This window comes from Coregonus clupeaformis, unplaced genomic scaffold, assembly GCF_020615455.1.
Source record: "Coregonus clupeaformis isolate EN_2021a unplaced genomic scaffold, ASM2061545v1 scaf2268, whole genome shotgun sequence".
In the NCBI taxonomy this organism is placed as follows: Eukaryota; Metazoa; Chordata; class Actinopteri; order Salmoniformes; family Salmonidae; genus Coregonus; species Coregonus clupeaformis.
In genome coordinates, this window is record NW_025535722.1 from 1 (window position 1) to 72,089 (window position 72,089).

General features: G+C 44.9%; 2 pseudogenes; both read right to left on the reverse strand.

Moving 5' to 3' along the window:
- Nucleotides 1-3,243: 3,243 nt before the first annotated feature.
- LOC123488402 lies at nucleotides 3,244-15,130 on the reverse strand (annotated as a pseudogene).
- Nucleotides 15,131-15,953: 823 nt separating this feature from the next.
- On the reverse strand, nucleotides 15,954-59,312 carry LOC123488403 (annotated as a pseudogene).
- Between the last annotated feature and the right edge of the window lie 12,777 nt (nucleotides 59,313-72,089).

The window sequence follows — 72,089 nt, forward strand, 5'->3', positions numbered from 1 at the left end:
AGGGAAATTCGGGCACTATCAAGTGCTTGTCAAATTGTGAATGATGAAGTGTGTACAGCCTGCCCAAAAAACAAAGCAGAGCTCATGCCTTTCATGCAACTTTTTTTCAAATCATCATTAGAGTCACATCACTGAAGCCTTAGAATGTATTAAAAATCTAAACATATAGCCCAACATTTGTATCACAACTAAAGTTACATAAATAACTCTAAATGAAGCATTTAGGAGTATCTATTTCTTTGTTAGCCTCTCAATTCAGAATAGTCGCATGTGCGTACTCCCTCAAATCGTTTGGAGAAAATATCCTTTCTATTTTATTCAGCTATGTTAAATTGTATTCTTCATACTATAAAATTATATATAATAATGCCACAAGCAAATATTGTCTGCTAATTGAACTAGTGTAGCCCGCAGCCATATGGCATAGCCAGATCAGGGCCTAACTTAAGGACAACTCAGAGTATGCTATTCTGTTCTTCTGAAGTAGACTACCTTTTCTTCATATCATGTTTCTTTAGACCTGTCTAAAAGAAATAACAGATTTATTGTGATGGTGTCACCTACAGTAGGGAAAAAAAGTATTTAGTCAGCCACCAATTGTGCAAGTTCTCCCACTTAAAAAGATGAGAGAGGCCTGTAATTTTCATCATAGGTACACGTCAACTATGACAGACAAAATGAGAAAAAAAAATCCAGGAAATCACATTGTAGGATTTTTAATGAATTTATTTGCAAATGATGGTGGAAAATAAGTATTTGGTCAATAACAAAAGTTTCTCAATACTTTGTTATATACCCTTTGTTGGCAATGACACAGGTCAAATGTTTTCTGTAAGCCTTCACAAGGTTTTCACACACTGTTGCTGGTATTTTGGCCCATTCCTCCATGCAGATCTCCTCGAGAGCAGTGATGTTTTGGGGCTGTCGCTGGGCAACACGGACTTTCAACTCCCTCCAAAGATTTTCTATGGGGTTGAGATCCGGAGACTGGCTAGGCCACTCCAGGACCTTGAAATGCTTCTTACGAAGCCACCTCTTCGTTGCCCCGGGTGGTGTGTTTGGGATCATTGTCATGCTGAAAGACCCAGCCACGTTTCATCTTCAATGCCCTTGCTGATGGAAGGAGGTTTTCACTCAAAATCTCATGATACATGGCCCCATTCATTCTTTCCTTTACACGGATCGGGTCGTCCTGGTCCCTTTGCAGAAAAACAGCCCCAAAGCATGATGTTTCCACCCCATGCTTCACAGTAGGTATGATGTTCTTTGGATGCAACTCAGCATTCTTTGTCCTCCAAACACGACGAGTTGAGTTTTTACCAAAAAGTTATATTTAGGTTTCATCTGACCATATGACATTCCCAATCCTCTGGATCATCCAAATGCACTCTAGCAAACTTCAGACAGGCCTGGACATGTACTGGCTTAAGCAGGGGGACACGTCTGCACTGCAGGATTTGAGTCCCTGGCGGCGTAGTGTGTTACTGATGGTAGGCTTTGTTACTTTGGTCCCAGCTCTCTGCAGGTCATTCACTACGTCCCCGTGTGGTTCTGGGATTTTTGCTCACCGTTCTTTGATCATTTTGACCCACGGGTGAGATCTTGTGTGGAGCCCCAGATCGAGGGAGATTATCAGTGGACTTGTATGTCTTCATTTCCTAATAATTGCTCCCTACAGTTGATTTCTTCAAACCAAGCTGCTTACCTATTGCAGATTCAGTCTTCCCAGCCTGGTGCAGGTCTACAATTTTGTTTCTGGTGTCCTTGACAGCTCTTTGGTCTTGGCCATAGTGGAGTTTGGAGTGTGACTGTTTGAGGTTGTGGACAGGTGTTTTTATACTGATAACAAGTTCAAACAGGTGCCATTAATACAGGTAACGAGTGGAGGACAGAGGAGCCTCTTAAAGAAGAAGTTACAGGTCTGTGAGAGCCAGAAATCTTGCTTGTTTGTAGGTGACCAAATACTTATTTTCCACCATAATTTGCAAATCAATTCATTAAAAATCCTACAAGTGATTTTTCTGGATTTTCTCAATTAGTCTGTCATAGTTGACGTGTACCATGATGAAAATTACAGGCCTCTCTCATCTTTTTTAAGTGGGAGAACGGCACAATTGGTGGCTGACTAAATACTTTTTTCCCCCACTGTATATTACATGGATTTATTAGACTTTTTTAAATGTAGATGTTCCAAAGGTCTGCATCAGTGGCTTGTAGGCTATGCTTGGAAGGTCAATTACGTGAGACCGGCAGTTATTTGCTTGACATTCATCGGCTGACAAAATGTCATGACCGCCACAGCCCTAAGCCTGGCCCCTACTACCAAATCCCATTCAAAGGCACTTAAATATTTTGTCTTGCCCATTCACCCTTTGAATGACACATGTACACAATCCATGTCTCAATTCAAGGCTTAAAATATCCTTCTTTAACATGTCTCCTCCCCTTCATCTACAATGATTAAAGTGGATTTAACAAGTGACATCAATAAGGGATCATAGCTTTCACCTGGATTCACCTGGTCAGTCTACGTCATTGAAAGAGCAGGTGTCCTTAATGTTTTGTACACTCAGTGTATATCTCCTGTGGCTCTTATTCACACTTTCACCTAACTCCATCCCTGCCTCCCATTCTCTCTCTCCCTCTCTCTATACTCCCTCCCTCATTCCTTCTCTCCTTGTGTTATAGTGTCTCTCATTGCTGTTGTTGGCACTCTCACCGTACTCCACCATACACCCAACCCCCTTTACCTCCACTCTCCCTACAAACCTCCCTCTCTCACACCTTCATTCCTCTCACCAAGTAGTATAAATTGAGTGACTTGTCTATGTTGTCACCCTATTGGTCAGCAGGTAGCCTAGCCGTTAGAGTGTTGGGTGAGTAACCTAAATGTCGCTGGTTTGAATACCCGAGCCGACAAGGTGAACATCTGTCGATGTGCCCTTGAGCAAGGCACTTAACCCTAATTTGCTCTAAGGGCGCCGTACTACTATGGCTGATCCTGTAAAACAACACATTTCACTGCACCTATCCGGTGTTTGCCTCCCATTCCCTCTCTCAACACTCTCCCTCTCCTTCCCATCCCCTCCTTTCCTCCTTCCCTCCTTCCCTCTCTAGAGAATAATAAATAATAATAAAGTAGTACTCTGCTCTTCCACTCTGTCTATGCTGTCATCCTATTGCGTTGTTGCCTCCCATTCCCTCCCTCCCCTCCCTTCCTCTCACCCTCCGCCCTGTCCTTACCGAGTAGTGTCTCTTCCGGGTCTTGTCCACGCACTTGCCCTGGAGGCAGATGCGGCCCTTGCCACACGGCGTGCCCTCCACGGCGGGCAGCTTCTTGGTCAGGCACACCATCTGGCCCTGGCGTATCACTGCGCACCACAGGCGGGCGCACACGTCCATGCCCGGGCAGACTGTGTACTCAGGCCCAAACGCCAGGCGGCACTGGCGCACAGCGTCGTAGCTCTGGCCGGGCAGCTCCTCTGAGCCGAGCATGGGCTGGCGAGGAGTGTCCAGGAGACACTCGGCTGTAGAGGGGGAGAGGGGAGGAGGAAAAAGGAGAAGAGGGGGAGAGGATGGAATGAGGAGAAAGGTTTAGGGGTAAGTGGAAAGTGGAAAGGATATAAAAATGAGAGGATGGACAGATCAGTGCATTGCTTTTTTGTATACATGGTGTCCAATGCCAAAGGCTGTTTGTCTGTCTGGTTTATCAAACCTCCGATCATTCTAATCCGCCACTCGATAGGTGTGAAGGGACATTGGATTCAATTTGGCAAAGACAACAGCACATGAACTCTGTACAGTAGGTGAGCCCAACCCTCAATGTTTAACCAAGTAAGTCATTGAGGTATTCTCCTCACTTTTACAATTAAGACTTGGTTACCTCCTAACCATTAGTTCAGGGCTAGTCAACTCTAGGCCTGGAGTGCACAAAATACTTCTGGATTTCATTCTCTCCTCCCTCCCGCTCTCCTCTTCTCATCCCCCTCTATCCTATCCTGCCATTCTTCCCGCTCTCCTCCTCTCATCCCCCCTCTCCATGTCTTACCGTTGCCATCGTCAAAGAAGTCAGTGATGGTAGCTGAAGGTGCAGCGGCTCCAGGGGTTTGGAGGCGTCGATGGAGGTCAGGATGGACTGACATGAGACGCTTGTCCGCGCTGGCGCCGAAACGCTCTTCGCAGAACTTGGAGTCGTCTGGGACAGGCCCAGCAAGTGACCTTTGGTTCACAGACAGAGAGATGGACAGGCAGGCAGACAGAAAGACAAATCATTTTGGGGGGGTGTTTGTTTACACAATGAGCATTGTATTCGTGAGAGTGTGTATCTGTATTTGTATTTATTAAGGATCCCCATTAGCTGCTGCCAAGGCAGCAGCTACTCTTCCTGGAGTCCAAACAAGATTAAGGCAACTACATCACAAAAATAAATAAAACAGTACAACATACAACACTTTATTACACCACTACTCTATCATTACAAATCTACAATACAAAATGTATAATACCACAATACAACAATATTACAACATTACAATGTACATGTGTTAGCGTGTGTGCGTATGCGTGTGTGCCTGTGTTTGTGTCTCTTCACAGTCCGCTTCGTTCCATAAACTGTAGTTGTATCTGTTTTCTTAAATCAGATTTTACTGCTCGCTTGAGTTACTTGATGTGGAATATAGTTCCATGTAGTCATGGCTCTATGTAGTACTGTGCGTTTTCCAGAGTCTGCTCTGGACTTGGGGACATGAAGAGACCCCTGGTGACAGTGATAGCAATAAAGTTTGGATGTGTTTGCATGTGCTTGCGTACACTAAAAATGGCAGGTGTGTATGTGTGTATGCAGGTGTGTGAACGGTGCCCACCTATCTCGTGGTGCCACTGTGAAGGCGGCATGGAGTCCGTCGTCTCTATGACGGCACAGCTCCTCTCTGGTGAGCAGATGGTGCCAACGTCGGCCATGCCCAGTGTGTCACACGAGTAGGTGCCCACACAGGTCCTATACAGGGGGCACAAGCAAATGGGTTGGTGGAAAGGGTGAAATGAGTTAGTGAAATAAGTTAGTGTAAAGGGTGAAATAAGTTAGTGTATAGGTAGAACACACACATATACTGTAGGACTCACACACACCAAAACACAGACAATGCAAGGACAAGCTGGATAGCTTACAGATGACAAATGAGAGAAGATCAGATGTCAATAGACCTTATTTGACCCAAAATTGTTGATGCTTTGAGTTCACTCTATTTCTTCACCTCTCTCTCTCTCTCTCTCTCTCTCTCTCTCTCTCTCTCTCTCTCTCTCTCTCTCTCTCTCTCTCTCTCTCTCTCTCTCTCTCTCTCTCCTCTCTCTCTTTTATAAGGTACTGTGTATTGACCAGTGTTCCAGCTCCCACACAGATCTATACAGATGATGCCCAGAGGGATTGAAGCTACTCTGCTGTGTAGAGGAATCAATCAGTCACTCAAACACTGTGTCCCTATGCCATCGACTCTCTCGTTCTCAGAAACACACACACACATGCACGCACGTGGACACACACATGCAGACACACAAGTATGCATGCACACACAGACACACACAGGCATGCAAGCGTGCACACACACAAACGCACACACTCTCACAGTATACATACAGTGTGTACATTGTTTAATGTAAAAGGACACGTGTCATGTATGAATGAGATAAGGGGCGTGCGCGAGGGCAAACACACACACACACTCCTCTCCTCCCCACCCACCACCCCAGGCCCCCCTCCCACACACACCCTGGGGACAGGATGAATCCCTTGTTAAGTGATGTTGACAGGTCCGCTGTGCCGTGTGTGAGAGACTCTCTGGGGTGTGTATTTACTGCTTTCGGATGGAACACTTTAGGAACAAACCCGTCTCGTTCTCTGTTCTGGGCTCTCCAACACATGACCAACAGGGGGGAACGCCTCATACACTTACTCTAGACACAAACTCTGACCGCGTCCGAAATGGCACCCTATTCCCTACATAGTGCACTACTTTTGACCAGGGTCCATTGGGCCATTAGTGCCTATTCCCTATATGGTGAACTACTTAGGGCTCTGGTCAAAAGTAATGCACTATGTAGGGAATAGGGTGCCATTTCGGACACAGTTGCTTTAGACAGAAACTCTTAAAAGAGAAAGTCCCCTACTTACTGAAGGAGACATAAAAACAAAGTCAAATACAGTCCAGTCCGATTGCATTCCACTAAATGCATTGTGTTAGTTATCGTTAAGATTTTGCCCCCTGATGTGTGTGTAGATGGAGAGTTGTGTTTTGAACTCCTCGTTGTCACTATCAGATGAAATAGCCAATCGAGAGGGACATTGTAGAAAGAGTTCATCTCACTAGCCAATCGTGAGGGACATTGTAGAAAGAGTTAATCTCCCTAGCCAATTGGGAGGGATTTTGTAGAACAGGGTTTCCAGACTAGTCTCGGACCCCAAAGGGTGCATGTTTTGGGTTTTGACCTCCACTACACAGCTGATTCAAATAATCAACTAAGCATCAAGCTTTGATAATTTTTATCAGCTGTGTAGAGTTAGGGCAAAAACCAAAATGTGCACCCCTTGGGGTCCCGAGGTCCCGAGGACGCTGTTGTAGAAAGAGTTAATCTCACTAGCCATTCGGGAGGGACATTGTAGAAAGAGTTAATTTCACTAGCCAATCAGGAGGGACATTGTCTCTCTTTCTCTCTCACTTTCACTATCTTTTGTTCACTTTAACTTGTTGTCCCAAACTCTCTCTGCCTCCCATTCCCCCTTTCACTCTGTCCCTGTCTCTCTCATGTTCCCTCTGTCTCTCTCACTTTCACTCTGTCCCTGTCTCTCTCATGTTCCCTCTGTCTCTCTTTTTTCTCCTCTCCCTCCCGCTCTCCAGTGTGTTCTCAGCTTGGTATTTTCCCTTTTCTCCTAAGGGGCTTTCACAGACATATGAGAGCGTGAGCGAGAGAAAGAAAGAGGGAGGGCGAGAAAGAGAGAGCAAGATAAATAAAGTTATGGAATCAGACACCTGGGGAAAGGGATGGGAGGATGGAGGAAATGAAAAGAGAGGAGGAAAGAATGGAGGGATTGGGCAGTTCTGGAAATAATGAGCAAAATAACCTCAGCACTGGTGGTAAGGTATTTAGGTCAGTAGATGATCATATAAGAAGACTGCGTGTGTCTGTGTGAGAAAGTGAGTAAGGGTGTGTTTGTGTGTGTGTGACATGCACCTGCGCGCATGTGTGTGAGTCTCGGGTCAACCAGGGGAACACACCCTAGCTGCGTTCGAAAAACACACTGCCACTCTGAGTAAAGGAGAGTGTCAATCACAGACACACACACTGTCAGTTTGTAGCGTTAGTGTGCATGCACGCACAAACACTGCTAATACTGTATCATGGAGAGAGTCCAGAGAGACTAACCACAACAACTTGTCACTCAGAAATCAGGGTCAACAATGTAAGAGTCAATTATCCGTGAAATGAATGGCCTGCCAATCATCGGTGAGAGTGACATTAGCCTATTAAATGGCAATGGTACTAGGCTAGTCAGGCCCCGATGGTCCCGACAAAACTCCTGGCCCAGTGACCTATGACACACATTTAAGCGGTTACCTTTACAATAACATGATAGTATCCTTCATATACAACCATATCAGCCTATCAGAGAGACTGTGATTGTCATTCCAGAGGTAGGATACCGTCCCAGACCTTAACTGCTAGCTGGTCATTTAAGTTCATGGCATTGTTTTGTCTACTGAACAAATCAGATAGCAACAGACAGACCCCCTTCCAAAACATCCATATATCCATACTCTATCATTCCAACTCCAGTGCACATGCACACACTCTATCATATTTGCTGTGGAGAATTTAGTATGTACGCATGTGTATTATTCGATTTGAACAGAGCATGTCCTATGTGCTCTCCTGTCTCTTCTCCTCTTCGCTCATGTTTGTTGTGAGTGTGTATGTGTGAGAGTGTGTGTTTACAGTATGTGTGTGTGCGTGTCTGCTTACAGTGTTTCTGCATTCAGTGTGTGTGTGTGTGTGCTTTTACATTGTGTGTGTGTACTGTGTGTACATTGTGTGTCTGCTTAAAGTGTGTGTGTGTGTGTGTATGCATGTGTGCGAACATGCGCGCATGTGTTTAAGGTGTCTGAGTTTCCCGATCCTCTCCTCCCATAGGTAGGCCTATAGCTCCTCTGTTTGTTATAACAGACTGGGGTATTTCACAGGTCCTATATTTCATGCTTATATAAACTCTGCCATTCAACTTTCGACCCATCGCTCGGTCCACGTGATTGGTCAGGAACATCTTGTTACGTGCCATTGCCACCTAGTAACAGCGTGAGATAGGCTACTCTGCATCACAGATCATGAATGAACTTTTCAGACCCGGCACCTGCATAAGGTGATTGTCATGTGTGTTTTGTGTATAAAGTGATAATGACCTAGGTGTTATTGGTTTGAGCAAGCCACTGGGCTGCGCACCACTGGGGTGACATGTCTGTCTGTTGAAACTATCAAGGACATTTGCAGGGTACTGTGCTTTAACATAGAGACAACAATAATTGAACTTCTCATTATTCACATAAAGAATAAGAGGGCGGATCTGATCCTAGATCAGTAGTGCTACTTTGGGACGTTTCGCGAATATGTGCCCTTAATCTTCAACAAATACGTAACCTTCAACAAAAAGGAGATGTAGCCTAGCATTTCTATGCTTTCTTGGCTCTCTGCATACACACTCTCTCGTTCTCAGAGTTCTCCCTCTGTCCATCTCTCTCTACCTATCTCTTTCTCAGAGTCCACACACACTCTCGCTCCCTCTCTCTTTCTCGGTGTCCTCTCTACCTCTCTCCTCTCTATATCACTCTAGCCCCCTCTATCTTTCTTTCTCTCCCTCTCTCTCTGGCAATAAGGAAACCTTAAACATGTATGTCCTAGTGCCTGAGGGAACAATCAAAGTAAGAGTCTACAACAAACATGATCATCTCTAGGATGTAATATTTATGTTGAATATTTCCATGCTGCATATTCATGTAATTAGTTATGTTTTCTTGGCTATTTCAAGTTGATTCTTTCTGGGCTCTTTCTATCTCTCTATGTCAGGGTTCCGTGAACTGGCATGCCCGCAGGCCAATTTTATTTGGCCCTGTCACGGACGTTGAAGGACGGGTCAGACCAAGGCGCAGCGTGAAATGCATACATGTTTATTTTATAAAATAAACACACGAACAAAAACAACAAAACAACGTAACGTGAAGTCCTCAGGCTAAACACAAAAGCCTCATACACGGAACAAGAGCCCACAAACACAGTAGGCAACTGAGCTACCTAAGTATGATCCCCAATCAGAGACAACGAGCGACAGCTGTCTCTGATTGGGAATCACACCCGGCCAAACATAGAAAACCAATACCTAGATTCTACACATAGAAAACATAACATAGATACTAAACATGCACGCCCTGACCAAACTAACTAGAGTTCTATAGGTCAAGGCGTGACAGGCCCCCCAAGTTTTCTGAATAAAAAACTAACGTTTTTTTTGTATTACTTTTGTTATTGTTGGACATGAACTGTAAAAACACCAGCAAATCAACTCCAAGTGATTTTAATTTAGGAAATATTATTATCACGCATAATAGAGAGATATAAAGTTGAAGTCGGAAGTTTACATACACCTTAGCCAAATACCTTTAAACTCAGTTTTTCACAATTCCTGACATTTAATCCTAGTAAAAATTCCCTGTTTTAGGTCAGTTAGGATCACCACTTTATTTTAAGAATGTGAAATGTCAGAATAATAGTAGAGAGAATGATTTATTTCCAGCTTTAATTTATTTAATCACATTCCCAGTGGGTCAGAAGTTTACATACACTCAATTAGTACTTGGTAGCATTGCCTTTAAATTGTTTAACTTGGGTCAAACGTTTTGGGTAGCCTTCCACAAGCTTCCCACAATAAGTTGGGTGAATTTTGGCCCATTCCTCCTGGACAGAGCTGGTGTAACTGAGTCAGGTTTGTAGGCCTCCTTGCTCGCTCTACACACTTTTTCAGTTCTGCCCACAAACTTTCTATAGGATTGAAGTCAGGGCTTTGTGATGGCCACTCCAATACCTTGACTTTGTTGTCCTTAAGCCATTTTGCCACAACTGGAAGTATGCTTGGGGTCATTGTCCATTTGGAAGACCCATTTGCGACCAAGCTTTTAACTTCCTGACTGATGTCTTGACATGTTGCTTCAATATATCCACATAATTTTCCTTCCTCATGATGCCATCTATTTTGTGAAGTTCACCAGTCCCTCCTGCAGCAAAGCACCTCCACAGCATGATGCTGCCACCCCGTGCTTCACGGTTGGGATGGTATTCATCGGCTTGCAAGCAACCCCCCTTTTTCCTCCAAACATAACGATGGTCATTATGGCACAACGGTTCTATTTTTTGTTTCATCAGACCAGAGGACATTTCTCCAAAAAGTATGATCTTTGTCCCCATGTGCAGTTGCAAACCGTACTCTGGCTTTTTTATGGCGGTTTTGGAACAGTGGCTTCTTTCTTGCTGAGCGGCCTTTCAGGTTATGTCTATATAGGACTCGTTTTACTGTGGATATAGATACTTTGTACCTGTTTCCTCCAGCATCTTCACAAGGTCCTTTGCTGTTGTTCTGGGATTGATTTGCACTTTTGACCAAAGTACGTTCATCTCTAGGAGACAGAACGCGTCTCCTTCCTGAGCAGTATGACGGCTGCGTGGTCCCATGGTGTTTATACTTGCATACTATTGTTTGTACAGATGAAGGTGGTACCTTCAGGCGTTTGGAAATTGCTCCCAAGGATGAACCAGACTTGTGGAGGTCTTGGCTGATTTCTTTTGATTTTCCCATAATGTCAAGCAAAGAGGCACTGAGTTTGAAGGTAGGCCTTGAAATACATCCACAGGTACACCTCCAGTTGACTCAAATTATGTCAATTAGCCTATCAGAAGCTTCTAAAGCCATGACATCATTTTCTTCAGTTTTCCAAGCTGTTTAAAAGCACAGTCAATTTAGTGTATTTAAACGTCTGACCCACTGGAATTGTGATATAGTGAATTATAAGTGAAATAATCTGTCTGTAAACAATTGTTGGAAGAATTACTTGTGTCATGCACAAAGTAGATGTCCTAACCGACTTGCCAAAACTATAGTATGTTAACAAGACATTTGTGGAGTGGTTGAAAAACAAGTTTTAATGACTCCAACCTAAGTGTATGTAAACTTCCGACTTCAACTGTATGTGATCGTATACAAATGTAAGCAAGGTTTGAAATGATTATGTTTAAGTCAAATGTTGTATCTGTTTGGGCTTCTTGCGGTCAATTTGCAGTTGACAAATTATTTACAATTATGTCCCAGCCCCTGACCATCCGCTCAAGAAAAAAATTGGCCTGCTGCTAAATCTAGTCGATGATCCCTGCTCTATGTTCTGTCAGTAGAGAGCTCTTCTCCTCACAGTGAGGCTTTGTGTACTGTCCTGGACTCTGGCAAGAGCAGTCATGCGTCCGGTCACACTGTGACGTAACACCTAATAATCACACACAGGCACGCACATACACACACACGCGCATGCACGCACCCACGCACACACAAATGCACACACATATAAATGCATACACACACAGAGTCCCCTCAATGTGTCTCTTGTTCTGTCCTGGTGCGGCATGCAAAGAGCCCGGTGACAATGGCACACGGGTCAGCTCACTCAGGACACGGGGGGTGTTGGGACTGGAGTAATTGGACCCATGCATGAATAACCCCATGTTCCAATAAACTCCCCCCTCTACATCGCTAAAGAATGGATGGGTCTCGTCTCTGACTGTGAGAATGCAGTCTGATTATGGATTTGACTTCCATTGAATGAGCGTGACTCACCCAAACTACGACACTGACTTCTTTGATAACAAGCTACAGCAATGAAAGACAACTGAATGGAAGGGTTGTGTTTTAAAGATACAGTGATCTAACACTACAGCCAATCACGGAATCAGAGTTCAAATCCTATTGGCTGAGGGGGTTCACTGACCTTTGACCTTTTGATAAGTCATGACCCACTCCAAACACCTTGCAGGTGTTATTATGTTGTTATGCTATGGAGTTGTTACTGTTGTTATGACCTGACACTTGCCCCTGGGTAGTGCCAGCGCCAGGTATCTCCGTGCCCGTTGTGCCAACCACTGTGCCAACCATGCCACCCCTAACCCCGCAGGTGACACAGAGGGGATGCACTGCCAAGTGGGTGGGAGGTCCATGACCATGCAGGTGGTGGTGGTAATAGTTGGCACACCGTGCTCTGCCAACCTGCCAAGCCCAGGTATGCTCACGTGGCGCTGGCAACAGGATCCACCCGGGCACCGGTGCCAACATAAGTTACCTCGGTATTCCCTGGTTTTGGCACCCGTCTCTAGCACAAGACCTTGCATTATTTCATTACACGCACCACAATCCTGAGGCAAGAAAGACACCTGACACCTCAACCACAGCCGACGGACTAAGAAACCACACCAGAGGGGTGAAAAATGCACAGAGCTTAGTTGTTTTTAGATATATGTGTGTGTGTGCTCAAGATTGACTTCGGAAATTGGAGGTATGTCCATGTCCTGAGGACTTCCGAAATGCCTTCACAACTGGCCACTAGGGGGCAACAGTGAGCGCTATTACCATCATAATCCCATGATTTGGATCCATTGGTCATATGTTCAATCTCTGTGGTAGACACTAATTTTAACCCTTAATTTAACAATTTGGAATGAAGGCCTAATGTTTTAACCCTATCCAAAACCATTAACTTCGAAATGTAATGTTTGCAGAAATGGAAAGATGCTGAGCAGGAGGAGTCAACTCAGGGTGCCAAAAACAATTCGAAATTTGACATTTGGAGCAACTTCGAAATTTGATGTTTGGAGAAGCTTGGATATAGGTCAGAATCTGAAGTTAAATTGGTAAAACCATGAGATCTTGTATAAACGAGTGTGGTCTTGGTCAATGTAGGCTATTGGTTTTCAGAGGGGTAGATGTGGTTGCTTTTTTGACAGCCCCAGCTCTGCTCAGAGAAAAAATGTAGGGGGGAAAAAATTGAAGGAAAAAATGAAGGAAGAAATACATAGGGCTGAAGTCGCTGCGGTTTCTGGTTGAGAGAAACATTCTGAACTCTAACCAGCAGCTGATTTAAACTACATCCCTTCAACCCTGGAAGAATGTGCGTGCGCAGCTGGTGCGAGAGATCACAAGGGCTCGAGACATTGGTTGTCAGGGGACTGGGAGAGTCTGAGACAGAGGAGGCTGCCCAGAAAAACACAAGCGGAGGAAACGCTCTTTTATAAGACACGCGCGAGAGCCCACAGAGAGGAGGGAGGGTGTGCAAGACACAGAGAGAGAAATAGAGAGAGAGAGGCACACGCCCTCAATTTGGTAACACTAAACCGAAGCAGATTTCCGCTTGATAACAACAATGTAATAAACATATTTTGGTTCCAAATGACTCTCCTGAATAACAGGTACGAGTACAGAAACGCATGCAGTACCATAATAACAACAAACACTGGCGTCATGCTTGGCGTAACACCTGAGTGTAAAATGCGCTCTAGTCCGGTGAGTGGGAAGGGAATGGCCCTGGCGCGCAGTGGTATGTGTGTGTTGGCCAGGTGATGGGGGGGAGTGCGAGTCGGACTCTATGGGTTTCTTTATTTATTTACCTGCCTGGTGAAGAGGATGGCGGCGTCGTGGTGGTGCTGGTTGTCGTCGTCCAGTGGGTTCTGCTGGTTCTGCCACTTGCAGAAGCTCTTGAGTGTGGCGGCTGCGTTCTTGGACACCTCCAGCCCCTTCTCCCTTCTCCGTGACGATGGCCACCTTCACAACGGACAGACGGATGGGGTTCTCGATGCTGGCATGGCTGTACAACTTGGAAGCGATGGAGGCCAGCGTGAGCAGGTAGTGGTGCAGGTCCTCGCCATACTTCTTGGACATGGACTCGTCTGCAACCAGCAGGAGCTCCACGTGCCTGGCGCGCGAAACCGACCTCTTGCGCCGACTTCCCAGTGAGGGTGGAGAGGCACGTTTGGAGAACTGTGTCCACCATCTTCTGCGCTCCTTGCCCCCGTCCAGGGTGACATCGTGCCGGTCGCGTTTCCTTTCCCTCGGCCCTTACGATGGTGTTTCCTCGATGCATCCATGCGCCCCGCGCCCTCCCTTGGTCCCACAGCTCTCGCTCACAGGCATGGCTTCGAAGCTGAAGCTCTCCCGCGTGAAGTAGTGGAGGGCGCTCTCCGCAGCCTTGTCCTGCAGCGAACGCTCGTCGTTATCGTGTCCCTTGGTTCGGATGAGGGGGTGATTGTGTAGCGCGCGTGTTTCCAACGCGAAAAAAGCCCTCTAGACCCCCACCACAGAGGCTGAAAACCGCCAGGGACTCGGGGTTGGAGTCCACGGTTCCCCGGTAAACACACTCCCGGTTCAAAGGCGCGGCGCCTTCTCCCGCCCCCATCAGGTTCATCACATATTTCGGACTGAAGTGATGTGACAAAATGGACTCATCCCTCTCCATATCTAACTGAAACCTTCTCCCATCCATGTAGAGCAGGTAACCAACCTTCCCACCCCCATGGTAAATCCGATCGACGTTCTGCATAACACCCTCTTTTGCAGGTGGAGCGAAAGCCCTGAAAGTGGTGAGACCCGCGGCGAGCACGGCATCGCAGCCCGTATGCAACTCCACGATGCACAGCAAAAGAAACACCAACATGCCTCCAGCAAAAGCACAAAAGACACCGGTCATCTTTACCCCAAAACAAGCAGTGCACGGTGAAACATTTATATTCCAACTAAAACAGTCATGGAAACGAAGAACAAACAATTTTCAGAACAGGTCCCGTTTGAATGCGCATGGTCTCGATATCCAGAATTTCCATGAAAAGTGTAAAAACGCAGAAAAATTAAGGCATCGGAGGGAATGGAAGAAAATACACAGCGGAGATGGAAGAAAGGACCAGCGGAGAAACCGGCTTGAGGACTGAGCTGAACTTGGAGAACAAAACACAAAGTTTCCTCTTAATAGAGGAGAGAAAAAAAGTCCTGCCCCTTTGCACTCACTCTCCACACCACCCCCATCGTCTCTCTCTCTGCTGCGTTCTCGTGTCTGCCGAAATCAAAGCAAAGTCAAGTGCAGGGAGGCTTCGGAGTCTGCCGCCCCACTCAACTCCACTTTTTGGCCCTGTCCCCGGCGCCGAGACGCAAACAGGAGTGTAAAGGAGTACTAGAACAAAGCATTTTTCTGTAATGTCACCCATCTTCAGCCTTCCCACTAGTTGGGACAGCAAGAGCGTAGCAGTGTATGTCGTGTGCCTTTTTTAAACGCGCGAGCATGTGTGTCGTCTAAATATGATCGCGCGCAAGGGTTCAATTCGAAGGGGTCATCCCTCAAAATCTTCTTCCTTTGTGAGATTGAAAAAAATACACTCGTGTTTTGGAAGGAGATATAAAAAAAAAACGTGCCGTCATTTACAGTCACAAGGAGTCACTCTATGGACTGCTATAGAAAACCAGCGCTATGCTACAACGCTCCAGATACCCCAGTCGCCCGCGGGTTTAGCCTACTCACTGTACAGAATAACGGCTTTTGTGCGATGGGAGCAGGGGCATTCACTCTGGTCTCTGTGTGGGTCTATTGGAGGTCATTTCACTCAAGCGTGACATCATCACTACTAGCAGCCACACAATGTCAACAATAACAACAACACCAGCCACCACCACAACTCATAAGCTTCCGTTCTTGTTATAGTAGGCCAAATAGAAAATAGCACTCTATCTCAGCATTTAAATGGTGTATTTAACACCTGCCTGTTATTTTTAAAGGTTCTAAGTGTGGCTCTTTTAATAATTGAAGGGGAAACTGTAACAGTGGGCTGGAGAGTGTCTGAAGTCAGAATTGTACAACTGTAGAGATGGATAATTTATGGAATTTTCAGAATAGAAGTTCTCACAGTTCAACTGTCTCAAAAAGGTGTGTGTGTCCTGTCCTATGTTCACAATGCTGAGCACACGTCTTTCTCTTTCTGTGCGGGAGGTATTTCTTCAGGATCCTGACGTCGAAGAGTCGCTGTCGTGTCTTCTTCACCACGGTGTCCATGTGGTTTGACCATTTCCGCTCCTCTGAGATGTGTACGCTGAGGAACTTGACGTTCTTGACTGTCTCCACGGCGGCCCCGTTGATGAGTATGGGGGCATGCCCAGCCTGGTTCCTCCTGAAGTCCACAATCAGTTCCTTTGTTTTACTGATGTTGAGGGAGAGGTGGTTTACCTGGCACCACGCCATCAGAGTGCCTACCTCCACCCTGTAGGGCATCTCGTCATTGTTGGTAATCAGACCTACTACTCTTGTGTCATCAGCAAACTTGATAATGGAGTGGGAACTGTGTGAGGCCACGCAGTTGTGGGTATACAAGGAGTACAGGAGGGGAAGAGGATGGTGGCATCGTGGTGGTGCTGGTTGTCGTCGTCCAGTGGGTTCTGCTGGTTCTGCCACTTGCAGAAGCTCTTGAGCGTGGCGGCTGCGTTCTTGGACACCTCCAGCCCCTTCTCCTTCTCATGGACTTGTTTGCGACCAGCAGGAGCTCCACGTGCCTGGCGCGCGAAACCGACCTCTTGCGCCGACTTCCCAGTGAGGGTGGAGAGGCACGTTTGGAGAACTGCGTTCACCATCTTCTGCTGTGCGCTCTGCTGTGCTCCTCGCCCCCGGGGAACTGTGTGAGGCCACGCAGTCGTGGGTATACAAGGAGTACAGGAGGGGCTGAGGATGCACTCTTGTGGGGCACCTGTGTTGAGAATCAGAGTCGAAGAGGTTATGTTGCCTACCTTCACAACCTGGGGGGCGGCCCTTCATGAAGTCTAGGACTTAGTTGTATAGGGAAGAGTTCAGTCCCAGGTCCATGAGGAGGGACTGTTTTGGGACTGTCAGTGTGTGTGTGTCTTGGCAATAGATTGTGTCTTCAGGGAAGTGTGTGTGTGCCAGGGGGTGTCATGCCTGTGTGTTTGGAGAGAGCTGATGCATACATAGCAGTCTAGGGCCAAACTCTCAGAGGGGAAGTGTGACTCTTCATGCATCTCCAGCTCTGTGTTTGTTTACTAGTTTACTGGTGGCTGAGTCACAGAACAGTGCTTTCCCATAGGAGTCATCAAAACACACAGAGAGAGAGAGAGCGAGAGAGGGAAGGAGATATGGAAACTTCCTTCTGTTTAGCCGCAAACACCCACGCACGCACCCATACACGCACACACACACACACACAAGCACCCACACACGCACACACGCACACACACACACACACAGTGTTGTAAAGCTAACCTTGTGGGGACACACAATTCAGTCCCATTCAAAATCAAATTTTCCCTAACCCCTAACCGTAAACCTAACCCTAACCCTAACCGTAACCATAATCCTAACATTAACCCTAACCCTAGCTCCTAACCCTAACCCTAGCTCCTAACCCTAACCCTAACCCTAAAACTAACCCTAGCTCCTAACCCTGAACCTAATTCTAACCCTAACATTAATTCTAACCTTAACTCTAAACGCCCTAGAAATAGCATTTGACCTTGTGGGCAGTGGTAGAAAAAGTACTCAATTGTCATACTTGAGTAAAAGTAAAGATACCTTAATAGAAAATGACTCAAGTATCAGTGAAATACTACTTGAGTAAAAGTCTAAAAGTATTTGGTTTAAATATAGTATCAGAAGTAAATGGAATTGCTCAAATGTACTTAAGTATCAAAAGTAAAAGTAAAAGTATAAACCATTTAAAATTCCTTATATTAATCAACATTTTATTTTATTTATTTATTGGCGGATAGCCAGGGGCAGACTCCAACACTCAGACATAATTTTAAAACAAAGCATTTGTGTTTAGTGAGTCAGGAGGGATGACCAGTGATGTTCTCTTGATAAGTGTGTGAATTGGACCATTTTCCTGTCAAAAGTTCTTTTGGGTGTCAGGGAAAATGTATGGAGTAAAAGTCCCGTGTAGCCCCGTGTAGCTCAGTTGGTAGAGCATGGCGCTTGCAATGCCAGGGGTTGTGGGTTCGATTCCCACGGGGGCCAGTATGAAAAAAATAAATAATGTATGCACTAACTGTAAGTCGCTCTGGATAAGAGCGTCTGCTAAATGACTGAAAAGTACATAATTTTCTTTAGGAGTAAAAGTAAAAGTTGGCAAAAATATAAATAGTAAAGTAAAGTAAAGTACAGATACCCCCAAAAACTATTAAGTAGTACTTTAAAGTATTTTTACTTAAGTACTTTACACCACTGCTTGTGGGGACCAACAAAATGTCCCCAGTTGGTCAAATGTTGTTCATTTACTATTCTTGTGGGGACTTCTGGTCCCACACAACCACACTCCCTCCAACCCACCAGTCCCCATTTGTCCGCTTGAGAAAGGGCAAACGTTAGGTTATCAATAAATGTGCATTTTTGTGTGGGTGAACCCGAGCGCCCATCCTCCCCCTCTAAAATCCTGAGATGTCCCTTGTTGTACTAATCCAGTAATACTGTGGCCTAGTATGAGAGAGAGAGGAGAGAGAGAGCGAGAGCGAGAAAGTGGTTGTGTGTGGGTGGACTTCTAAGCATGGCCAAAACATTAAACAGAACACCATGTGCTGACTGCCACCCTAAGCCTCTCCCCCTCTCACACCTCCACATGCATGACCGACACAACCAATGCCCCCCGCATTACAGCAGGTTAGCTTTTTTCCTAATGAATCTTATTCTGGAGGCAGCTCTGCAGAGTGGTCACTAGCTGACACAGCCACAAAGTCATTACATCGGATTTTAAACCCCAAAAAATAAACAAAGCAAATGTTTGTTTTCATGAATTTTACAATTTAGCCAATTTTGACTTTGCAGCTGGCTCATCTAGCAGAAATTGCTCTGTTCTGCATCAAGGACAAGACTAATAAACGTCTACCTGCCACATTACATGGAAAATGAAAGGGTCCATTCCGGAAGTGTACTTAATCCAGAAAAGCAACAAAGAAAACTGTCACGTTATGCCCCTCTCGATGATAAACAAACAAAAATAAATGCATTGTAATGAATTTGAATTCTATGAATAATACATTTCCTGAGTTAATCACAACTTTCTCCTCCCCCTGACAGCTGAGGTGTATCAGACCCAATGATGTGTATAAACCCTGGATGGCGGCAGGTACGCTAGCGGTTAAGAGAGTTGGGAAAGTAACTGAAAGGTTGTTGGTTTGAATCCCAGAGCCGACTAAAAATCTGTCGATGTGCCCTTGAGCAATGCACTTAACCCTAATTGCTCATGTAAGTTGCTCTGGATAAGAGTGTCTGCTAAATGACTAAAATATTTCTGGTGATTTCACAAGCAACACATTTGACAAATGAAAAAAAAAAAAGTATAAATACATTGTAAACCACTGAGGTGAATTCAGAATACATGTGCATTTTACAACTACATGTAAACCAACGACAGTCAATGCTGCTGCAGGTAATATTTTTTTGTGTTTGCTTACACAAAATCGTGTGATTTGCTACACAAAGAACAACTTATAAAGCAACTGGTGATAATGGCAAAAACTATATGGAAGGGGAGAGAGGGTAGGAAAGGGATAGAAAAGGAAAAGGAGGTGGGTGGGTTACAAAGACAACCTAAACACTCATACAGTATAGCGCTTGGGCATGGACAAACTGCATCTGCCACACATCCTCCAATATGTTTCTCTCTCTCTTTCATTCCTTCTATCTCACACACACACACTGGATCATTTCTAATCGTGATCAGCTCAAACAGAAGATGTATGCCAGGGAATCATATGGAACTAACCACCCCCTCATCTCCCACACACACACACACACACACACACACACTAGTACCATATACAGTTCAATGGCCCAGTGAAATAGTGATAGATTGCACGTTGTGCACAGGAGTCCCAGAGTATCTAAAATACTCACCACTAAAACAACATGTGCATTACCACGCGTGCATAGACACGTGTGGAGCAGGGACAACCCAGTTCTATGGTCGCCTGCTGTGGGGGAATCCAATACAGCTAATTGACACCGGACTCTTTTACATAACCAACTGGCTAAGTGATGGTGGATGGTTCCAGAATTCCCCGGGCACAGCTCTTCATCTCGATGACTTTCTGTCTGTGTCCCAAATGTCACCCTATTCCCTATATAGTGCACTACTTAGCACACTATGTAAGGAATAGGGCGCCATTAGGGCTGCACACACTCTCTTTTCCTCACACACGCTCTCCCTCTCTCATGCATAATAGACTACTAATGCCCGCTGGGATAAAAATAAATCAGATAAAGAACGTTGGCATAATAATGAGAATCACAACATTTGTTCTCGAGTGATAGATGACAAGTTGGCTTTGATCCTTTCTAAAGGAGCCCATCCATCTCTTCATCGCGCTCTCTCTCTCTCCCTGACTATCTCTCACTCTCTCGCTCTGAAGTGTGGTGTGCCTGTTCAGAGGCGCTCTCTCTTCTGTCATCTGTTGCTGTGGCAGCCAGGGGGGGTAGGTGACAAGTACAGGATGTCCCCTAGGACCTAGGTCACAGAGGTAACGTACCTACGCCAGTGAAATAGGACTCACTGGGGCCCTTGCTCCCTGCCATCCAGGACCTCTATATCAGGTGGTGAAAGGCAGGCCCTGAAAATCGTTAAAGATTCCATCCACCCAAGCCATAGACAGTTCTCTCTGCTTCCGCACGGCAAGTGGAACCGGTGCATCAAGTCTAACACCAACAGTCTCCTGAACAGCTTCTATCTCCAAGCCATGACACTGCTAAATAGCTAACAAAATGACTATACACACTGAGTTGACCCTTTTTTGCACACTCACAGGGCCCTTCACACTCACGCACACTGACACTCCAACACACACACGTAACACTCACTTCATCATTTGCTCACACACACATAATATGGTCACACACACCCCACTCACATACAATCATCATATACTCTGCCGCTACTCTGTTTATCATATATCCTGATGCCTAGCCACCCTTGACCTATACATATCTAACACTCCATTATCCCTGCACATTGTAAATATGGTACTGGAACTGACTGACCCTGTATATAGTATGCTTACTCACTTTCTCATGTTCTTCTTATTTCTATTTATTGTGTGTTTTTGTTCTACCTTATGTTATTTTTAGTATTACATTGTTATTGATTACTGCATTGTTGGGTTTAGAGCTAGCAAGAAAGGCATTTCACTGTACTTGTGCGTGTGACATTAAAACTTGATACTCTGTGGAGGAACACAGCCTTCTGTACACACACACAGGCAGTCACACACACAAACACATATGTATGCACACACTCGTTTAATACAACACAAGCATGTTTAAAAAAAAATCATGATTTCAATGAGAAAGTAAACAAAGAAACATCTTAATGAAATAAAAGAGCCATATCCATGGCTCACAATTTGTAAACCGAGATGACAGTGTACGTTTCCAGCAGCTTTGAGAAGTAAAATAGAACACATTGGATCATGATTAGTCACAGTTGTCACATACTGTAGAACAAGTAATAGTCCCAGCGCTTTTCACATGATTGTGAAGCTCTTACATTATGCAATTAGATTATATACAGTAGAACTTCAAAGATACGAGCCTCGGAATTACAGATAGACCAATCAACCAAACAGGCAATATGAAACTGGGAACTTCTGTAAAACGTAAATGTTGCTTACATGGTCTAAAAAACACATCAGATATTACAGTATCTGGATAAATGATTAGAAAACACATGTAAAAAAAAAATATATATATATATTTTCTGGAACAAATATTTTCTATAAAAATATATAAAATCAATATATTCTATAATGCGTTTTGTAAGTGAATTTCAAAGTTACGGACATTTCAGTGTTCCGAACAACCTCCATTCCAGACATGTTCGTATGTCGGAGTTCCTACTATACACTGAGTGTACAAAACACCTTCCTAATATTGAGTTGTACCCCCTTTTGCCTCAATTAGTCGGGGCATGGACTCTACAAGGGGTCGAAAGCATTCCACATGGATGCTGGCCCATGTTGACTCCAATGCTTCCCACGGTTGTGTCAAGTTGGCTGGATGTGCTTTGGGTGGTGGACCATTCTTGATACACACGGGAAACTGTTGAGCGTGAAAAACCCAGAAGCGTTGCAGTTCTTGAAACACTCAAACCGGTGCGTCTGGCACCTACTACCATACCCCGTTCAAAGGCACTTAAATATTGTGTCTTGCCCTTTCACCCTCTGAATGGCACAAATACCCAATCCATGTCTCAATTGTCTCAAGGCTTAAAAATCCTTCTTTAACCTGTCTCCTCCCTTCATCTACACTGATTTAAGTGGATTAAACAAGTTACATCAATAATGGAGCATAGCTTTCACCTGGATTCACCTGGTCAGTCTATGTCATGGAAAGAGCAGGTGTTCCTAATGTTTCGTACACTCAGTGTATAATATGTCTCTGATTATTACTTATGTTTTCAACATGGTACTATTGCATTCATTTTACTTGTTTCATTATTTCATTGTTCAACACAATAAATAGCAAAAAGGAGAAAATATCCTTTACGGTATGATATTTTTATTTATTTTCACTACTTCCAATCCAGAGGAGATTTCTCATTTTCTGTAAACAGTTTCAGCCCTATGGGCCCTGGTTAAAAGTAGTAGTGCACTATATAGGGAATAGGGTGCCATTTCAGACCCAATCAGTCTGATCTAAATAGTCCAGTCAGAAACCATTGGCTAGTCTGACTGAAATTATGATGAGGTAATGATCTGTGTCACACAGCAGCTCATTAATGTCAGTCCCATGATCACATATAAATATAAAAGTGTTTGTCTCGCTCTACTCCTCCCTCACTCCCATCCCTTCTCTACACAGTCAGCCGGTCACAATTCGATCCCTAACCTTCCCATTGGCCCCAACGTTTGCAGATGTGTAAGGTGGAAGCAATATGGCGGAAGCTTTATTACTACACTGCTTACACCTATCCAGAACCTTCAGATGAGGGGTTAGGGCCAAGGTGGAGGGAATAGGGAGCGATTTGGGACTGGCTTTTATCCCTCCCTCCCTTTCCCTCTCTTTCCCCCCTCCCCTTCTCCTTCATTCACAAAAACACACACAGTCAGGGGCATGTCACTAAGCCAAGTCCACGTATCCCAGGCCCAATAGCATACAACTGGATTCCATCACAGTTTCAACCACCATCCTGTCTCCATTTATCTGTGAGGACACAACAGAGGGGCAGAGGCCTTCCCATCTCCATAGAAACATCCCTTGATCCCCGATTCCGATCTGTCCCATTGGTGCGCAGAAACCGTGAGACCGTATCATTGGCTAAACCCAGGGAGGTCGTTCCTAGATCACGTCTGCGATTGGCTCCTTGGGTTTCTCGGGCGGTGAGAGCCAGACAGGTGTCAAAGGTGAGAGAGGTGGTCCGGTGGTCCAGGGCCAAATTGGAGTTGGGGGCAGGACGACACAGCCGGCGGAAACGCTACAGGCAACAGGAGAGATGGACGGGTTGTTAGTCACACACAACATATGCCTTAATGCACTGTACAGTATGTCTTATATGCTTAGTACAGTCTTCTGCACTGACTTACTGGCCAACCTAGTCACTATAGCATGATGGGAAGGTACAAGTTATTTTCAAGGCACACTAACTAATGTCTTGTATAATCATAGGGTAAGTCACAGGGGAGATGGAGGTAAGTAAGTGTAGAGTCAGTCCACATAGTGCAGTGTTGGACGGTAGGGGCAAGAGTAACAGTTAATGTGAGAGTCAGGGTTATGGTAAGGCCAAGTGTAGTAGTTGGTTGTTGGTGTAAAAAATGTCACTGTGTGACTGACCTGTGTTAGGCTGCCGGGGTGGTGGCCAGTCGCGTAGAGCGCACAGATGGGCGCAGGGGAAACAGAGGAGAGGGTGAGTAGCCAGCCTAGGGCTGTGGCCCACCCCGGGGCTGCTACGCCCTTCCCCAGGGACAGAGGGGACCAGCACACCAAGGAGAACACAAACGTTGCCTGGAGAGAGAGACAGAGAAAGAGAGTTGCACACACACATTGCTTGTCTGAATATGACCTAATGGATTCATCTTGGACCAGTGTATCAGTCTGATTCAAAATTGATCCATTTATAGGGTAAGAAATGTATAGAGAAAAGTCACAACAACTAGATTCTGCAAAAAAGGTAACCAAATAATTCACACAATTGCTCACATGTATACACAGATATCCAATGACAGACACAATTGGGATATGTGAAGTTCACAGGACTCCTCCCACACACAGGGGTCAAGGGTTAAAGGTCACTCACCGTGCACATGGCTGGTGTCAGGTAGCGCCAGCACAGCTTGAAGAAGGGCAGCGGGCTGTAGCCAATCATGTGCTTAATGTTGTCATTGAACCTGTCAGGCCCTAAGGAACAGGGCGAGGGTTATTACGTGGTTCTGTGGTCAAGGCCTGGTTCTGACCACAACAATGGTTGAACCATGGTTCTGAATTGAAAGGACCATACAAGGTCAGTCTGAAGTCCAGGCACAATCTTGAAGACCAGTAATTGAAAGCTAGAAAATGGTCCTAGAGACGCCAAACCACTTAAATCAGAGCACAAACCCATATAAGACCGTAGAACCGTAGAACAGGATATTGTCTAAGGTCCTAAATAGACCACCTTTAAATCCCACGGTCGTAACGACCATAGAGGACCCACTGGAGACCTGACCGCAGTCTAAACGACCTTGGTCAAACCCAATTTCACAGCTCTCCACAGGGATGTAAAGCATGCCTACCTCAACTCTCCCTGGGCCTATATACAGTGCATTCGGTAAGTATTCAGACCCCTTCCCTTTTTCCACATTTTGTTACGTTACAGCCTTATTCTAAAATGGATTAAATTAACTTTTTTCCTCATCAATACCTCATAATGAAAAAAGGGATAACAGGGTTTTAGAGATTTTTGCACATTTACATAAGTATTCAGACCCTTCGCTATGAGACTCGAAATTGAGCTCAGGTGCATCCTGTTTCCATTGATCATCCTTGAGATGTTTCTACAACTTGATTGGAGTCCACCTGTGGTAAATTCAATTGATTGGACATGATTTGGAACGGCACACACCTGTCTATATAAGGTCCCACAGTTGACAGTTCATGTCAGAGCAAAAACCAAGCCATGAGGTCGAAGGAATTGTCCGTAGAGCTCCGAGACATGATTGTGTCGAGGCACAGATCTGGGGAAGGGTACCAAAAATTTCTGCAGCATTGAAGGTCCCCAAGAACAGTGGCCTTCATCATTCTTAAATGGAAGAAGTTTGGAACCACCAAGACTCTTCCTAGAGCTGGCTGCCCGGCCAAACTGAGCAATCGGGGGGAGAAGGGCCTTGGTCAGGGAGGTGACCAAGAACCCGATAGTCACTCTGACAGAGCTCCAGAGTTTGTCTGTGGAGATGGGAGAACCTTCCAGAAGGACAACCATCTTTGCAGCACTCCACCAATCAGGCCTTTATGGTAGACTGGCCAGACGGAAGCCACTCCTCAGTAAAAGGCACATGACAGCTCACTTGGAGTTTGCCAAAAGGCATCTAAAGGACTCTCAGACCATGAGAAACAAGATTCTCTGGTCTGATGAAACCAAGATTGAACACTTTGGCCTGAATGCCAAGCATCACGTCTGGAGGAAACCTGGCACTATCCCTATGGTGAAGCATGGTGGTGGCAGAATCATGCTGTGGGGATGTTTTTCAGCGGCAGGGACTGGGAGACTAGTCAGGATCGAGGCAAAGATGGAGCAAAGTACAGAGAGGTCCTTGATGAAAACCTGCTCCAGAATACTCAGGACCTCAGACTTGGGCGAAGGTTCACCTTACAACAGGACAACGACCCTAAGCACACAGCCAAGACAACTCAGGAGTAGCTTCGGGACAAGTCTTTGAATGTCCTTGAGTGGCCCAGCCAGAGCCTGGACTTGAACCTGATCGAACATCTCTGGAGAGACCTGAAAATAGCTGTGCAGCGACGCTCTCCATCCAACCTGACAGAGCTTGAGAGGATATGCAGAGAAGAATGGGAGAAACTCCCCAAATAAAGGTGTGCCAAGCTTGTAGCAAGAATGTAATCGCTGCCAAAGGTGCTTCAACAAAGTACTGAGTAAAGGGTCTGAATACTTATGTAAATGTCATCTTTCTGTTTTTTTTATTTTTTATACATTAGCAAAATTCTATAAAAACCAGTTTTTGCGTCGTCATTATGGGGTATTGTGTGTAGATTGATGAGGGAAAAACACAATTTTATCCATTTTAGAATAAGGCTGTTAAATAACAAAATGTGGAAAAAGTGAAGGGGTCTGAATACTTTCCGAATGCACTGTAGGCACGCATGTTTGACGCTAAACGCACACACACACAAACACACACACACACACACACACACACACACACACACACACACACACACACACACACACACACACACACACACACACACAGTTCCCACTGCTTAGGAATCCACCAGAGCAGACAGGTTCCCACCTCACACAGACTGCGCCAGTCCCCATCATCATTCCTATCTACAGCCCCTGTGTCTCTACCTCCTGGCTCTGGCCCTTATCGTAAAACAACAATTGCCTCTTACACTCTCAACTTACATGGAAACAAATTAAAGTAGAACACCCAAAATCCCTCTACAGCTCCACTGTAGACTATCTGCAGATTTACACCCTGGCTTGTCTATGTTAGAGACTTAGTGTTAGCATTAGTGTTAGCATTTGAGGCAGATCTATGCACAGGCTTTTCTGTGTGTCTGGAGTTTTTGGGATGTTAGCGTTAGAACGTTAGTATGTTAGCGTTCGAGGCAGATTGATGCTCAGGTTTTTCTGTCACCTGAGTTTTTCTGTGTTAGCGACTTAGCGTTAGCATCTAAGGGAGATTCATGCCTGAGCTTTTCTTTGTCTAATGTTTTTGTGTGTTAGTATCTGAGGCAGCTACTGTGGGCTTCCCAGGGCCCCATGGCTGAGACTGTGTGGCGACACGTTCAGCGGGAAGATTTAGGGGCTGGGGAGACAGTGACTAATTAATAGGGCTGGCGCTGGCTCTGTCTCCACTACACTCCAGATCACACTGAATGTCTGCAGCTCACAATAGACTACTCCAGATTCATATACTGTTGACCTGAATAGAAATATGGAAGGTAAGGGGAGAGGACGTACAAGATTTGTGCATAGTTAAACAACACCACCGGCGGCTCACTTTGTGTGTAATTGCACAATTGAGAGAGACAGCCATAGAGAGATATATAGATAAAAGTAAGAAAGAAAGAAATTACTGTGTTTCGAGGCACCCATCAGAGGGTGTGTTCAATGTTAAGTGTACATTAGGGTGAATGATGTTGTGTTAAGGTTGTGATAAGGTATTTATTGTGCACAACCTCTGGACTCACCGTAAACCCAGCCCACAGCCACTGACTGGAAGATGGACAGGAGCAGCAGACTGGCCCCACTGCAGGAGTAGTGGTCATAGATCTGGAACACATAGAGACCACCCTATCCAAAGAGAGTGAGAGAACATTACGTCACAGATTTATCACCACGTCATAGATCTATACAATTAAAAGATAGAGGGATATTATTTAATTGGGAGAATACATTTGGATAATGTACTAATTGTAACAGAGTGTCTAGCGGTATGTGAATATGTCAACTAGTTGGACATTAGTTCAAATAGACAGACAGACAAACAGACAACCAATCATGTAGACCAGTGTTTCCCAACCCTGGTCTAGAGTACCCAACTGTACACATTTTCATTGTAGCCCTGGATAAGCCTCAATGAGTTGAATGAGGTGTGTTTGTCCAGCGCTACAACTAAAATGTGTACTGTTGGGGGTACTCGAGACCAAGGTTGGGAAACACTGATGTAGACAGATAGACAGACAGGCAAGCAGACAGACAGACAGACAGACAGACAGACAGACAGACAGCTAGCCAGCCAGCCAGCCAGCCAGTCAGCCAGCCACCCAGCTAGCCATGTAGCTAGTCATGTAGACAGCCCCCCAAGCTAGCCAGCCAGTCATGTGTCCAGTAAAACAGACAACCATCCATCCACCTAGACTGACGACTCACACTAAGTTCTTCTGCTGCTCTGTCGTTCGCTACATACTTTAGTCTGGGACTGCCATCATTGAAGTTGTTTATGGTGAGGAGGGACACAAGGGGCATTGTACAATTACAAAGTAATCAGCGATTGGATCGTCTCTAACCAATCAGAGTATCAAAGCCAAAGACACATTTTCTAACCGCCGCTTTACCCATGTGTGCTCTTGCTCTGGCCCAACCCATTGGTTTCTGGACCAATCAGACAGCCCTGAATGTGTTCGCATTCGGTGAATGGTCGGGGAGGTACTCAGATTCAGACTTCCAGAGAAGAAACTAATGTCAATGGGCATGGCGTAGCGTTTGGCCGGAGCAAGGAGTCTGGGTAGCCAGGCAATCATCCACCCACCCACCCATTCATCCATCCACCCATTCATCCATCCAACCAGACTCACCGGGGTGACCATGACCAGGCCAACCAGGAAGCAGACGACACACACCATCAGCAGCAGCAGCTCACGTCGATAACCCAGCCGGATCACCGTAGGGTAGAGGTCAGTCACAGAGGTCATAAGGGCCTCCAGGCTCACAAACTGGACAGGGGGTGGAAGGGGGAGGGGAACGAGGTAGGTTGGTATGTGTAAGATGGTTGTTACATTGCAATGCTTGTCTGTTGCATACTGTGTGTGTGTCTGCGTGTGCATGTCGATACTGATGCTTGTTACATTGTAATTATTTGTTATATACTGGATGCATGAGTGGAAGAGACCCTGTGTGTTTGTGTGTGAGTGTGTGTGTGCGTGCACACACACACCTGTGTGTCCAGCCCCAGCATGATGATCATGAGGAAGAAGCACACAGCCCACAGCTGAGGGAGAGGCATCATGGCTACAGCCCGAGGGTACGCGATGAAGGCCAGCCCAGGGCCTGGAGAGAAACACACACAGTCAGACACACACAGCCATACACAGTCAGACATACAGTCAGACAAGCACAGCCATACAACACAGTCAGACACATTCAGTGCCTTTAGAAAGTATTCACACCCCTTGACTTTTTCCACATTTTGTTCTGTTACAAAGTGGGATTAAAATGGATTTAATTGTACTTTTCTGTCACAAAAATACTCTGTAATGTCAAAGTGGAAGAATAAAAAAAAACATTTATTAAACACTAATATATCTTGATTATTTAAGTATTCAACCCCCTATGCCAATACATGTTACATTTACATTTACATTTTCGTCATTTAGCAGACGCTCTTATCCAGAGCAACTTACACATTGGTGCATTCACCTTATGATAGCCAGTGGGACAACCACTTTACAATATTTTTTATATTTTTTACATTTATTTTTTATTTTTTGGGTGGGGTAAGGGTGGGTAGAAGGATTACTTTATCCTATCCCAGGTATTCCTTAAAGAGGTGGGGTTTCAAGTGTCTCCGGAAGGTGGTGAGTGACTCCGCTGTCCTGGCGTCGTGAGGGAGCTTGTTCCACCATTGGGGTGCCAGAGCAGCGAACAGTTTTGACTGGGCTGAGCAGGAACTGTGCTTCCGCAGAGGTAGGGGGGCCAGCAGGCCAGAGGTGGATGAACGCAATGCCCTCGTTTGGGTGTAGGGACTGATCAGAGCCTGAAGGTACGGAGGTGCCGTTCGCCTCACAGCTCCGTAGGCAAGCACCATGGTCTTGTAGCAGATGCGAGCTTCAACTGGAAGCCAGTGGAGTGTGCGGAGGAGCGGGGTGACGTGAGAGAACTTAGGAAGGTTGAATACCAGACGGGCTGCGGCGTTCTGGATGAGTTGTAGGGGTTTAATGGCACAGGCAGGGAGCCCAGCCAACAGCGAGTTGCAGTAATCCAGACGGGAGATGACAAGTGCCTGGATTAGGACCTGTGCTGCTTCCTGTGTAAGGCAGGGTCGTACTCTGCGAATGATAGAAACACCTTTGGCACTGATTACAGTTGTGAGCCTTTTGGGGTAAGTCTCTAAGAGTTTTGCACACCTGGATTGTACAATATTTGCCCATTATTCTATTTTAAATTCTTCAAGCTCTGTCAAGTTGGTTGTTGATCATTGCTAGACAGCCACTTTCAAGTCTTGCAATAGACTTTCAAGCCAATTTAAGTCAAAACTGTAACTCGGCCACTCAGGAACATTCAATGTCGTCTTGGTTAGCAACTCCAGTGTAGATTTGGTCTTGTGATTTAGGTTATTGTCCTGCTGAAAGGTGAATTCATCTCCCAGTGTCTGTTGGAAGCAGACTGAACCAGGTTTTCCTATAGGACTTTGCCTGCGATTAGCTGTACTCCATTAATTTTTATCCTAAAAAACTCCTTAATCCTCGCCCATAACATGCATACCCATAACATGTTGCAGCCACCACCATGCTTGAAAATATGAAGAGTGGTACTCAGTGATGTGTTGTGTTGGATTTGCCCCAAACATAACGCTTTGTATTCAGGACAAAAAGTTAATTTCTTTGTCACATCTTTTGCAGTATTACTTAAGTGCCTTGTTACAAACCCCCACACCATCACACCATCACACCTCCTCCATGCTTCATACATTTACATTACATTTTAGTCATTTAGCAGACGCTCTTATCCAGAGCGACTTACAGGAGCAATTAGGGTTAAGTGCCTTGCTCATGGTGGGACACACACATGTGGAGATCATCCGTTCACCTACTCTGCGTCTCACAAAGACACGTCGGTTGGAAATAAACATCTCAAATTTGGACTCATCAGACCAAAGGACAGATTTCCACCAGTCTAATGTCCATTGCTCGTGTTTCTTGGCCCAAGAAAGTCTCTTCTTCTTATTGGTGTCCTTTAGTAGTGGTTTCTTTGCAGCAATTCGACCATGAAGGCCTGATTCACGCAGTCTCCTGTGAACAGTTGATGTTGAGATGTGTCTCTTACTTGAACTCTGTGAAGCATTTATTTGGGCTGCAATCTGAGGTGCAGTTAACTCTAATGAACGTATCCTCTGCAGCAGAGGTAACTCTGGGTGTTCCTTTCCTGTGGTGGTCCTCATGAGAGCCAGTTTCATCATAGCGCTTGATGGTTTTTGTGACTGCACTTGCAGAAACTTTCAAAGTTCTTTAAATTTTCCTGATTGACTGACCTTCATGTCTTAAAGTAATAATGGACTTTCATTTCTCTTTGCTTATTTGAGCTGTTCTTGTCATAATATGGACTTGGTCTTTTACCAAGTAGGGCTATCTTCTGTATACCACCCCTACCTTGTCACAACACAACTGATTGGCTCAAATGCATTAAGAAGGAAATACATTCCACAAATTAACTTTTAACAAGGCACACCTGTTAATTGAAATGCATTCCAGGTGACTACCTCATGAAGCTGGTTGAGAGAATGCCGAGAGTGTGCAAAGCTGTCATCAAGGCAAAGGGTGGCTACTTTGAAGAATCTCAAATATAAAATATATTTTGTTTAACACTTTTTTGGTTACTACATGATTCCATGTGTTATTTCATAGTTTGATGTCTTTACTATTATTCTACAATGTAGAAAATTGTAAAAATAAAGAAAATCCCTGGAATGAGTAGGTGTGTCCAAACTTTTGACTGGTACTGTATATTGGCATAGAAAACTGTAATGTACCTGACTGGGCCACATCTGCGATGTCCACGCCCTGCTCCTGAGCCATGAAGCCCAGCACAGAGAAGATGGCAAAGCCTGCCAGGAAGCTGGTGGCACTGTTCAGCAGGCACAGGGAATAACAGTCCCTGGCAAACAACACAGACAATCACAATCAATCACTGAGTAAATATAGGTAACAGACAATCTCAATCAATCACTGACTTCAAACTATCTATAAAAAAGAAGAATTAATCAATAAAACAAAATGCTTTAAAACATTTTCCATTATGTTCCCTAATGAACACGACCCTGGGTTTGTAATTGCCAAGACCTGTGTGTCAGTGTGGGAAACAGGCAGTGTGGGATTTTGTTCTAGTTGGGGTACGGTCTCTGTGTTTTCCCTGTCATTCCAGGCATTCTTTATGTAAAACATCTGGGGACTGGGGGACTGGGAGTCGGGGTCTGCCTCCTAAATGTCTCCCTATTACTGGGTCATAAGTAGTGCACTACATAGTAAATAGGGTGCCATTTGGAACAAAGCCAGGGAGTCCCTTCAAAAGCAAATGTTCATCAACTTCAAGTTCTACGGTTAATTTTGCCAAGTCATGAGATGAAAATTGAAAGGTTAAATTATTAATTTGCTTTATTTGTCTTGGTGAGCTAAATTGATGAAATTAGTACCACTTTGTGAATTTGGTTTGTTGTATCATCTACTGTGTGTGTGTGCGTGTATGAGGCTCACTTATAGCAGTCGTTGTTGTATTTGTTGTAGCTGCCCAGGGCGGTAAGGCTCCCCAGACAGATGCCATAAGAGAAGAAGATCTGAGTCCCCGCATCCATCCATACCTAAACAGAGATGGACAGATAGATAGAGATGGATGGAAGGAAGGAAGGAAAGATGGAGAGAAAAAAATTAGGGAAAGAGAAAGGGTAAAAGTAGAGAGAGAGCGAGAGAGAGAAAGAAGGAGGGAGCAAGACAAAAAGAGAGTGATGTCTTGAGATGTTGCTTTTTTCTCTATTTTTGTTTCATCAGACCAGAGGACATTTCTCCAAAAAGTAAGATCTTTGTCCCCATGTGCAGTTGCAAACCGTAGTCTGGCTTTTTTATGGCGGTTTTGGAGCAGTGGCTTCTTCCTTGCTGAGCGGCCTTTCAGGTTATGTCTATATAGGACTCGTTTTACTGTGTATATATATACTTTCTGAGTGGTATGACGGCTGCGTGGTCCCATGGTGTTTATACTTGCGTACTATTGTTTGTACAGATGAACGTGGTACCTTCAGGCGTTTAGAAATTGCTCCCAAGGATGAACCAGACTTGTGGAGGTCTACCATTTTTTTCTGAGGTCTTGGCTGATTTATTTTGATTATCCCATGATGTCAAGCAAAGAGGCACTGAGTTTGAAGGTAGGCCTTGAAATACATCCAAAGGTAAACCTCCAATTGACTCCAATGATGTCAATTAGCCTACCAGAAGCTTCTAAAGCCATGACATCATTTTCTGGAATTTTCCAAGCTGTTGAAAGGCACAGTCAACTTAGTGTGTGTAAACTTCTGACCCACTGGAATTGTGATACAGTGAATTATTAGTGAAATAATCTGTCTGTAAACAATTGTTGCAAAAATGACTTGTGTCATGCACAAAGTAGATGTCCTAACCGACTTGCCAAAACTATAGTTTGTTAACAAGAAATGTGTGGAGTGGTTGAAAAATGAGTTTTAATGACTCCAACCTAAGTGTATGAACACTTCCGACTTCAACTGTACTAGGTTACGAAATCCAACTTTTTGGATGTACTGTTAATGAAACGTCAGAGAAAGACCCTACTGAACGATTCAGAACATGAATAATTGCCTCCTCTCCTTGTTCGGGCAGGCTTCGTCGTTCGTCGTCATCGGCCTTCTAGCCACTGCCGCTCCTCATCTCATCATTCTATTTTTTTTGTCTTGTTTATTACACACACCTGGTTCATATCCCCTCATCAGTACCTGTAGAACTGTTCCCTCTGCCCCCTTGTCTTTGTGTGTGATTGTTTATTGTGAAGGTTATATTAGCTCGGTGGAGCTCTGTGTATGTCGTATCGGCGGGATATTTCACCCGTGTGCCTTGTTGTTTCCAGTGCGTCTGATTTCCGCACTGGAGTTGTTTGACGCCTTGCTGCGTACCGCTGTGTTTTCGGAATAAACCTTTTATTCTCTGATTTACTCTCCTGCGCCTGACTCCTTCAAAATCACTCACCACAATAATCATTAGGGTTAGGCGGTATCCATATTTTCATACAGTATTACCGGAAGTACACACAAGGGCAGCTATAAAAAATAAAATAAACGCTAAAGACAATTTAGGCAACATGGATCTTGATTCAGGAGGGGATTGATTGTCTCTGCTGTAACCAAGAAACTTGATCTCGCCATCTAGACACTTAGCTAGCAAGTTATCATAACCAAATGCAAAGCTGGAGCCCTGAGCTGGATATAATTTATTTGGCACATCTTATATAGTTAACTTATAGTTATAAACAGTGGCGTAACACCCCTATATATATACAGTACCAGTCAAAAGTATGGACACACCTACTCATTCAAGGGTTTTTCTTTATTTTGACTATTTTCTACATTGTAGAATAATAGTGAAGACATCAAAACTATGAAATAACACATATGGAATCATGTAGTAACCAAATAGCCACAGTATGCCAAGAGTGTGCAAAGCTGTCATCAAGTCAAAGGGTGGCTATTTGAAGAATCTCAAATATTTTTTGATTTGTTTTAACACTTTTTTGGTTACTACATGATTCCATATGTGTTATTACATAGTTTTGATGTCTTCACTATTATTCTACAATGTAAAAAATAGTCAAAATAAAGAATAACCCTTGAATGAGTAGGTGTGTCCAAACTTTTAACTGGTAGTGTATGTAAAGACAAGATTAAATCAAGAATAGTCTGATGGGTGACAATATTAGCCTATCACTTGTGAATTATATATTATCACTTGTGAATGATGCCCAGCGTAAGGTAAGAAACAATGCCTTTTTTTGGCGACTTTTTCTAATCATAGTCACACACCTCATGTAGCCTAGCCCATATATATGTTCATATGCTTATATGTTTTGACAAGGTTTGTATCACAACTAAAGTGGCCAAATAAGTTCTAGAAATTAAGCACATTAATCCGCTTTACAAGGGGTGTAAAGCCTAACTGGCATACATAAGCAGCACGTGAGTTTAAAGTTTGGGGAAGATAATTTTCACCATAAAAATTTATCATAATAAAAGCATTACATGCATAATCACATTAACAGTCCCTTTTGATAATGGTGTTTTCCCACTAATGGAACATTTGCGCTTATAGCCTACTGCCGTGTGTGCATTGCTGCGCTTATAATTTGAAGAAATAGCCTAATAGTTTATCACATTTTAAGCTAAACGTTCTGATCTGTTGTGTCAGCCTCATTGCGTAAAAAAAAAAAGTGGGATGCTACTGGTTGTATTAATTTGGGATCTATCGCATCTGTCCACAACTGTCCCAGACTATATTTGGAATATTGATTTCTCGCACAGAATAGAATCGGTCAACTTTTGTATTATGGGGGATAGTAGATAGACATAGGCTAATGCTTTTGCAGTTCGTTAGGCCTACTCATCTTGTTTGCTGACGAAAAGTAAATGTGGACAGTTCTTCCAATATCTTCAATATGCACCTCGGAATTGGATAAGGATGCACGCAGTTGCGTCCCGAAGTGGTAGCCTGTGAGAAAGACCCGATCACGCATGTAAGTGAGAGGTCCTTCGGGGACACGCAGCACAAAGGGAGAAGGGAACAACGGCCACACAAGGCGTGGATTTTTTTAGGGTGCATTATGGCCACACAAAGGGGATGCCGCTGTGAAATTCAAGGCATTATCAAGTGCTTGTCAAATTGTGAATTAGAAACTGATGAAGTGTGTACTGCCTGCAAAAAAACTAAGCTCATGCCTTTCAAGCAACTTTTTCAAATCATCATTAGATTCGCATCATGTAGCCTTACAATGTATTAAAAATCAAAACATATAGCCCAAAGTTTGTAGAACAACTAAAGTTACATTAATAACTCTAAATTAAGCACATAGGAGTACCTATTTCTTTGCTAACCGCACAACACAGAACTCCCTCAAATCGATTGGAGAAAATATCCTTTCTATTTTATTCAGCTTTGTTCAATTGTATTCTTCATACTACAAAATAATATAAAATAATGCAGCAGAATTCTAGCCAAATTTTGTCTGCTAAATGAACTAGTGTAGCCCACAGCCATATGGCATAGCCAGATCAGGACCTAACATAAGGACAACTCAGAGTATGCTATTATTTTCTTCTGAAATAGACTACATTTTCTTCATATCATGTTTCTTTAGACCTGTCTAAAATAAAAAATGGATTTATTGTGAAGGTGTAGGCTATATTACATGGATTTAATACGACTTTTTAAAATGTAGATGTTCCAAAGATCTGCATCAGTGGCTTGTAGGCTATGTGTGGAAGCCAGGAGATGCTAAATGTGTTTATGTTAATTAATGGTCATTTACCGTGAGACCGACAGTTATTTGCTTGACAATCACCGGCTGGCAAAATTTCGTGACCGCCACAGGCCTAATTATGATGACTTCGGAGGACGTCCTCCAACCTATCAGAGCTCTTACAGCATGAATAAACATATTATCCATCCACTCAAAGGATCAGAGAATGAATCTAGTATCGAAAGCATAAACTACAGCTAGCTAGCACTGCAGTGTGTGGTGAGTAGCTGAATGACAATAGTTGAACAGTTTTGAACAAATTAATTTCTTCAAAAATAAAGGAGAAGCAGCTGAGAGAGAGAGAGCTAGCTATATTTTGTTGTATTTTTTTTTATTCTACTTAGTTTACCTTTCACTTACTTAGCCAGCTAATGCAGCTACTTTAGCCTGCTCAACAACCTGACTCAAACAGTGAGACAAATGCTATTTATGTTAGCTAGCTGGCTAAGGCTATTCAACACTGCAACTCTTCCAAGTGAAAGTAAGCTTTTGGTTTTATTAATTTATTGCCACCGGGGGCTGGCCGGTGTAACTGCTAAACAGCTTGCTGTACACTGTATTGTGTGATTGTACATATGGATTGGATTGTGGGTTTACTAACGAGTTAGTTCTAGTAGCTATGTTGACTATGACGTTAGATAATATGGTGACAACTATGTAGGCTGTGTTGTGGTTAATGGTTATGGTATGAAGGTTTGGCTTGGAGAGTTTTTTCACTTGGTCACAGACAGCTGTTGTGTTGTGCACTGAAGTCCACAAACAAAGGGAGAAGGTGAGGAGGAGAGCGCATAGATGCGAGAAGGATTTATACAATGAGGAAAGTGATGATGCTGTATGTGGCTGCTAAGAAAGTGAACTGTGCGCGTGGGTGATCAGGGGTATATTTATTCTGCCAATTCTGTTGCAAAATGTTTCTTAAATGGAAGCAAATGCAACGAAACAGGGACGAACCGAGCTGAATTATTTCCAATAGAAACTCTTGTTTTAGTTGCGAAACTGAAGGTTTTGCAACTGTTTCGACAAATGATTACACCCCAGATCAGCTAGATGCAGGCAAGAGTGTGCAAGACGGTATTGAATGTGTCACTGTCTGTCACCTTGATTACTCCAATTTGTCTCTCGACCTGTGCACCTACGTTAGAAACTTGTAGGCTAGGTTGTAGCAACCTCATGATGGGTATAGGGCAAATTCAAGTATCATGTAGTAGCCTAAACCTATCGATGTTACATTGAGCTGGGTAAATGGAATATGAATGACAGTCATCCAATATGCTGTAATAGAAATAAGGCCATGCTCAAAGAAAACAAAACCGTCCTCCCTAATCTTAAACGGCACCGACCGCCACTGGTATATATGGTATGTCGCCCAAGCCGAATATTCATATTTGTCTTGGTCAAATGTACTTATAACATAAGAAAACATAAGAAACTCTGGGGGGGAGTGGGTGGACACCCTACATAGACTGATTCAGACTAGACCTACTCCAATAGAGGGGCGCTTGGGACTGGCTAGAAAGCAGCCAGTACAATCAGTATCCTCTCAGACATTAGGCATGGTTACCAGGGTTGTGTTTACTAGGGCACACATTGGAAAACGTTCTAAAAGGTTTCACAATGTAAGCGTTTCTTATTGGACAAGTCCTGGTAGTCTCTCCCTGTTTCAGTCAGTTTTCTTCAGTTTTGTGCCTAATGAAAAAGACCCAGTATGTTGGCGGGTATGGGCGTGGGTAGTGGGTGGGTATGAGGGTGGGTATGAGGGTACCTGTGGGTCTGCCAGGCGGGTGATGTTGGGATTGAGGTAGTAGACGATGCCCTGGGCAGCGCCAGGCAGGGTGATGCCACGTACCAGCAGGATGGCCAGCATCACGTAAGGGAACGTGGCGGTAAGGTAGACCACCTGGAACAACAGTAGGATAGCTTCTAGATCAATCATATCTTGTACTGTACATCTCAAATCCAACCGAAAATGGCATGATACCTTCTAAAATCTAGATTCTATATCAATCACATATTTAACTGTACAGCTATGATACCTTCTATGTCAACCACATATATATACTGTACATTTCAAATCCATTGGCCATGAAGGGTTAAGTGGAATCCTTCATGTACAGTACTTCCATAGCATAGGAGGTAGGATTACTGTAGGTCTATAGCAGGGCTGTTCAATTCCGGTCCTGGAGGGCTGAAACACTTTTATGTTTCTACCTGGTAGTTAATTGCACTCACCTGGTGTCCCAGGTCTGAATCAGTCCCTGATTAGAAGGAGTGCATGAAAACCATAGGAATAAGCCAGAATGGGTGTTGTGTGTGATGGTTTTTTGGTTAAGCTCATTGGTGAGTGTTTTCTTGAGGTGGTTTCTGAAAAAGTATTTCTATGTGTGGTATCTGAGTCTGGAATTGCTCAGGGGTGTGTTTGAGGGTTGGTGTGGGAGATGTATGTGTGTGTGTGTGTGTGTGTGTATATATATATATACAGTGGGAGAACAAGTATTTGATACACTGCCGATTTTGCAGGTTTTCCTACTTACAAAGCATGTAGAGGTCTGTAATTTTTATCATAGGTACACTTCAACTGTGAGAGACGGAATCTAAAACAAAAATCCAGAAAATCACATTGTATGATTTTTAAGTAATTAATTTGCATTTTATTGCATGACATAAGTATTTGATCACCTACCAACCAGTAAGAATTCCGGCTCTCACAGACCTGTTAGTTTTTCTTTAAAAAAGCCCTCCTGTTCTCCACTCATTACCTGTATTAACTGCACCTGTTTGAACTCGTTACCTGTATAAAGACACCTGTCCACACACTCAATCAAACAGACTCCAACCTCTCCACAATGGCCAAGACCAGAGAGCTGTGTAAGGACATTAGGGATAAAATTATAGACCTGCACAAGGCTGGGATGGGCTACAGGACAATAGGGCAAGCAGCTTGGTGGAGAAGGCAACAACTGTTGGTGCAATTATTAGAAAATGGAAGAAGTTCAAGATGACGGTCAATCACCCTCGGTCTGGGGCTCCATGCAAGATCTCACCTCGTGGGGCATCAATGATCATGAGGAAGGTGAGGGATCAGCCCAGAACTACAAGGCAGGACCTGGTCAATGACCTGAAGAGAGCTGGGACCACAGTCTCAAAGAAAACCATTAGTAACATACTACACCGTCATGGATTAAAATCCTGCAGCGCACGCAAGGTCCCCCTGCTCAAGCCAGTGCATGTCCAGGCCCGTCTGAAGTTTGCCAATGACCATCTGGATGATCCAGAGAAGGAATGGGAGAAGGTCATGTGGTCTGATGAGACAAAAATAGAGCTTTTTGGTCTAAACACCACTCGCCGTGTTTGGAGGAAGAAGAAGGATGAGTACAACCCCAAGAACATCATCCCAACCGTGAAGCATGGAGGTGGAAACATCATTCTTTGGGGATGCTTTTCTGCAAAGGGGACAGGACGACTGCACCGTATTGAGGGGAGGATGGATGGGGCCATGTATCGGGAGATCTTGGCCAACAACCTCCTTCCCTCAGTAAGAGCATTGAAGATGGGTTGTGGCTGGGTCTTCCAGCATGACAACGACCCGAAACACACAGCCAGGGTAACTAAGGAGTGGCTCCCGTAAGAAGCATCTCAAGGTCCTGGAGTGGCTAGCCATTCTCCAGACCTGAACCCAATAGAAAATCTTTGGAGGGAGCTGAAAGTCCGTATTGCCCAGCGACAGCCCCGAAAACCTGAAGGATCTGGAGAAGGTCTGTATGGAGGAGGCCAAAATCTCTGCTGTAGTGTGTGCAAACCTGGTCAAGACCTACAGGAAACGTATGATCTCTGTAATTGCAAACAAAGGTTTCTGTACCAAATATTAAGTTCTGCTTTTCTGATGTATCAAATACTTATGTAATGCAATAAAATGCAAATTAATTACTTAAAAATCATACAATGTGATTTTCTGGATTTTTGTTTTAGAGTCCGTCTCTCACAGTTGAAGTGTACCTATGATAAAAATTACAAACCTCTACATGCTTTGTAAGTAGGAAAACCTGCAAAATCAGCAATGTATCAAATACTTGTTCTCCCCACTGTATATATATATATATATACACACAGTTGAAGTCGGAAGTTTACATACACTTAGGTTGGAGTCATAAAAAAACTTGTTTTTCAACCACTCCACAAATTTCTTGTTAACAAACTATAGTTTTGGCAAGTCGGTTAGGACATCTACTTTGTGCATGACAAGTCATTTTTCCAACAATTTTTTACATACAGATTATTTGACATATAATTCACTGTATCACAATTCCAGTGGGTCAGAAATTTACATTCACTAAGTTGACTGTGCCTTTAAACAGCTTGGAAAATTCCAGAAAATGATGTCATGGCTTTAGAAGCTTCTGATAGGCTAATTGACATCATTGGAGTCAATTGGAGGTGTACCTGTGGATGTATTTCAAGGCCTACCTTCAAACTCAGTGCCTCTTCGCTGACATCATGGGAAAATCAAAAGAAATCAGCCAAGACCTCAGAAAAAAAATGTAGACCTCCACAAGTCTGGTTCATCCTTGGGAGCAATTTCCAAACGCCTGAAGGTACCACATTCATCTGTACAAACAATAGTACGTAAGTATAAACACCATGGGACCACGCAGCCGTCATACCGCTCAGGAAGGAAACGCGTTCTGTCTCCCAGAGATGAACGTACTTTGGTGCGAAAAGTGCAAATCAATCCCAGAACAACAGCAAAGGACCTAGTGAAGATGCTGGAGGAAACAGGTACAAAAGTATCTATATCCACAGTAAAACGAGTCCTATATCGACATAACCTGAAAGGCCGCTCAGCAAGGAAGAAGCCACTGCTCCTAAACCGCCATAAAAAAGCCAGACTACGGTTTGCAACTGCACATGGGGACATTGGAGAAATGTCCTCTGGTCTGATGAAACAAAAATAGAACTGTTTGGCCATAATGACCATCGTTATGTTTGGAGGAAAAAGGGGGAGCTTGCAAGCCGGAGAACACCATCCCAACCGTGAAGCACGGGGGTGGAAGCATCATGCTGTGGGGGTGCTTTGCTGCAGGAGGGACTGGTGCACTTCACAAAATAGATGGCATCATGAGGAAGGACAAAGTTATGTGGATATATTGAAGTAACATCTCAAGACATCAGTCAGGAAGTTAAAGCTTGGTCGCAAATGGGTCTTCCAAATGGACAATGACCCCAAGCATACTTCCAAAGTTGTGGCAAAATGGCTTAAAGACAACAAAGTCAAGGTATTGGAGTGGCCATCACAAAGCCCTGACCTCAATCCTATAGAAAATGTGTGGGCAGAACTGAAAAAGCGTGTGTGAGCAAGGAGGCCTACAAACCTGACTCAGTTATACCAGCTCTGTCAGGAGGAATGGGCCAAAATTCACCCAACTTATTGTGGGAAGCTTGTGGAAGACTACCCAAAACGTTTGACCCAAGTTAAACAATGTAAAGGCAATGCTACCAAATACTAATTGAGTGTATGTAAACTTCTGACCCACTGGGAATGTGATGAAAGAAATCAAAGCTGAAAGAAATAATTCTCTACTATTATCCTGACATTTCACATTCTTAAAATAAAGTGGTGTTCCTAACTGACCTAAGACAGGGAACTTTTACTAGGATTAAATGTCAGGAATTGTGAAAAACTGAGTTTAAATGTATTTGGCTAAGGTGTATGTAAACTTCTGACTTCAACTGTATATAAACTACCAGTCAAAAGTTTGGACACACCTACTCATTCAAGGGTTTTCCTTTATTTTGACTATTTTTTACATTGTAGAATAATAGTGAAGACATCAAACTATGAAATAACACATATGGAATCATGTAGTAACCAAAAAAGTGTTAAACAAATCAAAATATAATTTATATTTGAGATTCTTCAAATAGCCACCCTTTGCCTTGATGACAGCTTTGCACAATCTTGGCATTCTTTCAACCAGCTTCATGGGGTAGTCACTTGGAATGGATTTCAATTAACAGGTGTTAATTTGTGGAATCTATTTCCTTCTTTGAGCCAATCAGTTGTTTTTGTGACAAGGTAGGGGGTATACAGAAGATAGCCCTATTTGGTAAAAGACCAAGTCCATATTATGGCAAGAATATCTCAAATAAGCAAAGAGAAACGAAAGTCCATCATTACTTTAAGACATGAAGGTCAGTCAATCAGAAAATGTCAAGAACTATGAAAGTTTCTGCAAGTGCAGTCACAAAAACCATCAAGCGCTATGATGAAACTGGCTCTCATGAGGACCGCCACAGGAAAGGAACACCCAGAGTTACCTCTGCTGCAGAGGATACGTTCATTAGAGTTAACTGCACCTCAGATTGCAGCCCAAATAAATGCTTCACAGAGTTCAAGTAAGAGACACATCTCAACATCAACTGTTCAGAGGAGACTGCGTGAATCAGGCCTTCATGGTCGAATTGCTGCAAAGAAACCACTACTAAAGGACACCAATAATAAGAAGAGACTTGCTTGGGCCAAGAAACACGAGCAATGGACATTAGACTGGTGGAAATTTGTCCTATGGTCTGGAGTCCAAATTGGAGATTTTTGGTTCAAACCGCCGTGTCTTTGTGAAACGCTGTGTGGGTGAACGGATGATCTCTGCATGTGTATTTCCCACCGTAAAGCATGGAGGAGGAGGTGATATGGTGTGGGGGTGCTTTGCTGGTGACACTGTCTGTGATTTATTTAGAATTCAAGGCACACTTAACCAGCATGGCTACCACAGCATTCTGCAGCGATACGCCATCCCATCTGGTTTGGGCTTAGTGGGACTATCATTTGTTTTTCATCAGGACAATGACCCAACACACCTCCAGGCTGTGTAAGGGCTATTTTACCAAGAAGGAGAGTGATGGAATGCTGCATCAGATGACCTGGCCTCCACAATCCCCCGACCTCAACCCAATTGAGATGGTTTGGGATGAGTCGGACGGCAGAGTGAAGGAAAAGCAGCCAACAAGTGCTCAGCATATGTGGAAACTCCTTCAAGACTGTTGGAAAAGCATTCCAGGTGAAGCTGGTTGAGAGCATGCCAAGAGTGTGCAAAGCTGTAATCAAGGCAAAGGGTGGCTATTTGAAGAATCTCAAATATAAAATATATTTTGATTTGTTTAACACATATTTGGTTACTACATGATTCCATATGTGTTATTTCATAGTTTTGATGTCTTCACTATTATTCTACAATGTAGAAAATAGTAAAAAAATAAAGAAAAACCCTTGAATGAGTACGTGTGTCCAAACTTTTGACTGGTGCTGTATGTGTGTGTATGTATGCATGTATGTACAGTGAAATTATTGACACCCTTGATGAAGATGAGCAAAAATGACTGTATAAAATAAATAATTCAAACACTGAGCTATATTGTATGTTCAATAAATTGGAAAATGATATTATTCTATACTAATACAATTGCTCAGAGAAATATATATTTTTTAACAACTAATATTTTATATTAGTAAGATTGGAGAACACATTGGGAGTGATCTTAGACCATTCCTCCATACAGAATCTTTCCAGGAGGATGAAACTTGGCCACAAGTGGATCTTCCAGCAAGACAATAACCTCAAGCACACATCAAAATCCACAAAGAAATGGTTAATTGACCACAAAATTAACATTTTGCAATGGCCGTCTCAGTTTCCGGACTTGAACACCATTGAAAACCTGTGGTTTGAATGGAAGACGGCAGTCCATAAGCGCAGACAAAGGATATCAAGGATCTGGAAAGATTCCATATGGAGGAATGGTCTAAGATTACTCCCAATGTATCCTCCAATCTCAAAAAACAAGGTGAGGTATTGAAAGGTATTGAAAACAGGGGTGTCAATAATTTTGAACCCTACCTTTTTGAGGACCAAATATATTAATTGGTAAACAAAATATATTTATCTAAGTAAAAATGTCATACAATATAGGTCAGTATTTGAATTCTTTATTTTATACAGTATTTTTTTCTAATCTCTGTCAAGGGTGTCAATAATTTCAGACCCCACTGTACGTATGCGTATTTGTGCTCACCTTGCCAGTGGATTTGACCCCCTTCCACACACAGAAGTAGCAGACGACCCAGACTAGCAGCAGACACAGAGCCAGCCTCCAGCTGACTGGCCCCAGCTCATCTGGTCCACTGGACAACTGCAAGACCTCCCGCCTGGACACAAACACACACACAGCTAATAATAACCCCAATACATACAAGACTAAGCATGAGCCTGATTAGAGCCACTGTAATGCCACAGGTAGATTCTGATCACTCTACTCTTGGTAAAGCTGAACCCCCTAAAAACCAAACCCCTGTTGGAAATGGGACCCTACCTCATCTGCAATGTCCTTCTCCTCTCCAGTCTTCTCTATGTCCCCCTAATATGTACCTTTGGCTATTCCACGAACACACCATTGTTAATACCTCACATTTTAAAATGCCAGCCCACAGCTGCATATTAAGCCCCTTTACCTTAATTTTTAAGAAAACTAAATGCAGTAGTGTTGTAAGGAATGTGGCTGAGACTCACTCCCAGAACTTCGATGACAGGTGAGGTAGCATTCTCTGGTAGGCTGGTCCCAGAGGTTAGGTTCTGACAGTCAAACAACACACAGGCATCTACAAGACATAGACAGAACTTCAACACATGATCACCTTAACTCAACTAAACTAAACTTAGCTCAACTCAACTCATAATCCATAACATAACATCACATCACATACCTCTTTCTCTTCCAAAGGAAAAGAAAGTGGTTTAATAGCAACTGCCAAAAAAAACCTGGGTCAAATAGGTACATAGGCTCCTGTAGGTCAAATACTTTCAAATACTTGGACCGGCTAATTGAGCTGCACTTGATTTAGTTTTTCCAGTACAATGGAACCATTGGAATAGTCCCAAAAATGCAAACTCCAACCTAATCAAGTACACCTCCAATGCTTTCAAATATTTGACAGTAGTTGACATATGTAGGCCTATTTGACATGACCTCTTTGAAAATAATATAACCCATCAACATCCCCAACTTCCAGTAAGGTTCCAGCAACTATTTTGGATGCGTAACCAGGCCAGCCAAGTACAGCTTGACTCAGCTTGACTCAGTAGTGTGAAAAGGGTATCAGTGCATGGTGTACCTGTGTTCCAGGTGTTGTTGCAGTGGGCCCAGGGCAGCTCTGACTGGAAGCTGTGGCCCAGGTAGAAGAGAGCCCATGCCAGGACCACAATGTAGTACACACACCCATGGAGGATCATCACCTGACTGGCAAAGCCCAGACCTGTGGAAACACATTTCAAATACTTTATTTAAATCTAAAAATCACATTCCAGGTCCAGGTCTCTCTTGAAACTAACCTGGTTAAATAAAGGTTAAATACATGAATAAAACAATACATTCAAGAAGGATTAAAACATTTCAAAAGTCACATGGACACTCATGGATACAAAAGTACCAAAAGTGTCTAAAACTTTGTCAGTCCTTTATTGCATTAATAACGGCAGTTACACACCCACACACTCAAACACAGGCAGAGGCACACAGACAACACACACGCAGGCACAGGAAAAAAGACATACATTCTCATGGATACACCGTTATAATTCAAATAGAACAGTTAGTGTGCATTTGCTGTGCTATTTCGTGAATTTAACCAATCACATTGAGTGGTCGTTAATAAATCATAGATTAACAAGGGTACAGTAAATGTGGACATACATTTGAGTTACATGCATGCATAGCTTTCAAGATAAGATTTCACCCTTAAAACTTAGGACACACTAAAGAGCACACACAGACACACAAGTCTACTAGTAGCTAGTACTACATGTACCAAAACACAGATGTGTTTGTTTTGTTTAACTAGGCAAGTCAGTTAAGAACAAATTCTTATTTACAATGACAGCCAAACCCGGACAACGTTGGGTCAATTGCGCGCTGCCCTATGGGACTCCCAATCACGGCTGGATTGTGATACAGCCTGGAATCGAACCAGGGTCTGTAGTGACGCCTCTAGCACTGAGATGCAGTGCCTTAGACCACTGCGCCACTCGGGAGCCCATCTGTTTGTCCATCTGCTAACACATGAGTCTGTTGGCCTTCACACAACTCGCTGTAAACACACCTGCTGACTGATCTGGGCTCTGTGTGTGTCTGTGCGAGCGTGTACAGTGCATTTGGAAAGTCAGCAGGTGTGTTTACAGCGAGTTGTGTGAACGACAAAGCAAAAACAGGTTTTTGGAAAGCTATGCAAATGTATTAAAAATAAAAAACGGAAATATCACATTTACTGGTGTCTCCCGAGTGGCGCAGTGGTCTAAGGCACTGCATCGCAGTGCTAGCTGTGCCACTAGTGATCCTGGTTCGAATCCAGGATCTGTTGTAGCCGGACGCGACCGGGAGACCCATGGGGCGGCGCACAATTGGCCCAGCGTCATCCAGGGTAGGGGAGGGAATGGCTGGCAGGGATGTAGCTAAGTTGGTAGAGCATGGTGTTTGTAATGCCAGGGATGTGGGTTTGATTCCCACGGGGGGCAAGTATGAAAAAATAATGTATGCACTCACTAACTGTAAATCGCTCTGGATTAGAGTGTCTGCTAAATGACGTAAATGTATTTAGACCCTTTCCTCAGTACTTTGTTGAAGCGATTACAGCCTAGAGTCTTCTTGGGTATGACACTACAAGCTTGGCACACCTGTATTTGGGGAGTTTCTCCCATTCTTCTCTGCTGATCCTCTCAAGCTCTGTCAGGTTGGATGGAGAGCGTCGCTGCACAGCTATTTTCAGGTCCCTCCAGAGATGTTCGATCGGGTTCAATTCCGGGCTCTGGCTGGGCCACTCAAGGACATTCAGAGACTTGTCCAGAAGCCACTACTACATTGTCATGGTTGTTGTCCTGTTGGTAGGTGAACCTTCACCCCCAGTCTGAGGTCCTGAGCGCACTGGAGCAGATTTACATCAAGGATCTCTCTGTACTTTGCTCTGTTTATCATTCCCTCGATCTTGACTAGTCTCCCAGTCCCTGCCGATGGAGGCCACTGTGTTCTTGGGGACCTTCAATGCTGCAGACATTTTTTGGTACCCTTCCCCAGATCTGTGCTTCGACAAAATCCTCTCTCGGAGCTCTACGGACAATTCCTTCTACCTCATGGCTTGGTTTTTGCTATGCCATGCACTGTCAACTGTGGGATCTTATATAGACAGGTGTGTTCCTTTCCAAATCATGTCCAATCAATTTGTAGAAAGATCTCAAGGATGATCAATGGAAACAGGATGCACCTGAGCTCAATTTCGAGTCTCATAGCAAAGGGTCTGAATACTTATGTAAATAAAGTATATATATATATATATATATATATATCTTTTTTTTTTATACATTTGTAAAAATTTCTAAAAACCTGTTTTAACTTTGTCATTATGGGGTATTGTGTGCAGATTGATGAGGAAAATAATGTATTTAATCCATTTTAGAATAAGGCTGTAACGTAACAAAATGTGGAAAAAGGGAAGGGGTCTGAATACTTTCTGAATGCATTGTATGTGTGTGTGTGTGTATGTGTACGAGCATGTGAGTGCGTCTGTGCAGCTGTGGGCCATATGGACAGAGAACAGCAGCTGTCTGGAGGAGGGGGAGAGGAGGAGGAGGAGGAGGAGGAAGAGGCAAGTTTACGTGAAACAAGATAGATAACATTTACAGTGTGTCGACCAGGTGGCTTCGCTAAGAAGCTACAGTCATCTGACTGGCTGCACCTGTTGGAAGTACCAAACCCGGGTTGTGTTCAGCAGGCACCAAGCAGAGAGCCGGGGTACCAGTCTATTTGAGCCACCATGCCACTCCTTGTCATGCCAAACATGTTTGGCATGACAAGGAGTGGCAAGGCGTGGCATGATGGCACAAACAGACTGGTACCCAAGTTACGAAACGGGACAGAACAGCACAAAACAGAGAAAACGGGTAGGCAATATCTGAACTTAATAAGAGATGCATGTTTTTGTTTACAGTTGTAAAATGTTTTGCTACGGTGTTCCCTCATGAACATGTCCCAGGTTGAACAGTTTAGACCAGTGCTAGTCACTAATATTTCAGAGGGAACCACTTTTGTAAAACAAAATCACTCTGCGTTTGGAGAACGGGGGTTGGAGGGGGTCACAAAGTCAAATTGATTCATTCATGATATTAAATGGATTTATACATTATATTCCTATTTATTAACATGGACCATCAAGCTATTTGATTACCTGATTCTCTACTTTAGGACACTTGGGGGGTATCAGAAACAAATGTGATGAATCGTTAGAATTTGACCTTATTGCCATTATCTCAATACAAGTTATCTAGCAGAAGCTATGTCAAATCAGGTAATGGCAAATTTCAGTCTGAAGGAAGCAGTCTTTGGAATGATTGAAATGCATCAGAAAGGTATTGTAATGTTCAGGAAAACATCAGGGATGATCATCAAACAATCTTATGTATGATCGTTTATGGAGAATCAATTCATTTCCCTCAGTTATCCTGTGCAGATTCAACACTCTCCCTTCTAAAAAGTCCTGCACAGCTTGTGTCTTAGATGGAAACAGAAGACATACTTGTTCCTGAAAGTCTTAGCTTTCAGGGATGGTAATAGCTCCAAATGTTGAAAATCTAGAGCCAAAATGTATTCCTAGAAACCGCCACTAATACCACGGTTCTATGAACTAAGCGGCATATTCAGCTGACTGAAGAAAACACATTCTTTCAGATTATTGCCGCGAGCCACCAATTAAGTCACTGAGAGATGCATGTGTCTCGCGAGACGCGCAATGACTATGCCTGGTTGAGACAATGCAGTTGGAGTAGTAGGATACAGTGGGTTAGACTGAAAAGTATTTCCTAGACTCATCTCCTTCTAAAAATGTCTGAGGGAGACGAGGAGACTATTGGAGAATAAGATCAAACGAGAGGGTTGGGTGTAGCTTAGCTTACCTATACCTCTGCTCCACCAAGCTACTGTACCTATGTTACACCAAGCTACCTCTGCTACACCTGTAACGAGGTGTGAAAGAAGGAGTCAGGCGCAGGAGGTAAAATACCGAAGTCCAGAGTTTAATCCGTTTGCATAAATCAAACGCCCCAAGCGTCAAATGAAACTGCACAAGGGAAAACATCCACCTTGGCAATAACACAATGAAATGTAGCTCAACCGAGCTACACGCTCTCACAACAAAACAATCACTCACAAAGACAAGGGGAGCAGAGGGAACACTTATACACATACTAATTAGGGGAATGAGCACCAGGTGTGTGTGATTGACAAGACATGACCAGTGGAGTGATGAGAATGGGATCGGCAGTAGCTAGCACTCCGGTGACGACAAACGCCGAAGCCTGCCCGAACCGGGGGGGCAGCCTCGGCGGAAGTCGTGACAACACCTGAACAGTTTATGGTTCAATCTAGAGATATAGATATCATCATCAAGTCTTTGGCTTTAACTCATTAATTTCAATCTGTCCAATCCAATCCAACTAAACATAACCTAAACCCTCTCACTGTTTTGTCAAAACAAACAATAACACATGGCACCACTGATGAGTGAGAGTGTGTGTGACTTTGAACATGTGTGTGTGTGTAAGTCATTAAGGGGAAATATAAGAGTTAAGTGTCCACTCCAAGGAATGGTCACACATCGATCTAATCAGGGCATGTGTCAGCATAACAGATTGTCAGCATGACAATGTATTAAAATCAATTCAAATTGTATTTGTCAAGTACGGCATGTATAAAAGGTGCGTGTGTGTATATGTGTGTGTACGTGCGAATAACATAATCCATTGGATTTTCAAAATGAGTAATGATATCTGATTACTTTTGGATTACTTCATTGGTTAGCCTGATGTAGACTATTCAAAGTTTGCAAAAACACATAGATATTTCTGCAAAGATTTTAGTGTACTTTTCCCCACTGAAACTAGAGACTTAGCTGAGTAAACTGATGACTTGTCATGTGTGTCATCCCAGTACTTAGGAAGTGAACAGGAAGGAGCTGTGTTGACAAATCAAACAATTTATTTTGACACAAAGATCCTGATGAAATTTGGGATGATTCAGTTCTCATTAAGTAGGGGTTTGACTTCAGTTTTTTGGTTAAAAAGGTTTCTGTAGAAAGCCACCAAGCAGAGCAAAGTTAACAAGCAAAAAAAATATTCCACATAGATTAGAACAGAAGAGCAAACCTTCCAATGACTGAAATGGAGTCAATGGAATGGTATCAAACCAATGGAAACCATGTGTTTGATATATTCAATACCATTCCATTTACACTGTTCAAGCCATTACCATGAGCCAGTCCTCCCCAATTACGGTGCCACCGGCCACCTGTGATTGCCACTGAAAGGTGACTACGATTAGCCAATGATCAGGTCTTTCTCACAGGCTACAAGTGAAGACAGACACATTGGTGACGCAACTGCGTGCATCCTTATCCAATTCTGAGGTGCATATTGAAGATGTTGGAAGAACTGTCCACATGTACTTTTCGTCAGCCAACAAGATGAGTAGGCCTAACGAACAGCAAAAGCACTATCCCCCATAGTAGAAAAGTTGACCTATTCTATTCTGTACCAGAAATAAATATTCCAAACATAGTCTGGGACAGTTGTGGGATGAGATAGAGCCCAAATTAATACAACCATTAGCATAAAAAAACATTTAGTAAGCAATGAGGCTGACGCAACAGATCAGAACGTTTAGCTTAAAATTTTGATAAACTACTAGTCTATTTCTTCACATTATAAGTGCAGCAATGCGCACACAGCAGAAGGCTAGATGTGCAAATGTTCCAAAATGCAATCAATTAGCTGGAAAACACCATTATCAAAAGTGACCGCAAATGCGATTATGCATGTAATACTTTTATTATAAAGTTGCATTTTTATGGTGAAAATTATCTTCCTCAAACTTGAAACTCACGTGCTGCTTATGTATGCCAGTTAGGCTCTACACCCGTTGTAAAGCGGATTAATGTGCTTAATTTTAAGAAGTTATTTGGCCCCTTTAATTGTGATACAAACCTTATCAAAACATATAGGTCTATGGGCTAGGCTACATAAGACATGCGACTATGATTTGAAAAAGTCACACAAAAAATGCATGCACTGTTTCTTGCCTTACTGCACACAAGCTGGGCATCATTCACAAGTGATAATACAGTATATAATTCACAAGTGATAGGATAATATTGTACCAATCAGACTATTCCTGATTTAATCTTGTCTTTACATATACTAAATAATATAAGTGTGAAATTTGTTCTGATTTAGAATGGGCCATTATCATGCACCTGTCTTGAAACAGGGGGAAAAAATACATGTCATCTATGCACTTAAATAGCGAATGGAGGATGCTTTTCCCATGGTTTATTTTCATGCCAGCCAGGTAGGCTATCCTCCTGTTGTAAAGAGAAGCAATGTGCTTAATATTAGGAAAGTTGAGAAATAAATATAGTAGGCCTAGCCATTAGAAAGCTGATGGGATCCTACTCTTTTTAATAGAGGCCATCACTCACGCAATTGCATAGCCTATAGAAATGTTGCGCAACATGAGCCCATGGGCGCTCATGAAGTGTTTGATTCGATTTTCGATTACATTTGTATTGATGTCAGAGTGATTAGAGGGACAATAGAGTGCTGAGTACCAGGCAGATAGCAAGTTTGGTAGGCTACTAATGACCCTCAGCAGCATCAGAGCTTGGGAAGCCTAATTACCGTGACTAAACGGTCACGTGGAATTTGACTGCCATCATGACTCGCAACCGCCGGTGTGGCGGTAATAAGGTCACCGTAACAGCCCTATTTGTGCATGGGTGTATACCTTGAGGAGTGTGCGTGTGTGTGTGAGTGTACCTCCGAACAGTGGGCAGATGCTCCTCCAGGGCGCTGACCCCTCCCAGGCTGGTATACTGACCCAGAGAGGTCTCCATCAGGAAGAGAGGAACACCACACAGCACCCAGAAACAACAGGTAGGGCACAAAGAACACACCTGGGAGAGTGCGAGAGGGATGAACACAGATATAGAGAGAAAGAGACATAAGTACACAATAGCACTTTGACTTGGTCTCCTATTTATAGCCCAGAAACTATGCATGTATGTACTGTTTTTCCCCTTGGGTATAATACTACTATAGTCGTCTTTAAGCTATAGGAATATGCTGTCCACAATCAGGTGTGTTAGAGCTTAGAGAGTGGGTGGACAGAGAGAGAGAGAGAGAGAGAGAGAGAGAGAGAGAGAGAGAGAGAGAGAGAGAGAGAGAGAGAGAGAGAGAGAGAGAGAGAGAGAGAGAGAGAGAGAGAGAGAGAGAGAGAGAGAGAGAGAGAGGAGAAAGAAAGAAAGAAAGAAAGAAAGAAAGAAAGAAAGAAAGAAAGAAAGAAAGAAAGAAAAGAAAGAAAGAAAGAAAAAAAGGGAGAGCGAGAAAAAGAGAGAGACAGACAAGTAGACATACTGACACAGAGAAAGAGAGACACACACAGAGAGATTTAATTTGAATATCTACAACCCCCTATTGTCACGGATTCAGCCGAGGCTGCCCCTCCCCTCCTTGCTCGGGCAGGCTTCGGCGTTCGTCGTCACCGGAGTACTAGCTGCTACCGATCCATGTATCTATGTTCGACTTGTTTTGTCTTAATTGGTCACACCTGTTTCCCATCATGTAGTTATGTCTTCCCTATTTAACCCTCTGTCTCACACTGTGTGTTGTGCGAGTTTGTTCATGTTTTGGTTGTCGTTAGTGTGCAGGTTTGTTCCCTCCCGGGTGAGCGTCTATTCCACCTCAGACAGGGGAAGAGGAGCGCGCAGGAATTTGCACTGGACTTTCGGACTCTGGCTGCCAGCGCAGGATGGAATGAGAGGGCCCTCATCGACCACTACCGTTGCAGCTTAAGGGAGGACGTTCGTCGGGAATTGGCCTGCAGGGACACCAACCTAAACCTGGACCAACTGGTGGATATGTCAATCCGACTGGATAACCTGTTGGCCACCCGCGGACATCCGGATCAGGGGCCGTCCATTCCATCCCCCAGCACCTCCGACCCTACCCCTATGGAGCTCGGAGGTGCTGCTATAAGGAAGACCGGTAGAGGGGCCGTCCCCTGCACCAACTGTGGCCGCAGAGGACACACTGCTGGTCGGTGCTGGGGAGGGCCTTCTAGGAGTCGAGGCAGTAGGCAGCGCACTGGTGAACCGTTTCAGGTGAGTAGGCACCCAACTGAGTAGGCACCTGTTGCGCATATGTGTATAAATGTTGTATTTCCAGAGTCTTCTTATTCCTAGCATAAGGCGCTAGTAGATTCAGGCGCAGCTGGGAACTTTATTGATCATCAGTTTACCCGTAGGTTAGGGATTCCTATTGTGCCAGTTGATGTGCTCTTCCCTATACATGCCCTAGATAGTCGCCCTTTAGGGTCAGGTCTGATTAGGGAGGTCACAGCGCCACTCTGGATGAAGACGCAGGAGGAGCATGAGGAAATAATTAGTCTATATCTGATTGATTCTCCTGCGTTTCCAGTGGTGTTGGGGCTTCCCTGGTAACTTCTCATGACCCCAATATTTCATGGCAACAGAGGGCTCTCAAGGGATGGTCAAGTCAGTGCTTGGGGAGGTGTGTAGGTGTTTCCGTAGGGGCAACTACGGTGGAAAGTCCAAACCAGGTTCCCACCATGCACATTCCGCCTGAATATGCCGATTTGGCTCTCGCCTTCTGTAAAAAGAAGGCGACTCAATTACAACCCCATCGAAAGGGGGATTGTGTGATAAACCTCCAGGTAGGCACTGCGCTTCCCCGGAGTCACGTGTATCCTCTGTCACAGGAAGAGACGGCGGCTATGGAAACATATGTCACCGAATCTCTGAGACAAGGATACATTCGGCCGTCCACTTCCCGTGTCATCAAGTTTCTTTTTGTGAAGAAGAAGGATGGTGGCTTACGCCCGTGCATTGACTACCGTGGTCTAAATCAGATCACTGTAAAATACAGCTATCCATTACCTCTGATTGCGAGCATGACGGAGTCATTGCACGGGGCGCGCTTCTTCACAAAATTGGATCTCAGGAGTGCGTACAACCTGGTGTGTATCCGGGAGGGAGATGAGTGGAAGACTGCATTTAGTACCACCTCGGGGCACTATGAGTACCTCGTCATGCCATACGGTTTGATGAATGCTCCTTCAGTCTTCCAATCTTTTGTTGATGAGATTTTCAGGGACCTGCATGGACAGGGTGTAGTGGTGTATATTGATGACATTCTCATATACTCCGCTACACGGGCTGAGCATGTGTCCCTGGTGCGTCAGGTGCTTGGTCGACTGTTGGAGCATGACCTGTATGTGAAGGCGGAAAAATGTCTGTTCTTCCAAGAATCCATCTCCTTCCTAGGACACCGCCTGTCCGCGTCAGGTGTGGAGATGGAGATTGACCGCATTTCGGCCGTGCGTAATTGGCAGACTCCAACCACGGTGAAGGTGGTGCAGCGATTCTTGGGTTTTGCCAATTACTACCGGAGGTTTATCCGGGGCTTTGGTCAGGTAGCGGCTCCCATTACCTCCTTGTTAAAGGGAGGACCGGTGCGTCTACAGTGGTCAGCTGAGGCGGACAGGGCTTTTGGGCATCTGAAGGACCTGTTTACTTCGGCTCCGGTGCTGGCTCATCCAGATCCTTCCTTGGCATTCCAGGTTGAGGTGGACGCGTCCGAGGCTGGGATTGGAGCTGTACTGTCTCAGCGCTCGGGTACGCAACCAAAACTCCACCCCTGTGCTTTCTTTTCTAAGAAGCTCAGTCCGGCGGAGCGCAACTATGATGTGGGGGACCGGGAGCTGTTAGCTGTGGTTAAAGCTCTGAAAGTGTGGAGGCATTGGCTTGAGGGGGCTAAATACCCTTTTCTCATTTTGACTGACCATCGTAATCTGGAGTACATCTGGGCGGCGAGGAGGCTGAACCCTCATCAGGCAAGGTGGGCCATGTTCTTCACTTGTTTTGTGTTTACTCTCACTTACAGACCAGGTTCCCAGAACGATAAGGCAGACGCCCTGTCCCGACTGTATGACACAGAGGAGAGATCCATTGAGCCCACTCCCATACTTCCGGCGTCGTGTCTGGTGGCACCGGTAGTGTGGGAGGTTGACGCGGACATCGAGCGGGTGTTATGTACCGAGCCCACCCCCTCAAGGTGTTGGGGATTATGGCTAGACATCAATTTTCAGGTTTTGCCATAGATTTTCAAGCAGATTTAAGTCAAAACTTTCACTGTCTACTTGGTAAGCAATTCAAGTGCATATTTGGCGGGGGGGGCAGCAATGTAAATAGTCTGGGTGGCCATTTCATTAATTGTTCAGCAGTCTTATAGCTTGGGGGTAGAAGCTATTAAGGAGCCTTTTGGACCTAGACTTGGCACTCCGGTACCGCTTGCCGTGCGGTAGCAGAGAGAACAGTCTATGACTTGGGTGACTGGAGTCTTTGACAATTTATTGGGCCTTCCTCTAACACCGCCAAGTATATAGGTCATGGATGGCAGGAAGCTGGGCCCCAGTGATGTATTGGGCCGTACGCACTACCCTCTGTAGCGCCTTACGCTCGGATGCCGAGCAGTTGCCATACCAGGCGGTGATGCAGCCGGTCAGGATGCTCTCGATGGTGCAGCTGTAGAATTGATTGAGGATCTGGGGACCCATGCTAAATCTTTTCAGTCTCCTGAGGGGGAAAAGGTGTTGCCGTGCCCTCTTCACGACTGTCTTGGTGTGTTTGGACCATGATAGTTTGTTGGTGATGTGGACACCAAGGAACTTGAAACTCTCGACCCGCTCCACTACAGCCCCGTCGATGTTAATGGGGGCCTGTTCATCCCTCCTTTTCCTGTAGTCCACGATCATCTCCTTTGTCTTGCTCACATTGATGGAGAGGTTGTTGTCCTGGCACCACACTGCCAGGTCTCTGACCTCCTCCCTATAGGCTGTCTCATCATTGTCGGTGATCAGGCCTACCACTTGTGTCGTCAGCAAACTTAATGATGGTGTTTGGCCACGCAGTTGTGGGTGAACAGGGAGTACAGGAGAGGACTAAGCACGCACCCCTGAGGGGCCCCGGTGTTGAGGATCAGCGTGGCAGATGTGTTGTTGCCTACCCTTACCACCTGGGGTGCGGCCCGTCAGGAAGTCCAGGATCCAGTTGCAGAGAGAGGTGTTTAGTCCCAGGGTCCTTAGCTTAGTGATGAGCTTTGTGGGCACTACGGTGTTGAACGCTGCGTCAATGAACAGCATTCTCACATAGGTGTTCCTTTTGTCCAGGTGGGAAAGGGCAGTGTGGAGTGCGATTGAGATTGCATCATCTGTGGATCTGTTGGGGCGGTATGCGAAATGGAGTGGGTCTAGGGTTTCCAGGATGATGGCGTTGATGTGAGCCATGACCAGCCTTTTAATGCATTTCATGGCTACAGACGTTAGTGCTACAGGGCGGTAATCATTTAGGCAGGTTATCATCGCATTCTTGGGCACAGGGACTATGGTGGTCTGCTTGAAACATGTAGGTATTACAGACTCAGTCAGGGAGAGGTTGAAAATATCAGTGAAGACACTTGCCAGTTGGTCCGCGCATGCTCTGAGTATACGCCCTGGTAATCCGTCTGGCCATGCGGCCTTGTGAATGTTGACCTGTTTAAAGGTCTTGCTCACATCGACTACGAAGTGCGTGATCACACAGTAGTCCGGAACAGCTGATGCTCTCATGCATGCTTCAGTGTTGCTTGCCTTGAAGCGAGCATAAAGGGCATTTAGCTCGTCTGGTAGGCTCGTGTCACTGGGCAGCTCGCGGCTGGGTTTCCCTTTGTAGTCCGTAATAGTTTGCAAACCCTGCCACATTCGACGAGCATCAGAGCCGGTGTAGTAGGATTCAGTCTTAGTCCTGTATTGACGCTTTGCCTGTTTGATGGTTCGTCTTATAAGCGTTCGGATTACTGTCCCGCAACTTGAAAGTGGCAGCTCTAGCCTTTAGCTAGATGATCTTAAAATTATATAACAAATATATAAAAATATATATAAGTCCATTATCTTTTCTACGTACTTGATGTCTAGTTTTAGTCGTTTAACTTTACACTGAAAACGTTCTTCAATTCTGAAAAGTATTTCCAAAAATAATAATATGTTCTTTAGATTTTACTGTTTGGACATAGGCGGCCCAAAAAAAACACTTAGGCGGCCCGCCCAATACTTTTCTATGCAGAAAACCTGCCATACCATGATGCAGCCACCACATTTTACATTTTAGTCATTTAGCAGACGCTCTTATACAGAGCGACGTACAGTTTGTGAGTGCATACATTATTTTTTCATACTGGCCCACCGTGGGAATCAAACCCACAACCCTGGCGTTGCAAACGCCATGCTCTACCAACTGAGCAACATCCCTTCCGGCCATTCCCTCCCCTACCCTGGACGACCCTGGGCCAATTGTGCGCCGCCCCATGGGTCTCCCGGTCGCGGCCGGCTACGACAGAGCCTGGATGCAGTGCCTTAGACCACTGCGCCACTCGGGAGGTTGGAAATAAGAAGGCAGTTACTCAGTGACGTGTTGTGTTGGATTTGCCCCAAACATAAGGCTTTGCATTTAGGCCAAAAAGTGTATTCATTTGCCGTGGTTTTTTTTTTTCAGTATTACTTTAGTGCGTTGTATTCTGTATATTTGTATTGTTCTTTTCATTCTGTCATTTACACTCAGAAAAAAGGGTTCCAAAAGGGTTCTTTGGCTGTCCCCATAACAGAAGCCTTTTTGGTTCCAGATAGAACAATTTTGGTTCCATGTAGAACCCTCTATGGAAAAGGTTATACATTGAACCCAAAAGGGTTCTACCTGGAACCAAAAAGGGTTATTATATGGCGATAGCCGAAGAACCCTTTTAAGGTTGTAGATATAACCTTTTTTCTAAGTGTAGGTCATTATTGTGAAGTTACTACAATGTTGTTGATCCATCCTAATTTTTCTCCCATCACAGCCATTGAACTCCGTGGCTGTTTTAAAATCACCAATGGCCTCATGGTGACATCCCTGAGCAGTTTCTTTCCTGTCCTGCAGCTCAGTTCAGAAGGACGCCTGTATCTTTGATGTGTCTGTGTGGTTTCATACATTATCCACAGCATTATTATTAACTTGACCATGCTTAAAAATATATTCAATGTCTGATTTGTTATCGTTACCCATCTACCAATAACTGCCCTTCTTTTTGAGGCTTTCGAAAAGCTCCCTGGTCTGTAGTTGAATCTGTGCTTGAAATTCAATACTTGACTGAGGGACCTTACATATGTTGAATGTATGGGGACAGAGGAAGGGGTAGTCATAAAAATCAAGTCAACCCCTATTATTTCACACAGATTGAGTCCATGTAACTTATTATGTGATTCTTAAGCCAAATTGTACTCCTGAACTAATTTAGGCTTGCCTAAACAAAAGAACAGAAGGTGAATACTTTTGCAACAATACTTGTACAGTAGGACAGTCAAGCAAGATGTTATTGTTACAGTGGTTGACCCTAGGGTTAATTTATGGCGCCCACTTTCTGTATTGTTCCATTGACGTTATACATTTACATTTACATCATTTATCCAGAGCGACTTACAAATTGGTGCATTCAACTTAATGTTGAATGTTATGATTAAAAGAGTACAGTTAGCTCTGACATCTGTGGTAGCGTCTTTCCTTCAAATTTAGTTTCTCACCTCCTCCGTTCTTGTAGCACAGGTAGGGGAATCTCCACACGTTGCCCAGGCCTATGATCTGTCCTGCCACAGCCAGCAGGAACTCTGCCTTGCTGGCCCACTGGCCCCGGGCCTGCAGGCCTTCCACCTCCCCGGCCTCCAGCCCCTTCTTGCTCTTCACGTGCAGGCCACCGTTCAGCAACACACCACCCTGCTCCGGAGCAGGCTGGGCTGACATGACAGGATCTGGTAAGGATACACACACCCCCTACAGAAAGAGAGGGGATGGATGAGAATAAGGCAGTCATAAGGGAAAAAATATGAATCAGGCTAGAGTTAGTGAGAGAGTGAGATAGTGATAGAGATAGAGATAGAGAGAGAGAGAGAGCGAGAGAGAGAGAGATGGCAGGGAGCTTGCATCTCTGTAACAGCGAAGATGAATGACAATTGAGGAGCCATTAGGGGGGGAAAAACAAAGGAAAAATATGAATTTGGCTACACAATGGGAGAGAGCGAGAGAAAGAGAGAGCGTGAGAGAGAGGGTTTACACGAGTGCTTACATCTCTGCAGCTTGCGATGGAGTGACCAACTACCTTAGTAGGGTGCTTCCCTGACAGTTGGCCTGCCTGCGTAACTTATCTGTACCGCCCTTCTCAGGGCCAGCCCTGTGTGGGGTGTGTGTCTGCTATCTGACTTCCTCAGGCTACGCAAGGTCTACGCAAGGCCTACGTTCCAAATGGCACCCTATTCCTTATAGGGCTCTGTTCAAAAGTAGGAAATAAGGCACCATTTGGGACGCACCCAAGGTCTAGAAGGTGTGTGTGTATGTGTGTTTGGTGTTTCGGGGGTGTCAACAACTAAGGGCGGGACTGTAAATCGTCATTTAAATACTCGTACAAGTCGTAGACTGGTGCTCCTGTGCCACACATCAATTCTGCAGTCTGTTTGTATGTAAACGTGAGCAACTCCATTCCTAAACCCCCCTCCTCCTATCCCATCCCACCCCATCTGACACCTTAGAGCTCACTTTGGACTGTAGCCCAAGAAAAACGGAAATGATTTACCTCTGGTTCGATCAGCCATTCCTATTGGCAAAATGGTTTTGGAATAAATGCCAAAAAACACGGTTTGAGGTCCTTTGTAGCTCAGTTGGTAGAGAGAGCATGCTGCTTGTAACGCTAGGGTAGTGGGTTCGATTCCCGGGACCACCCATACTTAAAATGTATGCACGCATGAATGTAAGTCGCTTTAGATAAAAGCGTCCGCTAAATGTGAAATATTATAATATTAACACAGGCATATGAGATCTTATACGTTTTGTTCTGTGAGAAAATATCAGTCAGAGCATGATCTTTAATAATTATAAAGCCTTTATGTGCGTTGTTTTTTGTATTAAATAAATGCTTCAAAATTCACAAAAAGTTATGTTAGCTGATGAAGGTAATCTCATAGAACAAAACGTAAGATCTCCTAAACCTGTGTTTACCACAGACCTTATTTTCAGCGTTTATCCAAAAACCCTACAAAAACTCCATTCATTTTCCAATAGGCTTTGTTTAACGAACCATGGCAGACTTAATGCCTAGACAAGACACCATTACTATTGCTTTCTATTGTCAGCTGGGTTACTCAAACTGCAACTGTCATGTGACTACTATGTTGTTACCACAGTCTTTGGTTGTTACGTGTGTCTCGTGAGATAGTGATGTAAGTCAAGTTCACGTATATAACCCTGTTTTTTACGGTCTCTGATATAACCTTTCCAGGAATCATATAGACTGAGGGACAGAGAGAGCAAAGACACATGTTCAACTTTAGGAGGCTTTTCACCGTTTACAATGGATATGCAGTAGCCTAGTCAGAAGACAAGGTCCCATTTTTACAACCCAGATGCAGGAGGCTATAGAGGCGTATCCTGCAATTATTTTGGACTACAGTGTAGCCGCTGTAGCTAGGCTATAGAGGTTTGGCTTGCAATTATTTTGGACTACAGTGTAGCCGCTGTAGCTACACTATTATCTGTAACAGTTCGCATTTTACCGTTAACGATACACAAAGATGACATTTGCTTAGCTTCCCTATCAAGTGCAAAAGTAGTAAGTGAAAACAACGTTGCCTACTATACCTGGTATGATAGCCTACAATGACGGATCTCCACTGCCTAGATTGAGGAACATGTCTTCCTTGTGCCTTTCATAGCACACCTCATGGGCAACACAAATAATTATGTGAGCATATGCGAACGAATGTAAACGGTGAACTTTAGAATTATTAGGTTTATAATATATTTATAATAATCAGGTTTAATTTGGTAGGGTAAGCAAAAACTTTCCTATGACATTCAACAGAGCACGGCGCGAATGAAACCACACAAATAAATAGCTTAAAAACAATGCGTTTTTCGTGCACAACATTTAGCATTGCACAACGATTACGGCAGGTTTGAAGTCCCTTTCGCCAAGTGTTCCCTTCGTGTATAACAACCGCGGTTATTTTAGCCAATGGAATTCCGAAGAGTAGCCTATACGTTTGCCGCGTTCAAATGCTAGTCGGAACTAGGAAACACATAAATGTCCGACTCGCTAACCGGTTGTAGTTATACACGCGCCGCGTTCAAACACGGAGCAAGTCGGGGTTTGTCTGAGTTTCCTAGTTCCGACTAGGACTTGAACACGGCATTAGAAGCGCGTACACCTCTGTCACAAAGAACAGTCGCCAATGCTAGAAATCATTCAAGGCGATATTAGGTTGCCATTCAATGGATAGGTATGTGTTACAAAGGGAATAATTAGTCTTGTTGGGGGTCCTTTTGCCTGCTAAATCCCCGAAGACAGTGCACAGCAGACGACATTTTAAATTCTCCCCTCAAAGAAAAAAATCTTGCAGGTATTAAGTTTCAGTAACAGAATATGACTACAGTATAATTGCAGTCTAACTGCAAAATAACCACAGTTAAAGTACAGTTGACTTGCAAACTTACTGCAGTAGACAGCACAGGTGATCTTCGATGGACCATAAGTGAATGCACAACTAGTCCGATACTTTAATTGTAGACATTAAAACACACACACACGCACGCACACCCGCACCCGCACACACACACACACACACACACACACACACACACACACACACACACACACACACACACACACACACACACACACACACACACACACACAGAGCTAGTAATACCCCCAATACATACAAGACTAAGTAGAACACCTACTCATTCAATTGTTTTTCTTTATTCTTTATTTTTACTATTTTCTACATTGTGGAATAATAGTGAAGAAATCAAAACTATGAAATATGTCCTCCCGAGTGGCGCAGTGGTCTGTGCCACTAGAGATCCTGGTTCGAATCCAGGCTCTGTCGTAGCTGGCCGCGACCGGGAGACCCATGGGGCGCGCACAATTGGCCCAGCGTTGTCCAGGGTAGGGGAGGGAATGGCCGGCAGGGGATGTAGCTCAGTTGGTAGAGCATGGTGTTTGCAACGCCAGGGTTGTGGGTTCGATTCCAGTATAAAAATAAAAATGTATGCACTAACTGTAAGTCGCTCTGGATAAGAGCATCTGCTAAATGACTAAAATGTAAATAACACATATGGAATCACATAGTAACCAAAAAAGTGTTAAACAAATGAAAATATATTTTCAATTTGAGATTGTTCAAATAGCCCCCCCCTTTGCCTTGATGACAGCTTTGCACACTCTTGGCATTCTCTCAACCAGCTTCATGAGATAGTCACCTGGAATGCATTTCAATTAACAGGTGTGCCTTCTTAAAAGTTAATTTGTGGAATTTCTTTCCTTCTTAATGCGTTTGAGCCAATCAGTTGTGTTGTGACAAGGTAGGGGGGTATACAGAAGATAGCCCTATTTGGTAAAAGACCAAGTCCATATTATGGCAAGAACAGCTCAAATAAGGAAAGAGAAATGACAGTCCACCATTACTTTAAGACATGAAGGTCAGTCAGTCCGGAAAATTTCAAGAACTTTGAAAGTTTCTTCAAGTGCAGTCGCAAAAACCATCAAGCGCTATGATGAAACTGGCTCTCATGAGGACCGCCACAGGAATGGAAGACCCAGAGTTACCTCTGCTGCAGAGGATAAGTTCATTAGAGTTACCAGCCTCATAAATTGCAGCCCAAATAAATGCTTCACAGAGTTCAAGTCACAGACACATCTCAACATCAACTGTTCAGAGGAGACTATGTGAATCAGGCCTTCATTTTTATTTATTTTTATTTCACCTTTATTTAACCAGGTAAGCCAGTTGAGAACAAGTTCTCATTTACAACTGCGACCTGGCCATTCATGGTCGAATTGCTGCAAAGAAACCACTACTAAAGGACACCAATAAGAAGAAGAGACTTGCTTGGGCCAAGAAACACGAGCAATGGACATTAGACCGGGTGGAAATTGGTCCTTTGGTCTGGAGTCCAAATTGGAGATTTTTTGTTCCAATCACTGTGTCTTTGTGAGACGCGGTGTGAGTGAACGGATGATCTACGCATGTGTATTTCCCACTGTAAAGCATGGAGGAGGAGGTGTTATGGTGTGGGGGTGCTTTGCTGGTGACACTGTCTGTGATTTATTTAGAATTTAAGGCACACTTAACCAGCATGGCTAGCACAGCATTCTGCAGCGATATGCCATCACATCTGGTTTGGGCTTAGTGGGACTATAATTTGTTTTTCAACAGGACAATGACCCAACACACTTACAGGCTGTGTAAGGGCTATTTTACCAAGAAGGAGAGTGATGGAGTGCTGCATCAGATGACCTGGCTTCCACAATCCCCCGTCTCTGTCACGATTTACTAAGCCAGAACCCAGAAGCAGACCAGGACAAGGTAAGTGGTGTCAAAGGTGAGTGTTTATTTAACTGATCCACGGGTGATGTTGAATAATCCAGGGAACAGAGCGGGCGGCGTGGATGAGTTGTAGAGGGTGCAGTGGTTGGTCCAATGATGGCTCGGCAGCCGCCGACCATCAGGCAGAGGTTGGGTGAAGGTTCCGGACGAGTGACTGTAGGGAGAACAAAACGGAGGTAAGCATACAACCAGCAAACAAGGTGCAAAACAACAAAACTAATGCTCTAAGCTCTAGGACTGATCCGCTGATAAACATACTGTTCATGGCTAACGATCCGGCAGGGAATGGATGTCAGGTCAGAGCTTATGAAGGTGATGATCAGGGCCAGGTGTGCAGATTGCTGATGGAATGCAGGTGTGGAAATCAGGAGAGCTCCCGCCTAGCAACGTAGCCCGGCAACCAGGCAGGAGCGTTTCAGAACCCTCGGGAAACTGGAGATCCCGAGCAGAAAAACTAATACACATACAGGAACCGACTCAGACTGCCGGAATCGTTACAGTACCCCCCTCCGACAAACGCCACCGGGCGGACTCCCCGGAGCGCCAGGATGGAGGTGGTAGAAGTCACGAATGAGGTCAGCATCTAGGATCTGTCGCCGCGGAATCCAACTCCTCTCTTCAGGACCATACCCCTCCCAGTCCACGAGATACTGGAAACCCCGGCCCCGCCGTCTGGAATCCATGATGCGTCGCACCGTGTAGGCAGGACCACCTCCGATCATCCGAGGAGGAGGAGGAGGAGGCGGAGGAGGCAACAGAGGACTGAGGAAAACAGGCTTGAGGCAGGAGACATGAAAGGTGGGATGGACTCTGAGCGTCCTCGGTAGTTTGAGTCGAACTGCCACCGGATTGATCACCTTCTCCACCACAAACGGACCAATGAACTTCGGTAACAACTTCCTAGACTCAGTCCGTAAAGGAAGATCCCGTGTGGCCAACCAGACCCTATCTCCGATGGTATAGGTGGGAGCGGGGATCCGGCGACGATTCGCCTGGATCTGATACCGGTCCGAACTCTAAGGAGTGCCTTTCTGGCCCGATGCCAGGTCCGGTGGCAACGACGAATATGGGCCTGAACAGAGGGCACTGAGAGCTCCTTCTCCTGAGAAGGGAACAAGGGGAGGTTGGTAGCCATACAGGCACTGGAAGGGAGACATCCCAGTGGCAGATGTAGGGAGAGTATTGTGGGCATACTCAACCCAAGGCAACTGAGAGACCCAGGAGGTGGGGGTTGGAAGAGACAAGGCAGCGTAGCGTGGATTCCATCTTCTGGTTGGCTCTCTCCGCCTGACCATTAGATTGGGGGTGAAAACCAGATGTGAGACTGACTGTAGCTCCAATGGCCAAACAGAAGGACTTCCAGACAGCAGAGGTAAACTGAGGGCCACGGTCGGAAACGATATCACTGGGCAAACCGTGGACCCTGAAAACCTCCCTAACCAGGATCTCGGACGTCTCCGAGGCAGAGGAAGCTTGGCAATTGGCACAAAGTGGGCGAACTTGCTGAATCTGTCCACGATAGTCAGAACGACCGTGTTCCCCTCAGAAGAGGGCAACCCAGTGACAAAGTCCAGGGCCAGATGCGACCATGGTCGCCGGGGAATAGGAAGGGGGTGAAGTAGTCCAGAGCTGGGCCGATTGGTACTCTTATTCTGCGCACACACTGGACAGGCAGCAACAAAACCCCGAGTATCCTCGGCCATGGCAGGCCACCAAAAAGCGTCTGCGAAGAAACGCCATCGTCCGAGCCACGCCAGGGTGACAAGCCATCTTGCTGGCGTGGGACCATTTGAGGACAGCAGGACGAACCGACTCAGGCACAAACAACCGACCGGGTGGACCGTTACCGGGACCGGGCTGCGTCCGAAGGGCCGCCATCACCTCCTCCTCAATCTTCCACATAACTGCTCCCACGACGCAGTTCCGGGGGAGAATTGTCTCGGTCTTGGACCCACTCTCTTCCGTCTTGGAGAACATCCGGGACAAGGCGTCCGCCTTACCGTTCTTAGATCCAGGTCGGAACGTCAGGGAAAAAATTGAATAGTCCGAAAAACAACGCCCACCTGGCCTGACGGGAGTTGAGACGTCTAGCCGATTGCACGTAAGCAAGATTCTTGTGGTCAGTCCAGACAATAAACGGTTGCTCCGCCCCCTCCAACCAGTGGCGCCACTCCTCCAAGGCAAGTTTCACCGCGAGAAGCTCCCGGTTGCCCACATCGTAGTTCCTCTCCGCAGGCGAAAGGCGGCGAGAGTAGTAGGCGCAGGGATGGAGTTTACTGTCCGTGGAGCATCGCTGCGACAGGATGGCGCCAACTCCCACATCAGACGCGTCCACTTCAACGACGAACTGACGGGCCGTGTCCGGTTGGAGAGAATCGGTGCGTTGGTGAATCGTCTCTTCAAATCCAGAAACGCTCGATCCGCCTCCGGATTCCACTTGAAGGTCCTGATACTGGAAGTCAAGGCAGTTAACGGAGGCGGCCACACGGCTGTAATCCCGGATGAATCTGCGGTAGAAATTCGCAAACCCCAAAAATCTCTGGAGCTGCAATCTCGTACCGGGCTGGGCCCATTCCAGAACCGCTCTAACCTTCTCCTGGTCCATCCTAATCTCTCCCCTGGAGATGATGTACCCGAGAAAGGATGTCGTGTGGGCGTGAAACTCGCACTTCTCGGCCTTCACGAACAGGCGATTCTCCAACAATCGCTGCAGAACCTGCCGGACATGCTGGACGTGGTCGGAAGGTTCCTTCGAGAAGATCAGAATGTCATCCAGGTAAACAAACACAAAGAGACCGATCATATCTCTCAGGACGTCGTTCACCATACTCTGGAATACCGCTGGAGCATTGGTCAGTCCAAACGGCATCACCTGATACTCGAAGTGACCCATCGGTGTATTGAAACCCGTCAACCACTCGTCCCCTCTCTGATCCGGACCATGTGATACGCATTGCGTAGGTCTAGTTTGGTGAACACCGTAGCACCCTGTAAGGAGTCGAAGGCAGAGCTCATCAAGGGCAGGGGATACTTGTTCTTGACCGTGATGTCATTCAACCCCCCGATAATCAATACACGGTCGAAGAGAGCCATCCTTCTTACCCACAAAGAAGAATCCTGCCCCCAGGGGTGATGACGAGGACGAACGAGACCAGCAGCTAGGGACTCCTTGATGTAGGTCTCCAAAGCCTCACGTTCAGGTCGGGAGATACTGTATAACCTTCCCTTGGGGTAGACAGCTCCAGGGAACAGGTTGATGGCACAATCATATGGTCGGTGGGGAGGGAGTGACAGAGCCTTCTGCTTACTGAACACTTCCCCCAAATCGTGATATGTCTCGGGAACCAGGGACAAATCTGGGGGTTTAGCCTCAATCACCTGACTGGGAACCGAATGGGGACAGGCAGTCTTGAGACAGTTAGCATGACAATCAAGGCTCCAACTCGTTACCTTGCCCGTCACCCAATCGAACGTGGGATTGTGTTCCTTCAGCCAGGGGTATCCAAGGACCAGAGGAACATGGGAAGACGGCAGAATGAAGAATGAAATCATCTCAGAATGATTCCCCGACAACAGCATCTTAACCGGTTCAGTCCTCATCGTGATACGTGCCAGACTACTGCCGTTCAGAGTGGTCGCTTCAATGGCTTCCGGCAATTGCTCCTTGGAAAGCCCCAGCTGTTCCACCAACTCGGCATCAAGAAAGCTTCCATCGGCACCTGAATCGATAAAAGCGTTAATCGCTAAGCTCTGATTCCTGTTCATAAGGGTAGCCGGGAAACGGGGTCTGACAGAGGTATTGAGAGGTCGAAACTGGCTCGCTAAAAGTCCTCCCAACTTTAGCGAGCCGCGCAGTTTGACGACCGCCGGGAACAGGTGGCGAGGTAATGTCCCGAACCACCACAGTAGAGGCAACAGTTAGTCCTACGTCTGAGTTGGCGTTCCTCCTTGGTTAACCCGTGCACGCCCTACTTGCATTGGTTCAGAATCGGGAGACAGGACCTCTCCACTAATCCTGTGTGGTGGACGATGATCGACGTATTCTGGTCCAATCACCGACCCGACTGGAACCTGAGAAGCTGATCGATTGGACGGAACCCATTGCTTCTCCCTCCTTCGCTCTCGGACTCGATTATCCACCCGAATAGACAAGGCTACCAAGCTGTCCAGGTCACTAGGCTCCGGATAGGAGATCAACTCATCCTTGAGCTGCTCCGACAGACCCTGGTAAAAGGCCGCTTGCAGAGACTCCTCATTCCACCCACTCTCCACAGCCAACGTCTTGAACTCGATCACGAAGTCGGCCACGCTGCGAGTTCCTTGGCGAAGCGAAACAGGCGCCTAGCTGCGTCCCTCCCTCGGACGGAATGGTCGAAGAGCTTCCTCATCTCGGCCGTGAACCCCTGGTATGAAGCCATGCAGGGGTCCTGTCGTTCCCAAACGGCTGAAGCCCACTCCAGCGCTCGACCACGCAGCAACTCAATCACAAAGGCTATCCTAGCCTTGTCTGTGGCATAAGAGTAGGGCTGTAGATCGAACACTAACCCACACTGCATAAGGAAAGAACGGCATCTTCCCAGCTCCCCCTCATATTTATCCGGCGTCGGAACCTTGGGCTCACGGAAGGACACAGCTCCAGAAGCGGCAGGCGAGATGGGTGAAACCGGTAGTGGATCCTCCACCGGAAACTTGCGCTGGTTCTGGACCTCCGTCAGACCGGTAGAAAGGTTCCGAACTGCCAACGCGATCTCCTGTAGCTCCGTGCTATGATGGCCCAACATCTTCTCCTGATGGGAAATGGCATGGCGAACAGAGTCCAGGTCCGCTGGGTTCATACTGGCCGGATCGTTCTGTCACGATTTACTAAGCCAGAACCCAGAAGCAGACCAGGACAAGGTAAGTGGTGTCAAAGGTGAGTGTTTATTTAACTGATCCACGGGTGATGTTGAATAATCCAGGGAACAGAGCGGGCGGCGTGGATGAGTTGTAGAGGGTGCAGTGGTTGGTCCAATGATGGCTCGGCAGCCGCCGACCATCAGGCAGAGGTTGGGTGAAGGTTCCGGACGAGTGACTGTAGGGAGAACAAAACGGAGGTAAGCATACAACCAGCAAACAAGGTGCAAAACAACAAAACTAATGCTCTAAGCTCTAGGACTGATCCGCTGATAAACATACTGTTCATGGCTAACGATCCGGCAGGGAATGGATGTCAGGTCAGAGCTTATGAAGGTGATGATCAGGGCCAGGTGTGCAGATTGCTGATGGAATGCAGGTGTGGAAATCAGGAGAGCTCCCGCCTAGCAACGTAGCCCGGCAACCAGGCAGGGAGCGTTTCCAGAACCCTCGGGAAACTGGAGATCCCGAGCAGAAAAACTAATACACATACAGGAACCGACTCAGACTGCCGGAATCGTTACAGTCTCAACCAAATTGAGATGGTTTGGGATGATTCGGACGGCAGAGTGAAGGAAAAGCAGCCAACAAGTACTCAGCATATGTGGGAACTCCCTTCAAGACTGTTGGAAAAGCATTCCAGGTGAATCTGGTTGAGAGAATGCCAAGAGTGTGCAAAGCTGTCATCAAGGCAAAGAGTGGCTATTTGAAGAATCTCAAATATAAAATATATTTTGATTTGTTTAACACTATTTTGGTTACTACATGATTCCATATGTGTTATTTCATAGTTTTGATGTCTTCACTATTATTCTGCAATGTAGAAAATAGTAAAAAATAAAGAAAAACCCTTGAATGAGTAGGTGTTCTAAAACCTTTGACCAGTAGTGTAAATGTTTTTTTTCTTCTCACTTTTCTATTTTTTTCCAGTTGTCATGCAATTGTCAATACCGTTCACTGTGCACTTATTCCCTGGACTAAGAGAGCTTTTAGCCCAGTGCTAAGCGACTGCTTACACTTGCACATATTAATGTAGGATAGGACCAACCTTAACCCAGGGCTAGCCAATCACAGTCACCTAATTTCAATATTCTACTCCAGAAATGTGACAGTCGGTTTCAGTTAGCCCTGCTTGTGTGAACACAGGCTAAGCTAGCCCAGGGCCAGTCTTAGCCTAGGGCTAAGGCAAGCCAGGGGCTAAGAACAATGCAGTGTGAAAAGGCCTGTATAACTGTGCACTGAGTAGATTCAAGTATAAGCCTTTCAAACATTTCTGTATTTGCACTCCCTCCCCCATTCCCCAAGAATGCAAAGCTTATAGCCTTGTAGGCTCTAAAATGTATTGACCAGTGCATAGCCTTACCCATTTTATTCATCCACGATGAAGACCTTAAATTGATTACTTAGTTTCTTGACTCAAAGTCCACATGCAATAAAGTGTGTTTATTCAATATTAAAGTAACCATATATGACAACCTTTCTATTCATTCAGAATAGATCATAGCCCACCCAAAAGCCATCACAAAAGTACAATAATCTTGGTGGATGGATGTAGGTTAAGCAACAGCTGAACGAAGTGTTAAGGCTAAAAGGACGTTTTTTAAAATATATTATAAAATGGTTGTCCCACTGGCTATCATAAGGTGAATGCACCAATTTGTAAGTCGTTCTGGATAAGAGCGTCTGCTAAATGACGAAAATGTAATGTAAATGTAAATGTAAATGTCGCTGCCGCCTGTAGCTTTATCCAGTTTTTGCCACTTTGGGCACCTGCATAGGAAATGAACAAAAGGTTCTGACTAGACTATGGTGTTGTAGGTTAGATAGTGCCTAGACATTTTTAGTGTCAACGGCATTCTCCTGCAGGTATCCCCAGTTGTGTGTAAGACTTCCGAGACACCCATTACCCATTTGAGTAGAACAAAAAACTTAGTTTTTAACAACATAAATATCTGCCTTTCCAAGTTTTGCATACATTCTCTGCTGAATTGGTCATGCTTTTTTTGCTGATGATGATTCTAAGCTGAGTCATGTCTGGTGTTCATTATACTAGCTTCAGTGTGATCTTACATTCCATCCCTAGTGCACCTAGCATAACATGCCACAGCTACATCAAACACAGGTGACCTTAGCAGCCTAGCTGTCACGGCCTCCCGCCACCGCCATCCCCAATGTCAACACTGGCCTCCTTCCTCCTGGGACTGAAGGAACATGAGAGAGAGAGAGAGAGAGAGAGAGAGAACCAATGTACCAAATGCACTTCCAACTTCGACTGCAGTTGTTATTTCCATGTCAGTTGGTCTTATTTTAGAAAAGCACACATAGCTTCATAAATTCCATCTGCCTGCTCAGGCTTGTGGACTTGTTTGTACTGTGAGGGTGGACTTGCTTGTAACACACGCATGCACACACACGTACACATGCACCCACACACACGTACACACACACACACACACACACACACACACACACACACACACACACACACACACACACGAGCCACTGACCACCTTAGATGTGTTACACAATCATTCTTTCACATCACTATTCTGATCTATCATCGGCTCCTTGTTACAAGTCTGTCATCTACTCTTTAATACACGGTTTTATCATTGGCTGTTTACAACAGGGATCTGTCATATGGGGCCCTCACCATTCTGAGCTGTTATCGTCTCACCATCCCAAGCTGTCAGATTGCCTGGGATGCTAATTGCTAGCCTCAGTGCTAAAACTGTCTCCATTCCTATTAAATTAAGCAAAATAATAGGACTGGAGAGAAGCCAAATAGATGAGAGAGGAACGCCATCTCCAATCTGATGGGTTGAGAATAAAAAGTCATCCATCTGTGAAGACAAAGCTAGCTACGGTGCATTCGGAAAGTATTCAGACCCCTTGACTTTTTCCAAATTTTGTTACGTTACAGCCTTATTCTAAAATTGATTAAATAGTTTTTTCCTCCTCATCAATCTTCACACAATACCTGTGAAGCCCTGGCTCTGGGGACTCTTGTATGTTGAGCCAGGGTGTTAGTTTCTTTGTGTAGTGTCTATGTTTTGTTTTCTATGTTCTGTTCTAGGTTATGTGTTTCTATGTTGGCGGGGTGGTTCTCAATCAGAGGCAACGTGAATCAGCTGTTGCTTGTTGTCTCTGATTGGGAACCATACTTAGGCAGCCTGTTGTGCACTTGTGTTTTGTGGGATCTTGTTCCGTGTAGGTTTGTGTTTTGTTAACCGAGGACTTCACGTTTCGTTTTGTTGATGTAAAAG